Source organism: Octopus bimaculoides, chromosome 8 (genome assembly GCF_046866305.1).
Source record: "Octopus bimaculoides isolate indiv1 chromosome 8, ASM4686630v1, whole genome shotgun sequence".
Lineage (NCBI taxonomy): Eukaryota > Metazoa > Mollusca > Cephalopoda > Octopoda > Octopodidae > Octopus > Octopus bimaculoides.
In genome coordinates, this window is record NC_142935.1 from 84,229,599 (window position 1) to 84,301,687 (window position 72,089).

The 72,089-nt window shown below is 34.5% G+C and overlaps 1 protein-coding gene across 2 annotated transcripts; it reads left to right on the top strand.

Annotated features, from left to right (window-relative positions):
* The first annotated feature begins 20,829 nt into the window (after window positions 1-20,829).
* Window positions 20,830-52,014, top strand: LOC106872430 (uncharacterized). 2 transcript variants are annotated; one of them, XM_014919429.3, is made up of 3 exons: window positions 20,830-21,192; window positions 39,621-39,889; window positions 48,969-52,014. In XM_014919429.3, exons 2-3 carry the CDS (start codon window positions 39,715-39,717, stop codon window positions 49,529-49,531), a joined length of 738 nt encoding a protein of 245 aa, XP_014774915.1. In that variant the 5' UTR covers window positions 20,830-21,192; window positions 39,621-39,714; the 3' UTR covers window positions 49,532-52,014. The 2 variants fall into 2 exon arrangements, with proteins under 2 accessions (XP_014774915.1, XP_014774916.1); XM_014919430.3 differs by lacking the exon at window positions 20,830-21,192 and adding an exon at window positions 36,440-36,620.
* The last annotated feature ends 20,075 nt before the right edge of the window (window positions 52,015-72,089 follow it).

Sequence of the window (72,089 nt, forward strand, 5' to 3'; positions counted from 1 at the left end):
GGGTAGCCAAAGGTAATGTGGGTAATTAGTTCTTCCTCATCTTCACATCTTCTGCAGTTGCTTAGTGTATTCAATTTTTGGTGGGTTTTTTTCTTTCTAAGGCTATATTGTAATTTTTCCTTATTTACTTCCACTCAATTCACTAAAACCATTTTGAGATATTTCTTGCCATAAATTCAACATGACATTCTGCTGCACAATTTTTGCATTTTCACAATTTCTGTTGTTATTCCTCTTTTTTCATCATAACTCTCTGCTATTACAGTCTCTTTCTGATATTTTGGTGGCTTCTTTGAACAGAGAAAACAGTTGTTTTGTTCATGTTTGGTAGCTATTTGTATAAATTTTCCATGATTCTTTACTACATATCTTTATACACCAATGTTATTTTATAACACTTTTCCACTTATAAAAGGCCTCTAGCCCCCTGTATTCATGGTAAATATAATTTTTCTGCATAAGATTTTGGCTGGCATATTCTAAATGCAATCAATGTTTTTCTTGTTTCTTTTAGCTAGTTTGTTTATTAAAACCGTAACTTCTTACTAGGACTATTATAATATTGATATCTATTACCTGTTTTTTGCATTTAACTCTATTTGAAGTGTTAGTCTGTTATGTCTGTAATATTCCTTCCTAATCAGTTTTTTTCATTTGCATATTACCCAGTTCATTGATACCTAAGGAATTATATGTCTATGTCTGGTCTAATTCTCATATTTGTGTGTCATTCACTAGTATTCTATTAGCATTCTTAATTAATTTCTATCTCTTCAAGGCTGCCTTGGCACATTTTTCTAATCTAAATCTCAGTCTCTTTACTGATAATTTATGAGAAGTCCTCTATTATGTTTCACTTGCACTTTGTAAAGGATTAATAGTTATAGGAGGCTCAAGTATTTTGTGGGCCCAAAGAGGAAGGCTAGATTTTATGAGACAATCTTTGAAAAATCCTGCATGCTGGTGAAGTCTAGCATTTGTAGAAAGATTGCTGCAGTATAAGCATTGTATGCCTTGTACAGAAAGTCTATTGTGTGAGTAGACTGTCTGTTGAATTCAAAGTGTTTCACATAAGAAATGAGTTTTACATGGCAAGGATGTGCAAGTAGATTCATGAGTCCTGATATTGTTTTTTTATGTCCTTGTATATGTCCTCCTTTATCAAACCCAGTGCTATAATTGTTATTGGCACTGCTTCTATTTTTCATACCCCACATCCTGCTTATCTCTGTTTTAAGGTCATTGAACTTTAATAATTTCTTACTCTCTTTCTAGTTTTATTTTGGTTTGGATGCAGTGATGTTCATTCCCATCTCCACCACCACCAGGTAAATTCAAGCTGCTCAGCCCCTGTTGTTGATTTTAGGAACGGGTTCAGATCTTACCATCAGGGTGTGAGTAACTGTGAAGAAGCCTACAAACATGGACTGAAAGGAATCCATCCCTGAAAGGCTGGATGAAGGTGCAGATTATGTACATCACTTTGCTGGTGTGTGATCACCAAAGTGTTGAACCATTCCCTAGAGAATACCTAACCAGATTGGAATATCTGCCCTTTTGCTACTTGTGGAAAGAACCTATGTTAGAAGTTCTATCTGCTAATGACATCTGTTTCTGTAGATTTGCAGGGTACTCAGGTTATTGATACACTAAGATGGTAACATTTACAAAGATTATAATGCTTATATGTATTGTCATCAGCGTTTTATTGTATCTGATAATTTATTTGGCTTCTTCCCCTCTATCCATGTTTATGCCTCTGATGACTAATGAGGCTGCTTCTCACATGGAAGCATCTATGACCAAGTTCACAAGGGATCCGTGGTGGAGGTTTTGGCTGTTGCAGCCTCTACTTTCTTTCTTGTCATTTCTCTTCTTTCCTCTCATTCAGCTTCAAAATAATCTTTCACAGTGGAGATAGAATGATGAGAGGAGTGGGAGTACATGGTTACCCATTCTCTCCAAGAAGAGACCTCGGCACCAAAGAGACCTCAGCTATATATATATATATATATATATATATATATATATATATATATATATATATATATATATATATATATACATATATATATATACATATATATATATATATATATATATGTAAGGACGACCGTGCGAACTCAAAAAGGAGATATGGTGACGAATGGAAAAACAGAGGACTCCTTTTATTTAAACGGGTCACACGCTCGAACACAAAATAATATATCAAAAGATGATATACAAATAATATGTTATGCTACGATAACATAGATGACCAATAATGAAAGACCACAACCGTATAAGATGAATAACAGAGATGTTTATTATGGCGTTAAAGATGTATGTCTGTGTGTGAGTGTGAATGCGACATATAATAACATAATCAAAGACAGGCCGTCGTACAAAGAAAAGTATGTATGTGAGTGATACATGTATGTGTATGTGAGTTATTACAGCAGATAGAAAGAGTCAATAACACGTGAGCAATTATACCAGTTCTTACACAATAGTATGAGTCTGTATGTGAAAGAAGTGAGTTGAGGCTGTGTGTGGCAGAGCTGATCACTAGTTGTGATGTTGTGGGATCGATGCTGGGCCGTGATTCTTGTTATACAAATGTTCATCGTTCGTCGCTGGCTGAGATCTCTTGTCTGTTTATTTATCGTGGTGAAGCTGAGTCACCTAACAGAATCGAAGAGAGAGATGTGCCGTGGTGGTTTGGATTGGTGTACATAGAAAGTCGTGTTGACGCTGGTGGAGATTGATGCTGGTTAGTAGTAATCGTAGAATCGTGTTGGTCATGACGATGATGCTGGTTAGTAGTCGTAGACTCGTGTTGCTGATGTGGCGACGGCGGTGGTCATCGTTGGCTGGACGAAGCTGTTGAAGTGGTCGCTGGCTGATTGTTGCTGCTGCTGTCGTGTGGTACACGGAACAGTCTCTAAGAGAAACTGAACCGAGACGAATTTGGCCGCCGAGTTAAAGTTATTTATAACAAACTATTGGCTCCTGATTACACATGCTTTCAAGAGACATTGGGGGTGGTGATAACAGGTGAGGAGGTACAGAGGTTAATGGGTGAATGGACAGGATTGAGGTGGCTAGCAGATAATGGAGAGAAATATAGGAGAGGCTGAAGGGTAGCAGTTGCAGTAGATATGTGAGGCCATTGAGAGTGATAGCAGATAAGTAAGGTGTAAGTGATAGAGAAAAGCACAAGTGGGATAATGTACAAAAAGGAAGTGACTAATAGAGACATGAGGTGGGGCAGGGATGATGAGGGTGGGGCTCTTCATGGACAAACATTATTAGGATGGTTTCAGGATATCAATTTTGCTGTAGTGGGTTGGTCTTCTTTAATACAGCAAGGTACCAGATATCTCGGCCTTTTGTTATCTCCTTTGTAAGTCTCTGTGTCTTCAGATTGGCCTTCAATACTTCATTCCATAAGTTCCATCTACTTCAAGTGACTGCCACTTCTTTAACTGTCCTCATCCATATACATCACATGCTCAAACTAGTGCAGTCTTCTCTCTTGCACACTGCATCTAATTGCTCTTATGCCTAACTTTTCTCTCAATACGCTAAGTAAACACAGTGATGTTTCTTGGTACACTGCTTCATGAAGGTCTCTGCTAACTCTCATTGTGTACACAACTGTGAACTGCCATCTGTTGGCAAACTATAGAACTAGTCCAGGAACATTTTGATATCACCTCATATGATTAAGGATATTTTAGAAGTGACCATCCCATATTTTTTTATATCCAATTCTATGCTGGGGCACTGCCTTGAAGAGTTTTTAATCAAACAAACTGACCTAAGAGCTTATTTTTTTTTACCAAAGCCTAGTACTTATTCTATCAGTCTCTTTTGCCAAACCACTAAGTTATGGGACATAAACACGTTAACACTGATTGTCAAGCAGTGATGGGGGACAAAGACACACACACAAAGATATATATACATTTGTTTATATATATATGACCAGTTTCTTTCATTTTCTGTCTACCAAATCCACTCACAAAGCTTTGGTTGGCCAAGGCTATAGTAGAAGTCACTTGCCCAAAGTGCCATGCAGTGGACTGAACTTGGAACCATATGGTTGGGAAGCGTGCTTCTTACCACACAGCCACACCTGCATGTACACTTTTATTTGGTTTTAAGTTGCTAAAGGGGATTTCAGGGAGAAATGGCTGTTATTTCTCGCAGGTCATATGATTACATCAAAATTCCTTTATTGTCTCATATTATTTTACTTATTAACAGTTGTGGAAGGGATAGTGGAGTCATTTGAAAAAGAAGAGGCAAATGATTTTCTTATTCAACTAAGTAACCCTCTAATGTGTACCACTTGAAGGACTTGAGGATTGAGAGACAAGTCAAGTCTTTCAGGACATTTTCCTGAAGAAATGTGGATGAGCATGGTGATTTTGGGATGGCTGAATGGATTTACCCTCAATTTTCAATGGCAGACTCATAATAGACAGAAAGGATTTGACTTGGATTTGAAAGGCAATCAAAAATGTCAGATGTCTTTACTTATCTTTTGGGATGCAGGTATGTGTAATATAAGTATATATATCTTTTACCTTTTATCTTTTTCTTGTTTCAGTTATTTGACTACTACCTTGAAGGGTTTTTAGTCAAACAAAGTGATCCCAAGACTTATCCCTTTAAAGCCTAGTATTTATTCTATTGGTCTCTTTTGCCAAACTGCAAAGTTACAGGCACACTGGTTGTCAAATGGTGATGGAAGGACAAACACAAAGACACACACATTAATATATATACATACATATATATGCATATATGTTTATATATACATATATACATATATATACATACATACATATATATATATATATATATATATATATATATATATATATATATATATATATATATATAAATATATCAGTTAGAAAATGGAGGATAATATGCTGAACCCAACTACTTGCAGACAGTGTATCCCGTTGAATTCATTGATTTAATTCATAGCTAAAGTGACAAAAAAAGAAAAAACCCAAAGTACAGGTGTTTATGACAAACCATGTTATTTTGCCAACCGGGTTTACATATAGAAGTACAAAGTACATAAGAAATTAGAGAATGAACAGAAGTTTAATCTTACAGCTGTTTCGGCCTAGCTTTAGCATACCCCATTCTATCCGAATATTTCTTGCTGGAGTGATTATCAGATGACATGTTGAAATGGGGTTACATACCCGAACTGCTAGGCCTCTTCAGAGATTCACAAAGGGTTTCATACAAATATAGAGCAAGAGGTAAAAACAGAGGTGTAGGAGAGACAAGAACAAAAACAATGGCAAAAATAAGATAGAAATAAAAATAAAAAATAAAATAAAAATAAAAATAAGGGTACAGCAGGAAAAAAATAATAATAATAAAAAATACATAAATGAAAAATGAAAGTATAGCATATGGGAAATGTAAAAATATGTAAAAAAAAACTTAAAAATACAAGGCACACAAAGAGCCTACAAACATTATAAATAGCTATAGACACTCCAATGCATATATATATATGTGTGGGTTCATGTGCATATGCTATACTTTCATTTTGAAAGGATAGCATATCTGAAAGTATGTCTTGAATTCCAGAGGAATTCAAAACAGGATGCCACTGGGAGCTCCTCTATGCTGATGACCTTGCTCTAATTGCTGAGTCACTATCAGACCTAGACGAAAAGTTTCAGGTGTTGAAGCAAGGATTAGAATTGAAGGGCCTTAGAGTCAACCTAGCTAAAAGTAAAGTCTTAATAAGTAGGAAGGCAGACAAACTACAAATCGCTTCAGGTAGATGGCCTTGCTCAATCTGTAGAAAAGGTGTAGGTAGAAACTCCATAAGATGTACCCAGTGTAAGCTATGGACACACAATGCTCAGGTGCTATAAACACTGAAAATGTGCAGAGAACAGCTTCTGTCACATTCTAGGGAGAAAAACTACAAGTAGTTGATAGCTTCTGTAACCTAGGGGACCGAGTCAGTAGTGAGGGTGGATGCTCTGAAAGTGTAGCTGCTAGAACAAGAATAACCTGGGCAAAGTTCAGGGAGCTCCTACATCTGCTGGTGACAAAGGGCCTCTCACTCAGAGTAAAAAGTAGACTATATGATGCATGTGTATGAACAGCCATACTACATGGCAGTGAAACATGGGCCATGACTGCTGAGGATATGCGTAAGCTTGCAAGGAATGAAGCCAGTATGCTCCACTGGATGTGTAATGTCAGTGTGCATACATGACAGAGTGTAAATATCTTGAGAGAAAAGTTGAGCCTAAGAAGCATCAGTTGTGGTGTGCAAGAGAGATGATTGCGCTGATATGGGTATGTATTGTGAATGAATGAGGACAGCTGTGTGAAAAAGTGTTACACCCTAGCAGCTGAGGGTACCTGTGGAAGAGGTAGACCCAGGAAGATCTGGGATGAGGTGGTAAAGCACGACTTTTGAACATTGGGCCTTACTGAGGCAATGGCTGGTGACAGAGACCTTTGGAGATATGCTGTGCTTGAAAAGACCCGGCAAGCCAAGTGAGACCATTACCTGTGGCCTATGCCAGTAGGTGTAACCAGCCCACTTATGAGTACCTCTCATTCATTGGACAATAAACTTTGCTTGTGAAGACCTGTTGAGGCAAGTCAAATCAAAATCAAAATCACTGACGTGGCTGATGACATACTGCATGATTGGTACTCATGCCAGTGGAACATCAAAAGCACCATCCGAGCGTGATCATTGCCAGGGCCGCTGATTGGCTCCCATGCTGGTGGCATGTAAAATGCACCATTCAAATGTGATTTTGCCAGTGTCGTCTAACTGGCACATGTGCCATTGGCATGTAAAGAAACAGCATTCATGCATGTTCGTTGCCAGTGCCGCTGGACTGGTTCCTGTGCAGGTGGCACGTAAAAAACACCTTTTGAGCGTAGTCGTTGCTGGAACCGCCTGACTGGCCCTCATTGCCTGTGGCACAACTACCAATAGTCACAGCAGTAGGGATTCTACTAACTTAAGCTCACACCATACTACTCCCTACAACCCTAACACTCTCCACTAGCCGTGATGACAGCCCACCTACTCCCATTCATGTTGTCAATATGCTAAATGCACAGAACACTAACACTTGTGCTGGAAATCTTTCTGTTATACCACCCACCCTTGTGTCTTTATCTAGAAGCCAAATCTCTTATGACAATACCCAGTACCAACGGCCTCTGAACCCAGATTCAGCAACTAATTATAATCATAATAGTATTGATCATAATAATATAAACCCCAGCAACTATCATACAAACACCAGTAGCTCTCACGAGCTTGAACTAATGCGGTATAATAATGTTGGATTGCATACCCATAATAATAAATTTCAAGTATTAGAAAATATTGGGTGCAATTGTTTAGACAAAATATCTTGTCCGCTTTATGGTTAATGTCTAGCCGTAAATGTGGTTTACAAATGTGATGTTGTAAGGTGACTAATACTTATATCAGCTGCTCTGTAAATCTCAAGGGGCATTTACATAACCACTATTTTTCTTTCTTTGATATCCGATTTGCTATTTTCTCTAACTCTGTACACGGTGTAGTTTATTATATAACCCCATCCTTCTTTAGACACCTTATTGATAAGTAGTACTCTACTTTTACTAAAACTTCAATTCCATAAAAGTTAGATCTTATTATTTGATTGCCTTCAAACTCTCTCCCAACTTTCAACCAATATCCACAGAATACCCCTAAATTCTGTGTATCTCTGTCCACTCTCTTTGTCATTTAGCATCAGCTAATGATTCCTATATCCTGACCCTATGCCTAATTGGCTTGTCTGCTTTTATGTTTTCTTTGCCCTCACTTTGGTTTTATTTATTATTTCTTTCTTTATTCTTAATTTATATTAAGACCTCTCCTTACTTCCCACTGCTCTAAGCCTACTATAATAAAATATCACCTACACCCCACTCCAGTCTACCTATGACTAGTCTAGCAGACTCCTTTCTCACCCAGGTCACTGATCTTTGATATAGTTACACACTTTCAAGAACTATATTCTTAACCTTAACAGCCAACTTAGTTGGTCATTCTCTCATTTCATAGTTGACCTTGACAGACTTCAGCCACACCCCTGCTATATTTTTGTGATATTCTTTTGTTTGTAAAATTACCACTCATCTGTTGATTACGGTCTTTTGTAATGGAGTAATGTTCTCATTCTTCTATTGAAAAGTTACGTATGAAACAGCTGTAATGAGCTGACAATTACCCATTATATGTTATTATTCATATATACACACATATATACAGATATATACAAATATGCTTGCACGCATACACACACATATACTATATATTAGGTCGTCAAGTATGAAATTTGTAGAAAAAAAAAAGTTTGCAAATGTTTAATAAATACAAGGAATAGTTTTAGTCATCAAAGTATGCACCCATATTGTCAATACACTTTTACCATTTCAGCAGTAGCTTGTCCAGCCTGGAACTGCAAAAGCAATCTAAAGTCAATAAGATCTTAGAAGGCCTGTTTTACAGCATCGTCAGAATTAAATTTTTTTCCTATCAAAAAGTTATCCAAATTCTGGAAGAAGTGGTAGTCAGTGGGGGCAAGATCATGTGAGTATGGTGGATGATGGAGAACTTCCAACTCCAACTCCTGTAGTTTCGCCAATGTCATTATTGTGATGTGTGGTCTGGTGCTGTTTTGCAATAAAATAGGAGTGGATCTGTTTGACTAATCTAGGCTGTTTTTTTTTTGTAAGTTTCTGCATCATTTGGTCCAGCTGGCTGCAGTATACTTTGGCCATGATTGATGAGCCAGGTTTAATGAAATCATAATGGATCTCACCTGCACCAGACCACCAAACACCAACCATCAACTTCTTTTGATGAATTTTGCTTTTTAGACTTTGTTTTAGTGGCTCATCTTTGTCCAACTATTGTGCTGAATGTTTATGGTTGTTGTATTGGATCCATTTCTCATCACATGTTACAATTCAATTCAAAAATGATTCATTTTTGTGGCACGAAAGTAGCATAATGCAGGCTTCCAAACGTTGCTGTTTCTGATTTTTATTGAGTTCATGTGGAACCCACTTATCCAACTTTTTCACTTTACCGATTTGAACTAGGTGAGTCAATATTGTTTGCTTGCTAATACCAAACAACAACAATAATTCACGGGCACTGGATCTGATTCGATGGTGGCTTTCAGTCTGTCATTATTCACCTTTGTTTCTCGTTGATACTGTCTGCTGTGTAATAACATTAGAATGAAATACTCCATTAGTATTCCAAGCTGTCTGTAATGCTGTATTTCCAAGAAAGAACTCATATTTCAAAACTGTATGAATTTCTGACTTATCCCTCTCTAAACAAAAATAGTAAAAAACGATTTATAAATACTTTGTAAAGTGCAAAATGAGTTAGAATAAAGAAATAGATGTGTCAGCTTTTATAACAAAAAATAAAGATTTTCAAAATATAATAATGGCGCAAAATGTGCAGCTGTCAAAGTTTACCATATACCTTACTACAAATTTCATACTTGACAACCTATCGAAACGTCTAGTTAGAATAGAGACAGCTGATGAATGGATATTCCAAGTGGCTTTCCGTTTTCCTATGTGTTCGTTCCGTTGTCTGTAGTTCATTGTTCTAACGTCCTGTACCCTGATATGCACATATATACACATGTAGATGTAAGTATGTACATATATGTGTGTATACATGTATATATATTCTTTGTATTATATATATATATATATATATATATGTTAAGTATCTATTCTTTTGTCTGATTCGATATTAATCCCCACCCTCACATACACACACTGTCTTTTATGTATGTAATTAGTACCCAGTATCCAGTCCTCTTGTAGCAATTTTTAAAAAAAGTAATTTATTTTCATTATTCTTTCAGCAGCCATAACTCTGGAGGCAAATAAAACAACCACATTTATTGTTTCAACAGATGCCATTCTGCAGAATTCTGTTGGTTTAAATTTGTGTGAGTGAACAACAAATAAATGCTTCACTCCTACTTCACAGTTGAATAGAAAGTGGTACAGAAAGACAAGCAGCTGTGGAAACAATTACTTGCAACAGGTAAACCATCCCACCTCCCATATCAGTGTGTATTGGTGTGTGTAAATGTGTGTACGTGTGGGGGGATTCTAGATGTAAAGTATAGGAAACAAAAATAGCAAGTTCTTGGAATTGGTAAAGACAGTAGGGGATTGGACAAAATGTGGAATGGCATTTCAATTCCTCATGTTCTAAGTGCAAATGCTGCTAGGGTAGAGTATATGAGGGAAAGTGGTGGAAACAGGATATAAACTGCTAAATCTTCAGCTGGCATTTCAGTGCACTTGTTTGATGCAATCACCTTGCTTTTCACATATGATAAAAGGTTTGTGGGGAGTGGGGAGAAAGCGGAAGTGAGATTGTTGACATTCATTGGCCTAATTGAAGGGCATTTGTGACATTAAGGATGAGAAATGGCTTCAGGTGGGAATGGAAACTAGCTTGCTGCTTGCTATGTCATCACTCCAAACACCACAACCATCCCTACATTGCCATCATTCCAACTCCCCTCACCCCATCATCATCTTAGCCTTATCACCATAATAAACTCACCACTATCATCATATTTATCTCAACTGTATCTCCCCCTCCACTACTACTACTACTACCACCACCACCACCACCACCCACCCACCCACCCACCCAGACCCACCGCCACCACTAGTAGTAGTAGTAGTAGTTCTTAGTTCCAAACTGGTTTCCCAGTTATCATAGGTTGGATAGTTTTACAGTATTTTCTCTTTCCACCTCATGTTTACTCCATCTCTCTCTCCCTCTCTTATGCAATTTCTTCTGCATGATATAATGTTCTGAACTTTTACAAGTTCAGATGTTGCTCTCTTACTTTTTCCAAGTCTTCTTTTTCTATTTTCTGCCCTTGACTGACTACTTTTCCCATCAGTTCCGTTCGTTCTCACGACATGCTTTCTGCATGCAATGCTTAATGATTCTAACACATGGCAACTCTCAAATTACATTTCGTTTTTTTCCTTCTTTTTTTTTTTCTTTTGATTTCCTTCTTTCAAGTTCATTTAGCTCATTCAGTGAATCAGATATATAGCTTTCCTGCTAACTCATACTGTTTAGTTTGAAGATTCAAGCAAGAAAATTATTTCCAATTCTCTCTGTAACTTTCTTAACATTATCATCATCTCGATCATTGTCCTTCTCCCCATCATGTTTTTTTTTTTTTATTATTATGCTTTTCTGGAACAAACAAGATGTATCTTTAGAGTAACACTTTTACTTTAGCTACTGTGTTTGAACCTATGACCATTGGGTTTGTTTTTACATCTGCTTTTTCATGATGAAAAGTTCTGCATCCTGACAGGTTCTTTTCAAGGTGGTATTTCATATTCTCCATTATGAATGCAATGGAAATAACTAGAACTGTACAGTTTTACTATTCAGATCTGACTTCAAATTCTGCTTAGAACAATACATAAGTTTATTTTCCTCTTGTATAAAGTCAGCATCGTGGAAGCGCAATGGCCCAGTGGTTAAGGCAGCGGACTCGCGGTCATAGGATTGCGGTTTCGATTCCCAGTCCGGGCGTTATGAGTGTTTATTGAGCAAAAACACCTAAAACTCCACAAGGCTCCGGCAGGGGATGGTGGCGAACTCTACTGTACTCTTTCACCACAACTTTCTCTCACTCTTTCTTCCTGTTTCTGTTGTGCCTGTAATTCAAAGGGTTAGCCTTGTCACACTGTGTCACGCTGAATATCCCTGAGAACTACGTTAAAGGTACACGTGTCTGTGGAGTGCTCAGCCACTTGCACATTAATTTCACGAGCAGGCTGTTCTGTTGATCGGATCAACTGGAACCCTCGACATCGTAAGCGACGGAGTGCCAACAACAAAGTCAGCATCAGTAATTTTATTCCCAGAACCAAAATTAGTTTTGTGTCAAGCCAGATCTTATCAGTCAAATTTATAATTTAATCCTAACAAATATTTATCTGAAAATGTGTTTAAAATAGAATAGGAATTTACTTCTAAAAAAAAAAATGAAAGAAATCCTAACCTTGCCCTTGAAACACCCAGCATCTGCTCCATAAATCCCTTCTGATATCTGTGAGCCTTATAAGCTCACAACATTCCCAAGTAGACACAATCACCGAGGTTAACGACCTCTGCTTTTTAGTTCTTAAAAAAAGAAACACTAATAATGTAGTACTGGATACACTGGCCTTATATAAAAATTAGTTGATCAAGGCATGAATGAATGCCTTCTAATCATAAATTTGTTAAATGGAGACTGATTTGAGGTTAAGCAATAACAACAGGGATTTTCTTAATTTAGAGGGGTGTTGTGACTGTTAAACACATCAAACTATCTCACCTACTTTCTCTCTGTGTATGCACATTATCATAGGAAGTTGTATGCTAGCAGTGGCAATAGTCTTTTCTTTCTTCTAGGTTATGATAACATTTAGAATATAACCACACTGTTCTCTGTGTTAAAGCAGAGTTGTTGGCAAATACAAAGGACTGTGAAACCTCATGTTATGCTAGTCTTTTCATGTCAGTTAAATAGTTTCAAAACAGTATCAATTTGGCTAATTACTGAAGATAATAGGATTATTTAGAGCAATTATAGCTAGATCCACAATTTATTGAGTTGGCAGTTGTAAAATAACATAACAGTTATTGGCAATTAAATAAAATATTGATTTAGATGATACCGGGGACTATGAAAGAATGAACTGCAAACAATTTTAACAATTTGTTATTGTTTAGCTCCAGGTCATCCTGATTAATTAGACTTTGATCAAAAGTATTCCAGCCATGACTATTACATCTTTTTGTTAAGTACACACAACCCACAATGGCATTATCTCATCTGTCTTTTTGTAAAATAGCGAAAGATGATGGGAAGGAGATTTGAGGCTATTTTTTTGCAGGTTGTGTGGTCATGTAAAGGCTCTCTCTTTGGCTCATTAACAAGTTGTTAGAAATGGTAATGGCTGACATTTACTTTGTTCTATCCATTATATTTTTTAGGTTAAGATAATTAATTTTTAAACATTTTTATTTATTATTTCATCATAGGAGGAAGAGCAACAACCATTATTCACTTCTGGGTTTCTGAGACTGATGAGAGGATGTTATCACCAGATCAGAGACTGCTCAGAACGAACTTTACTGAAGGCATCCCAGGGCTGGGTGATGGTGTAAACCAGGCATTGGATTAAGCCTATCTCTCAATCAGCCAGATGCATAACAATTATCTTAATTTTTAGGTTATAATGAGTTAGATTAAAAGAAATATCAATAGGTTGGGGGAAAAAATTACATGAGCTGATGAAACAAGACTTCAGAGAAGATAGAAGTTAGTTACCTCCTTCTACTATACTCATTCTCTCCTTCTCCACAACCACTAGCACTATCGCTGATACCACTATCACCATCATTAGCCTTTGAGCCTAATGTAGGCACAAGGTTAGCAATTTTGAGGAGTGAAGGGTCAATTGATCCCATTTACCTCACTATTTTACTGGTACTTTCTTTTATCGATCCCTGTGAGATAAAAGGTAAAGTTGACTTCAGCAAGGGTTGAACTCAGAAAATAAAGAGCCAAAGCAAGTATTGCAATCTATTATACTCAACATTCAAACAATTCTGCCAATCCATCTACCTTTGATCATGTTTAAATATTACAAATGACTCTCGTGCAAATATATACGAGATGCATTCCAGACGTTTTCAGAAGAAGCATTTATTAATTTCAAAGAAGTACAAAATTCAATCTCCTTCAAAGTAAGATTCTCTGACTCAATGCACTTGTAGCACGCAAGCCACTTCATGAAGGCTGCATGGAATCCTCCAAAGTGAAGATGTTTAGGAACCTTGTTACAGCCTCCATCTTCTCAATGTCTTTTGTTGCCCATCCTTGCCAAGTAGTTGGTTACCACTGGATAGAATTGAGATAAGCAATATTTAGTAGGGTGTGTTCAAAGTGCTGTTACAACCATCTCTTTCAATCAGGAATAACAAAAGTGGCAGGTCAGCTTATTAGATGTATAGTAATAATATAGTAAAATTACAATAATCAAAGTCAGTTGTAACTGCTTCTCCTAAAAAAAGTTTAAAAACTGCTGGAATGCTCCTTGTATGTGGTTAAAAACAATGCTTAGGTGAACCTCTATTTCCACCCCGGGTAACAGGGTGGGTGGTTAAATATTCATAAGTTTTTGTAATAATAAATGTCCAGGTTCAGCTCTACAGCATGAGTCTTCATATAAACCTATACCTTGTGAATGAAACTAGATAGGTTGGTGGAAACTATACAGGGAAGCCCATCAGATGCATTGTATCTGTAATTCAAAGGGGACCAACCGGATCACACAGTATTACACTGATTCTGCTTGAGAATCCTGTTAATAGTACACATGTCTGTGAAATACTCAGCCACTTACACACGGATTCAGGAGCAAGTAAATCAGTTGTTCAAATGACATGGATTGAAATGTAGATGGATCTCCGTTGGTTTTGATGATGAACCATTTACATTTCAAACCATGCTATTGGTTTATTTTGGTTATTTCCCTTTTTTTCCATACTTTGTTTATTTCACACTTACATTGACATGCTTCCAGTTGATCCGATCGACGGAATAGCATGCTCACAAAATTAACGTGCAAGTAGCTGAGCACTCTACAGACATGCATACCCTTCATGTAGTTCCCAGGGAGAATTAGAGTGACACAGAATGTGATAAGGCTGGCCCTTTGAATTACAGGTACTACTCATTTTTACCAGCTGAGTGGACTGGAGCAACATGAAATAAAGTGTCTTGTGTATGGACACAACGTGCCACTGGTTTTTGAACTCACGATTGTGAGCCAAATCTCCCAACCACAAAGCCACAGCTTTCGCAAAGAGAAGAAAAAAAAAAACAATGGATAATATAGTCTTACAAAAAAATGTGGTAAATTTTGGGAAGTGCACCTGCATGTATTTCAAAAAGGTAATGAAAACCTCAGACATTTTATGTGGCATCAAGTACCCTGACCTCCAAATGTGCCACAAACCTCTTATTTTTGTTCAGAAAAATGTGGTGGAGAAACTAACCCCCACCCCTACCCCAGAACTATTGGAAATTTTTTTTTCATTGAATGGATTACGGTGACCTCTTAATGTGCCACAAAATACCCTTTTTTGTTTGGAAACTGAGGGGTAGGGGGTGGAACATTTGGAAATTTCACCCCACCATTTTCAAATTTGTTTTGCTGTTTCTTTCTTTACACATATTTTTAGATAACATTTTCAAAAATACGTTTTCAACTGGAGTCGTTCTTCATTTCTTATAACATTTAGTCGGCCCAGAGCAAACTCCACATCGTTCTTACTGGCATTCCTTCTCAGCTCGCACTTTCAGTGCAAGATATGATTACAGGAACCCCACCGGATATGGTTTACAAAACCTTCAAAGCCGAGGTTTTATGGTGTAGCTCTCTCTTGGCTGAGATTAAATTTCGCACACTCTTGCAGGATGACCGTCTTGGGGACCAAACCCCCAATCAGTTTTTACGATGAATCCGAGAGTTGTCTGATAGCTCATGAGGGACAGGCATTTGTCAAACAACTATTTTTCTTGCAGAGATTTTACTGTAATCTTTATTTTATTTTTATTTTGTTCTATTTGGGATATCATGTTTGTGTGGTACTTGTATATTATTCTAGCTATAAGCAAAATATTTTCAGGATTTTATGATTAGAATATTATTTTGTGTGTAGATTTTACTGTAATCTTTATTTTATTTTTATTTTGTTCTATTTGGGATGTCATGTTCATGTATTTTTACAAAGTGTAACTGTGCAATAAAATGTTATTGGCCAAGAACCTTCTTGACGAAACACATGAAGATAAAAATCACTGCTGAGCTGAACTGGAGTATTGTAGTACAGAAGTGATTCCGGAAATTTCTGGTGGGAGTGGGTGGGTCTGAGGTCTGCTTCATTGCAATTGATCAATGAAATGACAGTGTAGTTTGTTCAGAGATACTGAAAAAATTAATTTTTATACTGAACCATTCAAGGGTTGTTTGTTACTGGTACAAAAATATGTTTTCCACATTTAAACAAAACAGTCAAATTTGAAAAGTTTTTTAGTGGGTTGGGGTGTATCTCCATATCCCCCCTCCCACTCTGAATCCATCCTTGTTGTAGTGTAGTTTCAGCATTACAGTGGCTGCATGACAGTGGGCGTAAATTTACCATACCATGTACTGACGGTCCCACAAAACATTGGTAAGGTAGGTGAGTGCGATGGAGGTAAAGAATACGCACACTACCCGTTTTCGGCGTAACCGTAACCCTAAACACCGGGTGTGCGTATTCTTTACCTTCGCCGGTGAGTGCTGCCTTCTGTTAATTTTACAGAGGCGAATGGGGTGGGGGGTCACAACTGGAGACAGTCACGGTTAGCCAACGCAAGGGATAGCGCAAATAAGTGTTAGACAAACAACCAAAGTAAATGCTAGCAACATTTTAAGTGGCGTGCTGGAGGTTACATCGATGTTTTTGTTTTTTTCCATTGCAAGGACAAATTTTTGTATATTCGGAATCTACATAATAAATGATATATGCATAGAAAATTTCATTAAAAAATATTCATTTTTCTGAAAGTTATGACCTTCCAAAGTCTGGGGGGGGGGGGGGGGGGGGGGTAGAACTCTGTAGTTATGCCGTGTCGGGACCTTATTTTATGGTTATTTTTTTTCCCCAAAAAATTAAGGTGCGTCCTCGAGGACGAAGTGTTTTCGACGCCGGGAAATACGGTAATTCAAAATCGGCTTTCATGCATCTGCGAGTAATGATCGATTATTATTATTATTGCATCGATCTTTTATGTCTGCAACATAAACAAGAGGAAAAAAAAATTCAGCCATTTCGTATTTCATTACAATAATAAGAGCTTTCTAAATAATAATGGAGCTTCTACATGGTCATTCGAGCTGTTGAAAATAACTACACCCTACCGTCTTAAAAAAGAAAGTGCACTTTGATTAATGTAGTCCGTGAGAAGGATTGATGGTCATGGCTAGCATACCTTTACTCATCAATCTGATCAGTCAATGCCGACCTATGACTAAACAACTTTCTATATAATTTATGTTTTCTTTACCATTTTTTACTGATTACCTTTTGTTGTGCTCTTTTTCGACAAATTCAATTATTACGTTTCTGCGGTATCTTATTATTGTAGAAGAAAAGCAAACGGTTTTTCATTTACAATTAAATTAAAGGTTTGAACAAGAATCAACTAAATGTTATTCATAATTATTAGTAATAAATTAAATGAAAAGATGGTGCTATATGATGCGACAGTTGCGAAGTTGATGTCTAACTCAGTAGACCTGTGATTAAAAATGTTCCAGGTGTGACTAACCCGTGCCTTTCTCAAGCAAAATATACAAAGCATCCAGAATACCATAATCTACTGTGTCCTTTTAAAATCATAGGATGTGGTATGAGAGAGATTTGGCTCTCTAAAAAAAACAAAAAAAAAAGCCCGAACGATCGCGTCACTCCCTTCAATTCATCGTTTTTGTCCCAATCTGTACACATATTTCTTTTCGTGTCAGTTTTACAAAAATATTTTAATACAAGCTTTAATATTTAGAAAATATATAAGCAAACTTTTGATTTTTGTATAAAAGGAAATACATGCAAACTTCTAACGAGCCTGAATAACTGAAAAATGTTTCTCTAAACTAAATTAGTGCAGGATAATTCTTAATTGTGAAAGTAGGCGGTGTTTAATGCATGATTTTTTTTTGTTTTTGTTTACAGAAATAAATTATTGAAACCTTTTTTCGTTGGCAATTAATATATTCTAATCGTGGAAAGACTTCCTTTTGTACCCTCACCCACCCCTTTATTTTTATTTTATTTTATTTTTACAGAAACCCCCGTTTTCGGGTACGGAAAAAGAAGTCTTTTTCTAATCGTTAAGCTGCAAACCGTCACGCATAGTTCAAATCCCACCGTAGTTAATTGTTGCTTTCATTGTTGCAGAGGCCTATAAAATAAAGTATGTCAGGAACTGGCCCGGAGCCTGTTAATCGGTTAAAGCGGTCCCCAAATTGTGACAGTTAGTGCCTATACACATGACCTCCAGTCGAAAAGCTATAACTCTATTAGAAACAGAATTTTTGTTTAACCAAAAGAATTAAAAAAGGAAAAAAGTAATGACGATAAGGTTTTATAAAATATAATCATTGTGATGGATGATAAGAAACGACGAATTGCCCGACATGTATAAAAGTTAAGAAATCATTAATGCACGAAGCTAGTAATCAGAGATTACCTATTCAGTCCTTTGGTTAAGAAAATTAAGGTTTCTATATTCAGACAGGAATAAAAAAAATGCTAATTTCAGCCAGTGAAGTCAAATAACTGAAGTTCAAGGAAGTATTGAGTGCTTTATTAGAAGTAATGTAGCACAAGAGAATCCACGACCTAGTCTTCGGCAACGCGATAGAGCTAATATTTTATTTAGTCTAAACACGGTTTATTCTGAGCTTTATAATCGACCTTAGTATGCTGCTCATACAGAAATAACAGCCGAATACTCCTCACGTCAAAAGTAGAGCATCTTAGATCATATGGCTACCTGATCATTGACGACCTGGAACTAAATAAAGAGGGGGGCTCTGTTGTCAGTTGACATGTTAGAAATAGCAGCCAAATCTCCCTCAAATCGTCACGTTAGTCTTAATACACTACATTAGTTAATGTGGCCGTCTTGCATATCCCTTAAAAGACAGAAAGGTCTCAGTCGGATTACTTTCGATTACAGGTCTGCTGAAGCAGAGCTGATCTCGAGCTAAACAACACGTATGGTAAGATTTGAACTCAAAATGTAAACACGTCTCTTTACTTTAAGGTCGACGCTCGACCGTATAAATAAACAGCGAGTTCTAAATATTAAGAGAGAAATATAAATAGAAAATTTCAAGCTGTAGTTGTTTTTAGTTACTTATTAGAATTGTAAATTGGAAGAAACACATTAATCAGTTTTCTTTATAAAGATAATTGAATTCCTAAATATTAGTGAGATTCATTTGAACGGAAATTTAATAGCAAAGATTAATAAATATTTCCCTTTCACCTGATAATTATTATAGTGCGAATTTCTACATATGGGAATATCCAGCTTTCAGGACTTGAAAATTTAAGTTATGGTTAATTTGCGCGCACGCACGCACACACACATACACACACAGAGTTTCATTCCTATATACGGTTGTAGTATGGAGCTGGCAAAAATGCTTAGAGTGAATGACCGTACTCAAAGTATACGCCTGTCGATCAGAGAGCAGGAGAGAGAGGGTTCATATTCTAGGTGGTCAGGGTAATCCTGGATTTGTGGGGTTCCTTCATTCGCCCTAGTTGGAGTTTCTCCTGTATCAGGGGGACTACATCATTCATGACATTACATACTTTGTATGTTATGTTTACTGTTATCGCATTTCACTGTCTTTTACATTTCTTTCTTTCTATCCTTTATGTAAACACCCGCACAAATTGTCTTTGTGATGTCACCGTCATCTATGCCTCTGTGACTAATAAAAGAAATTGTTATCATTATTTAATTACTATTATTATATGACTTAATTAGAGTATCGGTAGTGATCATGAGCTTTATTTGAGACTGATATCCTCAAACGAGAGAGAAAACTAGGGAGAAAGATATCCTCAAACTAGAGAGGGATATGACTAAATGCATGTAACGATATGATCCCACTTTCCACAAGGCGACATACTAAGATTCAAAACGTTCTGTGGCCAGGCCATGCAACCCACACTGTATGACTATCAATTTAACATTATATAATATCTATCCCACTATCTATGTATAATGGTGGGAGAATAGAAATAGCAGGAATAAGGTTTTTAAAAATTGTGTTAGATACACTGATTGCAGATGAAAGCTGCAACGTCGTAGATCACAGATCTGCTGAATTATTGCCAAGATGCCGGGTGGGGTTGAATAAAAATACGGAATATAAGAAGAAAAAGAACTGTTCAATATATAGTCGGAAAGATTAGTCCGTACATTTTAGACCATTTCAGCAAAAGGGAAAAAATGAAAAAAGAAAAGGTTTTAATATAAATGTGTGTGTGCAGAAATGGCAGGCAAATAATGGTATACCAATTTGTCAGTATTATTTTAATGAATCTATTTTAATTCTATTTGATTATGATATAGAAATAATCCTAATTCTTATTCTTTTATATGTTTCAGCCCTAATGCTGTGGCCATGCTGGAGCACACAGTTTTTTTACATTTAAACGAGTAAAATAAATAAAGAGTAAATGTATACGAATGAAGAGAAATAAGCCATTGTTGATATTTTAATGTAGCTTCTTGTCAGCTCTGAATGAACAAAGCATGATCAAAGGCATATTCCAGCCACCCTACCCTTTCCTCAAAGACTGTATATTGAGGATGACGTTGTTTTTTTTTTTTTTTCTTCAAGACGGTCGTGGGGGGAAAATAATTTGTTGAATGCAAAATGTACAGTTTCTGATTCGTCATTGCACTCAAACACACAGTAAATAATTATATGTAAAAGATGGGGTATGTTTCGATGGTAACGTTTGTCAACAACATCATCACCTGATCTCTATATAATAAACACAAACCCCTCCCTCTGACATCCATCTGACAATAACAGTCTCTCATTTTCCTGCTTACCGCCTCCACCTCCACGTTTACTCAATTATAGAAGACCATTTATGATTGGTTTCTTATTAGACTGGTCTATTTAGGTCAACTTCTTATCAAACTTTCACTCTCTACTTACTCTGTTTCTTTCAAAACAATAATTACTTTCACCATTGATTTATGACTGTGTTGCAGTCAAGCAGAAATATTTTCTCGCAACCATAACAAATGTTGGCTATATTTCTTAAGAGATGTGTAATTATAAAAGTTTCTCAGTTGCTGCCAGCAAGCCATAGTTGAAGGCTGATGATTGGTTCATAAAGCGAGCACCTGCCCCCGCCGCCATCGTTACCGACACCGACTTCCTTCAATTAAGACTTGCTGCTGCTGTCCGTCACACAACAACTTTCAGGTTTGTAGAGTGGCTTTATTTATTTTTTAATTTTTTTATTTATTCAATTTCAACCGAAAACTTTTTATTTTACCATCCTGACCAGTACCTCTTTATACATATGCAAACACACACAAATATATAATGTTATATATAACAGAAAGTTATATATATGCATACATAATCATCTCCATCATCGTTACTGTGTGACTGAGTTTAAAGTTTGTTTACTAATTTCCAGAAAAAAAAATATAGTAAACCATCTATTTTAAATTAGCTGCTGTATTCATTAGGTATATGAAATACATCAAAATTCCAATTTTTATGCAATCAACCCATTTTTCTAAACCAGCAAGTTTAAATATTCCTTCCCAGGCATTTTTTTCTTTTTACTTTCTATTTGTGAGAGAACGTCGTCATAAATGTCAGCTGTATAGTTTGCTCGGGGAGGTGTTTTCCTTATTCCTCCTCCTTTCTCTTGATGTGTATTTATCTGCCAGTTGCATCAATCAATTACACAGGGTTCAAAAAGGGTGCAAATATAAATAGATCACACCACCTTTTCCTCCCGTTGTTGCTAAAATTTGTATCTCCATCCTTGGAAATTCGGTTTGTAATTCATTTTAATGTAAATTTATAGTATTACATTTTGAACGAATTGGGGATAATCGAAATGATTTTTGTTATTGTCATATAAATAAAGTGCGGAATTTCTTTCGGTTGATAAAAGAAGTTTTGAAAAAAGGAATCCCCTTGTTTGAGCCACTCATTATCGCAGGTTTAATTACCTTCTAATCTAATCATCAACGTGGAATGTAAAACTTTACTGATAAATTAAATAGGCAAAAATTATTGGTGTTTATTCCGACTAAAAAAAAAAATTACTGGGGAGATAGCCAGACACAAAAATCTGCCCACAGTTGTAATTGAGTTTATTATAACCACCAACAACTACTACATTCAAAACATTTCTGCCAGTTAGCAAACACCGTTACCCTCTTTCCAACTTGCTCCGGTTCCCCCGTTTATTTTCATCATTGACATAAAATCTATTTATTGATGATTTAAATATCGTTGATAGGATTTTAATAACATGCCAGGGAAATTTATTTTAAATGGCATTACTGCAAAAAACAAACAAAAAAAAAAGGAAAGTCAATCATGATATGCATATGTGTGTGTATGTATATATATATATATATATATATGTATATATATATATATATATATATATATATGTATATATATATGTATGTATGCATATATATATATATATATATATATATATATATATATATATATATATATATATATATAGTTTAACTGCCACAAATGCGTCACACTCTAAAATTGCGGTACCTTGCTTTCTAAATAAGTGGTACCGCATGGTTTTATAACGACATTCAACTGTTGCATCACAGCTATTATATAAATTTGGAATTTGAAGGTTACGTTTGAAATATTTAAATGGTGAATTTATGTATTCAGGATTTTCCAAAATATCTTTCTGTAGTTTTTAAAAAAAAATTTTATGATCTAGACGAAAGATCCTTTGGCTCACATTAGGCCCCCATCTTTGATTTTTAAGAAGTGATGGTAGGAAAAATCATTATAAGCAATGCTTATTTTCTACAGTATGAATTTGTCTTCTTACGTTCCATTTCACTTCATACTGGTCATTATAGCGTGAAGCTATCATAGATCTAGACTTATCTTCAAAACCATGGATTTCTAAAGATAAGAGAATAAATGGTTATTAGGTCAACTTCAGGTAAAGGTCCCTAACTAAGTTTGGTATTCACACTTCATTGTTAAACTCCCTTTCCCAGCAACTTAGGTGACCCTCAAAAATTTCATTCCATCATCTCTGTCTTCTCTTAGTGAATAACTTGTCAAGACCTACTACGTATACTTGAAATAGCAATCAAATCTTCTTCTAACCTGTCTGCTATAAGGAAAGGATGCATCAGATAATATAGCCTTGTATACTCCTATATAAGGTTGGAATACTTTTGAATATAGATTGGCTTGGTCAGGACTGACTAAATAACAGCTCAGTGAAATACATAGCATCTATGTGATTGTTTGGCTCGCTAGAAATAACCACTAGTTCTCATTTTAATTAAATCCTACCACCTTGAAAAAAGTGGGGGCCATTAGATAACATAGAGAAGTACAGGAAGGCCATGGCTATCCTTGATCATAGGTCTTTTCAGTCGGGGTCAACACATGATATGGCCTTCCATTTCCTTCATATATTTTAGAATTCTCTGTTATATATATGCTGATTCAGTATTCCACTGTATAATCCCAATGGTAATGTGGAGGTCATTCCCCTCCTATTTTTATTGAAGCAACTGTAAAGGGTTGCTATTTAAAAATATAACTGAGGGCATAAAAATAGTTTCTTTAGCCATTATCATTTCTAGTCACAGAAAAGTCTTTGATTTATTGTTGCATAGATCTTGTGGAACTTTAGCATGGTAATACATGCTACACATGGAACTGAACTGAAGGCATTAAAAGAAGCTGAAAAGGAGTTTTGTGTTAATCAGTCAGGGAAGGACAGGATAAATTAGCATTTATGTAAAACTATGTTTCTCCTAATTAAATTCCAAAATAGAAATATATTTTTCAAAGGTAACTCACACCTCATCCCTTATTTTTGATGAACAACTTTCAACTTAAAGAACCTTCCTTACTGAATATATTAGGATTCACTATCCATTTCTTTAAAAGGTATATCACACCTCATTCCCTAACTATGAACAGTTTTTCAGTCCTTATTATCAAATATACTAGGGTTCACTTTCTCCAGATATCTCTCTTGGAAGAATTATATATATATATGATGTTTGCTATTTGGCAAAGTGACACCCATACATAATTTCAGTTACTTCATCTCATCAGTAAAATGGATCATCTCAGTTCTGCTTTGATTAGTAGACTGGGGTACTATCCATGTGTTAGAAAAGATATAGCTGACAACATTGAAATGGAGAAATCGTTGTTTTTTTTGCAAAATAATCAGTAATAGAAAATTTGTTAGGGCTATCATTCATTCATGTAGTGTTTAAAAAGCATTTAATTGATATTATTTATCAAAACTCTTTAGACATTTCCCAATCAACAGGGTATTAATTTATATAGTTGATTTTTTTTCTTTTCTTTTTGTGAGAGTGAGGACCAGCAAGAACAGCATGTATGTTCATAATTTTGCCACTTAACCACATCTATCATTTGAAATATGTTTTATAATTAATTTGACTAGAAGTTAACATGTAAAAGAATAATTAAATTCTCATCTGACCTTCAATGCCATCTGAAAATACAAATCTGATTTTTTTTTTTTCTTTTAGAAGCTTTCATTAAATTATTTTATAGTGTTCTGATAATTAAAAGAGAGATAGAAATTCTAGGAAGTATTTCTGCATTAAAAGTGCAAAATACTGAGTTGGTAGCTGCACCAGTTTTATTCTTGTCAGTACAGAAAAACAAAATTAGAAGTGTATTTAAAGAATTCTTATGAATACCACCTGTGCAAGTAGTTGAAAAACAAATGGCAGAGAAAGCACTGTAGTGTATGCGAGAGAGATTGTTGTTAGGTTCAATTTGAAGCTACTTTTAGACATTGTTTTTCATTTATAATTGTAAATTGTCCAAACAATTTATTAGTCTAGTGAGTTTGTAATTTTTAAGCTGTGCTTAGTCAGAAAGAAACTATTATTGCCTCATGCTTAAATTATACCATTTCTTTTTTCCAAGAGAAAGAGCAGTTTTAATGTCTTGTATAGTGGGATTTTAAAAAAATGTATCTCCTTCTTTTTAGAAGGTGCTGTGGTTTGGTGAAGTTTATCCTACTTTATTGTCAAGTGGTTTATAATACTTATCAATTTTGCAATGCCTCTCTTATAGAATGAAATGTATACATCACTCTTAATATATTTACTATGTGACCATGTAGACTGCACTATTTGTCTTTTGAAGGTATATAAGGAGGCGGACATTTAGCTTTCTAGATATCTTTTGAAATTTTATTTTCCAACTCTAGCAAGATTTGAATAGCAGACCAGGACTATATCTTCCTCAGTGAATTTTGTCTGACCCAGACAGGTATGGAAAAATGGATGTTCAATGATGATGATGATATGGGATTATGATACAAGACTGTTGATATTCAGTATATAGAGAAATACAGTCTTTTGAACAATTGTAGCCTATTAATAACTTGGTTATTAAATGTTATTGAAAAAAGGCTAGTGCAAATAAGAAATAAATCTACCCAGTGTAAGCTATGGACACATAAGAGGTGCAGCAATATCAAAGGAGGGCTAACTAGCAAGATAGTTTTTGTATGTGGCAGATGCTCAGGAGCAATAAACACTGAGAATGTGCAGAAAACAACCTTTACCACACTCCAGGGAGAAAAACTACAAGTAGTCGATAGCTTCCGCTACATAGGTGACCAAGTTTGTAGCTGCTAGAATAAGAATAGCCTGGACAAAGTTTAAAGAGCTCTTACCTCTTTTGGTGACAAAGGGCCTCTCACTCAGAGTAAAAGGCAGACTGTATGATGCATGTGTACGAACAGCCATGCTACATGGCAGTGAAACATGGGCCATGACTGCTGAGGACATGCGTAAGCTTGCAAGAAAAGAAGCCAGTATGCTCTGATGGATGTGTAATAAGTGTGCATACTCGAAAAAGTGTAAGTACCTTGAGAGAAAAGTTAGACCTAAGAAGCATCAGTTGTAGTGTGCAAGAGAGACGATTGCGTTGGTATGGTCACATGGCGAGAATGGATGAAGATAGCTGTGTGAAAAAGTGCCACACCCTAGCAGTTGAGGGAACCTGTGGAAGAGGTAGACCCAGGAAGACCTGAGATGAGGTGGTGAAGCACGACCAGTGACAGGGACCTTTGGAAATATGCTGTATGTGAGAAGACCCGGCAAGGCAGGTGAGAGCATAATCTGTGATCTCTGCCAGAAGTGTAGCCAGCTCACTAATCCGTATCTTTACTTTATTGGACACTAAAAACCCTGCTTGCGAAGACCTGCTGAGGCAAGTGAATTGGAATTTGAAATTTGAAATCTGAAATCGAAATTGAACCGAATCCGACAACTGGCACTCATGCCAACCTCTCCTTCATTGGACATTAAACTCTGCTTGCGAAGACCTGTTGGGGCAAGTGAAATCGTAATTGAACCATACTCGATGACTGGCACCGTGCCAGTGGAGCACTAACAGCACTGTTGAGTGTGTTCATTGCCAGAGCAGCTGTCTGGCTTCCGTGCTATTGGCTCGTAAATAGCACCATTTGAGCGTAATTGTTACCAGCGTTGCTTTCTAGCACTTGTATTGGTGGCATGTAAAATCATTTGAGCGAGGTCGTTGCCAGTGCCGCTGGACTGGCTCCCGTGCAGGTGGCACATAAAAAACACCTTTTTGAGCGTGGTCATTGCCAGTACCGTGTGACTGGCCCTCGTGCCGGTGGCACGTAAAAGCACCCACTACACTCTTGGAGTGGTTGGCGTTAGGAAGGGCATCCAGCTGTAGAAACTCTGCCAGATCAGATTGGAGCCTGGTGCAGCCTTCTGGCTTGTCAGTCCTCAGTCAAATCGTCCAGCCCATGCTAGCATGGAAAGCAGATGTTAAACGATGATGATGATGATTAGGAAAATATAAAGTTATTAGTGTCAGCAGAAATTTTTTAGAACTGATAAAATTGATAGTTTTATTTAAGCAGTTTATTACATACATATACAGACATATAATATAGAGAACAACTGGAAATTCCTATGAAACATGTTGAGAATCACTGAACAAATTTCTGGCTGGTGCCAAGCCCCAACCAGACATTGGGTGACATGGTGGTGGAATAGTGTAGTAGACCAGGCCATTAAAGTAAAGAAACAAGCCTGGAAGGGTGGCATTTGCAAAGGACTATATTAGGTAGCTAGAAGGAAAGTTAGGAGGTAGGTATACTTAGCCAGAGAAGAAGCAGAAAGGAAGAAATTTGTCAGTGTTCTGTGGCATGAGGATTAGCGGCTTGAGGTGTTTTGGTTTGCAAGACAGTATGTCAGGGAAAATTCTGATGTTGTAGTTTGCATGGATGATGGTTCACTTGCCATTAGTGACTCTGCAAAGAAAGAGGCTTGGAAGTGTGTGCTACTATGAAAGGCTGTTTAATGTTGAGAACACACGAGAGAAGGAAAGTCTGCCTATTGTGGATCCAACAGGTGGACCTGCTATCTGAATAGACAGTAGCTTGGTAGATAAAGCAATTAAGGATATGAAGACAGGGAAAGCCCCTGGTCCATCAGAAATTACTGCTGAGATGCTTAAAATACCTGGTGGGGTGGATATGGTCTAGTCACCTGTATACTTAATCAGGTCGTTCACTAGGTAGTCATAACAATGGCTGGTATAGCAGCATTATAGCCAACTACCTGGGGTGATGCTTAGAAGTAGTAGATAGCTTCTGTTACCTTCCGTCAGCAGTGGAGGAGGATGCTCAGAGAGCATAGCTGCTTGAATAAGAATGGGCTGGGAAAAGTTCAGAGAGTTTCTACCTTTGTTGGTAACAAAGGGCCTCTCTCTTAGAGTGAAAGGCAGATTGTATGATGCCTGTGTGCAAACAGCAGTGCTACATGGCAGTGAAACATGGGTTGTGACTGCAGAGGACATGTGAAGGCTTGAAAGAAATGAAGCTAGTATACTCTGCTGGATGTGCAATGTCAGTGTGCATGTGTGACGGTGTAGGTATCTTAAGAGAGAAAAACTGGGTATAAGAGGCATCAGATATGGTGTGCAAGAGAGAAGACTATGCTGGTATGACCTTGTGATGTGTATGGACGAAGACTGCTGTATAAAGGAGTGCTGACTTCTAAGTGTGGAGGGAACATGTGGAAGAAGTAGACCCATGAAGATGTGGGATGAGGTGGTGAAATATCATCTTTGGATGCTGAGACTTGGTGATTTGCTGTGCTTGAGAAGACCTGTCAAGTGAAGTGAAATTGTAGTCTTGGCCAGTGCTGGTGACATGTGCAAGGCACCCAGTACACTTTATGGATTGGTTGGTATTAGAAAGGGTATCCACCAATTAAAAACAAAGCCAAACCAGACTAGTGCCTGGTTCAGCTCTTTGGTTTACCAATTCCAGGCAAACTGTCAAACCTATGTCAGTATGCAAAAAAGACACTAAATGAAGATGAGTTTACTGTTCCATTAAGGTAAGATCAACAAAAAATGTGGTTATGCAGGTTTTGTAATGTGCCATGGGTCTCCAAGCAATCTTCAGCCTCTGTGCAAATGGCTTGTTCTATTTGAAAATCAGGACACGGGGGCATGAGAAACCATGAGAAAAAAAAAATGAGAAGGCTGATACAAAAAGTTGAATGGGAAGACAAAAGGGTAATAAAAGCAGAAAAAGGAAGGAAAGAAATGAAATTGGATACATTCCTTTTGACTGTAGGAGTTATAAATTAGACTAATTGTTGTTGAATAATTCAGCAGAAAGGGATCCAAGTGAGTCAGTTGCTCAATCTGGAGTGGATGGTACCCTTCAGTTTGTGAAAATAGATTTGTCCATATGCTTGCATTTGCTGAAAATTTCAGATCTGGAATTTAGTGCAGCAGAATTCTTGGATCTAAAAAGAATATGTGATCTTTCAGTTATGCATAAGCTGCATTTCTTAGATTCATTTATATATGGCATGGATTTCTCTATGATTCTCCTTGATTGTATGTAGTGTGAACCAGGAGTGTGAGATAAACTCTGTTTTCTATGAAGCTGAAGTCACAACGATACTTCAAGATAACATAACTGAAAAGAAAAATGAAATGATATATTTTCCCAGGGCATATATGCTTATGTTAAACGATGACAATCATATCTAGTCTGTACAATATGCTTAAGTGGTTTCTTGCTGCCTTCTCTATAAGAAATTACTTGTAACCCTTTTGTTACCAACTTGCCTAAGACTGCTCTTGGTTCTCTGACAACTGCTTTGATTTTAAATTATCAAGTTTCATAAAAATTTCAAGCTAATTTATATTCCAAATACCAATTTAGAAATGGCTGTTATTTCATGGAATTCTTTATTTTCAGAATTAATTGAAGCTAAGGCTGTGTATTTCATCAGAAATGTGGTAACAGAAGGGTTAATGTGTTTAGAGAAATAGCAGTTGTAATGTTTTTACTTTTCCCACAGGTATTAGTAATAGTTGGGTTATGGGACTGCTGATGACATTTAAATGTATGAGATAGTTATAACACAAATATGTCAATGTAAATGTTATTCATAAGGGTAAAAGAATTTCTAATATTTTGCTTTGTTGAAAATTAGAGCAAGATTTAGAAATATATTTTTTATAGAATTCTAGTTTGTTAGGTTTTGTACTTTAAAATTATTTGCTAAATACTAACATTTTATTTTTCTCTATTGTATTTTCTTACTTACCAGTTTTAACGTTTAGAAATATGGCATCATCACCTAAGATTAGGTTTTGGGATTCATTTGTGCCACATTTCCTGCTAATAACATCTGTGGAAGATGTGGAACATCTTATAATAATTCTGCTTCTCGTTGTAATACTTAGTCCGTCAGTAATGCTTTCATGTGGTTAGAGAAAAAGAGGGAGATAGAAGCAGCCATGATGTGAGGTAGAGCGAATGTAATTGTAACACTTTCATGTGATTAGTTGAAGGGAAAGAGAAGAGAAAAAAAGGAAAGAGAAAAAGAGGATCAGGCAAAGAGTGAGACAGAAAGTGAAAGAGAGAAGTGTCCATAATATGAGGTAGGGGGAACGTAATATTTATTACGTGTTTAACAAAAGTTAGTTGAAGGTAGAGGAGTAAAGTTAGAAATATAATTTTAGCAGAGGGGTGATGTTCTGATGGTGAGGTTAAAGAAAGGCAGAGAGAACGGGGGTAGAGAGAGAGAGATTGGACAGTGAAAAGTGTATTTTTTTAATTGAATTAAGTTTTTTATATCACCTATCACTTAACACATGTGTATGAGTGCACTTCCGCTTATTTATATGGAAAACTAAAGGTTGTGTCACATATACAGGATATATTTATTTTGTTTATGGGAAAAATAAGAGTAAATATTTATTTTATGAGTGCTCTCTATTAAGTTTATAAAATTGTGTATAAAGTATATAAAGTGCACTCAGTTCACTCTGTCAGTGGTTGGTGCTAGGAAGGGCATCCAACCAAAAAAATCATGCCAAAACAGCCACTGAAGCCTGGTGCAGTTTTCCGCCTACCTAGCTTCTGTCAAATTCAACCCATGCCAGCATGGAGAGCAGACATTAAATGATGATGATCTGCATCACTATAATTAAAGGCCAATTTCCATACTATTGTGTTAAAAGGGTCAGCTGATTAATCTCTCTCTCTCTCATGCCCTCATTTTTGCTCTCTCCACTCCCATAGGTCACCAGTCTTTTTGTGTCTTATTTGCAATGTCACTTATCAGTTACTCACTGGCAACATTCTTCACTTTCCCCATCCACTTTGTCATGCATTTTCATAACATATTCTTTATGGAAAAACAAAAACAAAATATTTACACAGTCAGCATTTAAATTAGTCATTAGTATTATCATAACTTCCATTCTGATGAGCATAGCTTCATGTAATTATAATGTAGTTAATTCAAAACAAAACATTTACTTCATTTTTTATCCACTTCTGTGAGGCTTTCATTATTCATTTTCCCACAATGTATTTTCATCCAAACAACAGGGCTATTGGGTCGTTTGTCCACAAAGCACCCTCAGTTTTTAGTATTGATGTATATGTAATTATCAGTTTATTAATTATTTGGAGGTTCAGTTTCTTTCTAATGACATCAACTTAGAATTTTTCTCCAATAAGGAGCTAAAGGCAGCTACAGTCCTTTCAAGTAAGTGCAAACTGGGTGAAGTTACACAAATCATTGAGGTTAGTTAATGACTCAGCTATGTTTAATACTCTGCGTTAAACATCATTTCTTTTTAACTGGGTTAAACTTTATCCTTTTCTGTCCATCAAATTTTTCCAGTGGTTCTCAACTTCCCCAAACAATAAAACATTCAGAAATCTGGGTTTGTTGTTTGACACTTGAAAAAAAAATTACAATATTTAAGTGTTAAGCACAATTTGTAGAGAGTTTGTGGGGGAAATGGTTGGTATAAGTATCTAATAGGGGTCTGCAAGTTGTGTGAAAACATAACTGTTCTCTCTTTAGCTCAGTTGTGGATTTCTTTTCTTGAGAGATGTACAGTTTTATTGTAGTGAAAACAACTGGGTTATCTTTGTTCCTGTTTATATAGATTCTCTGTAGCAAGTATTGAGGTTGTGTGTAAATGAGGCAGATCTGTGGAATGCAACAAGGAATGAGGATTGTGTCATTTACATGGGAGAGAGAATGTATCAACACATACACTGTTCATAGAAGCTTGTTTTAGAGCAGTGAGATGCTGAAAGTAGAAGTAGGCCTACAGCTAATAGGGTTGAAAAGGTTGCCTTCTTTCATAGAGAGCTAAGGATGATGTAACACTGGCATTACAATATTTGAAAGAAACAGCAGGTACACTATTTGGTTTAGTTTTAGTACTGAAGTTACATTTGACAGCTGCATACATGTATGAGTTAGAGCCCTGGAGAAGTTTGTGTATTCAAATGCAAGGTGTCATTGGAAGGAAAACAGACATATGACAGTGAATACTTGTGTTGCTTGTCCATGGATGATTTCCTGCAAATGTTTTATGTTATTATTTCATGGTGTTTGTGCAGCTGCAACATAGATTACTGTACAATAATAATTACGTAGTACTAAATTACGGGATTGAGGCATACAGAACCTAATAGCTGTCTGTAGATGTATCCGGTTTAAAGAAGACCAGCTGAGAGGACTTAGTAAGGTTAAGCTAAAATCCTTTTGGCAACAGATCAGACATTGTGACTGCAGTTAGTGAGGACTGAGAGTTTCCTGGAGGCCATATGTTACATGAAAGTATCTTTTGATCTTTTGCAATTATCTTGAGTTTTATTTGCAAGTGAATACTTCTGTGTTGCTTGTCCATGGATGATTTCCTGCAAATGTTTTATGTTATTATTTCATGGTGTTTGTGCAGCTGCAACATAGATTACTGTACAATAATAATTACGTAGTACTAAATTACGGGATTGAGGCATACAGAACCTAATAGCCTCTCTTCTTTGTTACCCATTTAGCTGCCTCAGATTATGTCTAAAAGATATTACTGTCATAGAAATTTAGCTTAAAATTAGTGGAAACCTAATTAATTAGCTAATTGGTGGTGTGGAACTAGGATCATTGTAATATACTATTTTGAATGTGATGCAAATAATGAAGCAATTAGGATATAGGTGAAAAAGATATTGAGATTAGAAGTTGGTTTTTGTAATGAGGAAAAGATTTACTGTTGTTACTAAAACATATTTACAACAGAATAAGAGATTACAAACATATAAAAGCAAATTGTAGTTAAAAAATTTTGTATCATTCACACACACACACACACACTTCTCATCTCCATCATTTATTGTCTGTTTTCCATGTTGGCATGGGTTAAATGGTTTGACTGGAGTTGGTAAACCAGGGGCCACACCAGGCTCTATTGTCTGTTTTGGCATGGTTTCTGCAGTTGGATGCCCTTCCTAAGGCCAACCACTCTACAGTGTACTAGGTGTTTTTAATGATACCAACACCAGTGCTTCTAATGTGAAACCAGCATGAGTGCTTTTTATGTAGCACCAGCACATATATATATATAATAACCAGCTGTGGACATGACATTTTGTGGGTAGAATTGGTAGACTGATACTGCCTAGAAACCTGTCCTGTGAGTGTTTGTGCTTGCATTGTTTGTCTTTGCATGACAGTTTGAGCAAAAATTGGTGGTCATGTTTATGACTCTTGTAAACAATACATACTGTGACTCTGCTTCATGTGAAGGCAAGTGAAATATAAATGAAGAGCATCTGGTTATAAAACAATGCCCCAAATAAGTGTTTGTTCAAGCCCTGCTTGAGTTGAGAAGTTGGCATACAAATAAATGAGTATGTATAATAATTTCACTTAAATTCCATCATTCTGTCTCTGTCTCTCTCTCATATATCATGTATCATATACTTGTCACCACTCTGTTCCTGTAATCAACCTCCTTACCAATAAGCAACATGTGGTTGCCTATCACAGATTGTCTTCCATTACTACCTCCTCTATCACCCTGTTTTCTCTCTTTTACCTTTCTCTTATCTATTAACCCTCTCAATTATGTTACTTTGAATGGACAGAAAAAGTTTGGGAGATCTCTATAGTCTTGTAGGTAATATGGCAACCTCTCTGATTAGTAAACAAAGACATTTTCAGATAAAAGGACCTTTGATCATTGTAAGGACAAAACAGGCTCTATAAAGCTTCTGTTCTGATGATAAGCATGCAGTATTCTCTGTAAAATCATTGGATTTGGGAATTGTATCTAGCTATAGAAATTCAGTCAAGAATGGATCCTTCAAGTGAGTTGTAATCGCTAACACGTGTAACATGTCACTCCAAATAAGATTGACTTGTATAGGGAACCCATCCAGCATGGGAATAGGCATAAAATAATATAGTATCTATAATAATGATAATACTGTTATTATTATATATACACAGACATGCAAGAAGTAAATAGACACCTTTTGTTTTCAAGAGACAATCACAAAGCTTATCACTTTAATGCCAAAAAGAGTTTCTGAATTAAAAACTGCAAAAAGAATGTCAACTAAATTCTTAAGTATGTAATCCTACCTAACAATTACATTTCAATTATTTGCTTTGCGTATGAAATAAGATTTTGAAAATTAAAGGTGTCTATTTACTTCCTGCATGTCTGTGTATTTATGTGTGTGTGTGTGTGTGTGAGTTATTTGGTGACCCTGCTGGTGCCATGTAAAAAACACCCAGTCCATTCTAAGGTGGTTGGCATCCAGTTATAAAACCCATGCCAAAACAGACAGTCCTTTGGCTTGCCAGCTCCTGTCAGACTGTTCAACCCATGCTAACATATCAAATAGATGTTAAGTGATGATGATATATAGTAATCCCTCGCCATATGGTGTCTTGCATTTACAATAAAATAAATATATACAAATTATAAAATTAATTTTTGAAAATATACAGTACTGTTTCTACTTCATGAATTTTCACCTATTGTGGAGGGTTTTGGAACATAACACACATGATATTCTTTTAATGCCTGTAGTCAGCTTTTGTTGTACAGTAAGAAAGTTTTCTTTTTATTCCACTTGTCATCACAAGTTGAAAGTTCTTGAGCTACAAGATGTACTGTCCACTGTGGGTGTGTGAGTGCAATCACCACTTTTGCTTGTCACACAATGTAAACATTCATATGCACACTCACATTTACGTGTGTGTGTGTGTGCACTCGTTTACAAAGACAACAGGTTTTGTTTTCCACTTTCTGTTTACAAATTTTACTCAGTTATGGTTAGCCTGAAGTTGTTGTGAAAGATACTTACCCAACGTAAGGTACCATGAAAAAAAAATGCACCCAGTACACTCTGTAAACTGGTTGGCTCTACGAGCAGCATCAGCCTACAATCAAGATTTGAATACTGAATTCAAATCCTGTCAAGGACAACTTTGCTTTTCATTTATTCGGGGTTGAGAGAATAAAGTATCAGTGAAGTACTGAGTTTAATGTAATTGATGAACTCACTGTCCCTAATATTGCCGGCCTTGTGCTCAAGTTTAAGCTATTATTAAGGCAATGAGCTGGCAGACTCATTAGCTTATTGAACAGAATTCATAGTGGCGTTTCTTCCAGCTCTTTATGTTTCAAGTTCATGTACCACTGAAGTTAGCTTTACCTTTTATCCTTTCAGGGTTGATAAAATAACCCCCAGTTGAGCACTGGGGGTTAGTGTGACTGAATGATCCCTTTCCCCTAAAATTGAACCCATTATTGTATTTTCTATCGTGCAAGTTCAGTGCTGGTTACGAATAAATACACAATGTCTTATGCAGTAAACATACAGATGAATATGATGCTGATTGAGCAGAGTTATGATCAAATCATTCTGGCTATGACCATCTCATCTTCTTTTAAGATGTGTTATATTCCAGACTATGTAATTAATTCTGTCTTGTTTGAACTCTACTAATTTGCTGTTTTTTTTAGCAGTTTTGAGTGATCATGTCAATGTTCTTTCTTTGACTCATGTTGTTTATTTTTGTCCTTGTTTCTATTTCAAACTACTGAATTGGAATGCTAACCAATCCTACCTTGTTTATTTCGTATTCTTTTCTCTCTTTTTATTTAATTATTTATTTTTTCTGCTTAAAAAACAGAAATTAACCTCCTCCCTTCATCTGCACCAAATGCCCAAACTCTCCTGTTTATGTATTCATAGCATTTTTCCTTTTTTATAATTATTTATCAGTTTTTTTTTTATTTATATGTAAATTTATACTGAAGTATAAATTTATGCTTAAGTAATTTGCTTTCACTTTCAACTTCTGAAAATATATCATTTTCTTTAGACAAAGGATATATAACATAGTAAATGCTACTGTACTGTTGATAGGCTATAATAACATAGTTGATACCACTGTACTATTGTGAGGATACATTATTATATCATCAATGAACAAAGATGACTGTGGTGAGAGTTGAATTCAGAATATAGTTGGCTGAAACTAAAAATACTGTAGAACATTTTATCCTGCTACTCTGACATATCTCCCTGCTTATTACCCTATACAATTGTAAATCATTATCCAAAAATTAGTTTGGGTATTTATGTCTGTGTACTCCAGAGCCATGCATATTCTGCATTCCATTCCTACACTTTTTTTAATAGTAATTCTACCAAAAGAATATCACTATCCACGTGTCATCAGTTTGTTTCTGTAAAAATACTGATTTTATGGTTTTCAACAACAAAGATAAATTGGATTTTTAAAAATGCAATTTAAGAATTTTTTTCTTTTATCTACTATTTTTCCCTTTTAATTGTATTTCCCAGAATAGTTAAAATGCATAATTAAGAAATAAGGCTGTTTCTTTTGGCTGACAGTTCATATACACACATGCATGCACACACACACACACACACACACACAGCTTGGAACTGGTTTGAACTACTTTCTGCCAACTCTGATTGGTAGCTGTAATTATAAGTACATCATATGTTAGTTAATAGCCAATAGAAAGCTTACCACCTGGATTCCACCACTGAAGCAGATAAGTAGATGCATAGACTACAGCAGATAGTATTTCCTTGATTCTGAAGATTGGTCATAGGTTTCCTAGCGTTGTTATTCTTTTCAGCAGCTGTAAAAAGGTACTTTAGTTTTAGTGTCATCATCATAGCAATATGACTGGTTTTATAACTTACAATGGCTATATTTTAAATCACAAAGGTAAGTGGTTATTTTAAACATATTTTATTGGAGTTTTAAAAAATTAATTTTGTGCCCCTTCCCCATTCTTGGGGTTTCCAGTCTTGTGAGCTGCATGATGAGGATTTATTGCTTTAATTTGGATGTTAAACAAAGAACTCATGATTATATTTTATTGAATTTCTCAAATTTCTATCATGAATCTCTGTTTTACATTAGTAACTAAATATGTTACATACTCTCTCTTTTACTCTTTTACTTGTTTCAGTCATTTGACTGTAGCCATGCTGGAGCACCGCCTTTAGTCGAGCAAATCGACCTCAGGACTGATTCTTTGGAAGCATAGTATTTATTCTATCGGTCTCTTTTGCCGAACTGCTAAGTTACGGGGACGTAAACACACCAGTATCGGTTGTCAAGCGATGCTGGGGGGATAAACACAGACACACAAACATATACACATACATACATACATACATATATAGACATATATACGACGGGCTTCTTTCAGTTTCCGTCTACCAAATCCGCTCACAAGGCTTTGGTCGGCCTGAGGCTATAGTAGAAGACACTTGCCCAAGGTGCCACGCAGTGGGACTGAACCCGAAACCATGTGGTTGGTAAGCAAGCTACTTACCACACAGCCACTCCTGCGCCTATGTATTTAATTTTCTTTTGTATTTAACTTTTATAGAGAAATACTTGATTGAAAATTTCCTTCCTCATCTTTGTTTTTACCTTTTCTTTTTCCTTGCTTTTGCATTGGTCAGATGAGTCCTTCCCAACACAGCATCCCATCACTTGTTGCATTCCTTGGTCATCTTTTTCAGTTTCCTGAGATCATCCCTCATCACTTCTACCCATATCTGCTTTGATCTCCCTCTTCCACTGGATCCTTCTCCATGAATCTCTAGGCACTTATTCATCCACCTATCATTATCCACATGTATTATATGCCCATACCAGCATACCCGTTGCCCTTACTATCATTGATTACTTTTATCACTAGTTTTTCTCTGTTCCATCATTCATGGACATTTACATTACACATCCAGCATATCACACTTATTTTTTCTTTCCAACCTTTGCACCTCCTTTGCATTCAGTGTCTTATGTTTCACTGCCATGCAGCTCTACCATTCATTTGGTTATCATACATTTTATCCTTCATTCAGAGAGAATCCCATTCTTGTTAGCTGAAGAAATAGAGCTCTGATAGAAAATTTACTTTATCAAAAAACTTAAATAATTCTATAATACCTGTAAGAAATGTGTAGTGTAAAATGACTTCATTCTAACATATATATGATGCTAGGCCATCACTGAGGATCTTCCCTGGCAAGTACACATCAATGACATACTAAAACTGTATCTCAGTGAGGGATCTTTCCTTCAAAGCTGCAAAACACTTAAGTCCCCAACAACTGGTAACCCACCAAAAAAGCGCAAGTGAGCTTTTTGATGGATTACCAGTTGGAAGAGTATTTCTGCTGCTGCACACTCACACATGCATCTTAGATCATGTCCAGAGAAATCACTCACACACTCCAATCTATAATCCACAAGTGTGTTGCTTCCTCTTTGTCTTTTCTGTTGCTACTACAGTGGCCTTTACTCTTTTGTCACCTTCTCTCATCATGTGGTTAGTGTTGGTGCTGGTGGTAGGGATCTTCTTAGGACCTCCATCATACTAATCACAACACCCAGTCTTTTCTTCGTATAACATTGGCCCTTTGGATTGATATGAATTTGGAATTTTCAATATTAACATCAAAAGTTTTTCTTAGTTTAGCCAGAGGAGGAAGGGCAGTGCCTAAGACTGTTTTCTGGCTTCAGAGACTAGTAGGAGGAAATTATCTTTAGACCAGAGCACGGGATCTGAATTCTTGCAACAGAACAGATTTAATTAAAAACACCCAAAGAGAAGGAAAAAATGTTACACATCTCAAAACAACCCTTTAGCATTTAAACCAACCATATCAAGCCCAAATATTCCACTTGTTTTATGTTCAAACTAGCCAGATCTGGCCTCTCACAACTACCTTACAATGTTATTCTAAAAATAAGCAATCACATTGTCGAAATCTCAAAGCTATGAGGATATTGCTGGGTTAACTGAAGACAATGTAAATAAATAAACATTACTTTCGACAGGATAATCTGAAAGCTAAAGGGTTAAAATAGTTTTTGTGTGTTAGTATATTTGTGATGTGATTGAAGGACTTCTATTATAATGCTATTTTTAAATTAATCATGAAGTTTTATATTATTACATGAAGATAAATGAAAAGTTGTAACATTTGTGCCTTAAGGATTTTAATGTTCATAAAATGTATTGGTTGAAACATGAATCAAAATTGGTTTCCGCTTCTCTCTACTAGAGTTTAATTCCTGTTCTATAGAACTGTAACAGAGCTGTACAATTTTGATTTCTTACATAAGCACAAAGTCACAAGTTTGTTGGTAAGGAATGTAGTTAAATAAATTGACCATTAGTACCTGACACTGATCACCAAGGGAAGAATGCTAAAGTTGACATTGGTATGGTTTTAATTTAAAATTCAGCAGGATGAGCATTTAATCCAGCACATGTTGTTTCTCTTCCACTACTACCATTAGGCCTGTATAAAATAGCAGAAAGGTTTTTGTGTGTATTCAACTGTCTCATGTTGTATCTAAATTTATATTCAAGTTAATTTTGTTGTTCATTGCCGCATAAGATTTTATGATCATTAGCCCTTTTGATACCAATCTGCTTGTAAATGCTCCTGATTCTACGATAGAAACTTTCTGTTTAAAGTGATGTAAATTAATATTTTCCACCAAAATTTCATGTAATGTCCCAAACACAACCTTAATAAGAAAAAAAGTTACTTTACTAAATTCATTATTATCAAAATAAATTGTAACAAAGGTTGTGTAATTTCAACAGAAATATAGCAACAAAAGGGTTAAAATATATAATTCTTAAGATACTTTGGTGCATGTTTATTAAATTTTATTTTTGGTTTTATTTTTCAGATTTGTCAAGCTGAATGTTGGGCTTGTTTCTCTTCATTAGCAATTTGGTTAATCTCTCAAGTGTTGCCATTAGTTGAAACATTGCCAATTAAAAATGTACAGCGAAATTCGTATCTGGGATAAAGTTGGTTGGAGAATGAAGGCATTTGTTGTGCTTGCTTTTCTTGTCTATGTTTGCACTCCAGTATCTTCTATGACACTACATGATACAACTGCCATTCCATCTGATGAATTCATTACTGAAAAACCTATGACAAAACGTACTAAAAGTAAGTATATATTTTAATATTCCTATTGAAATATCAGTATCACTAACTTGTAATATGTTAAAACTATCGAGAAAAGCTGTGTCAGTGTTAAACTATTTTTGAAGACTTATGTATTGAATTTGGTCAGTCATTAGTTTTGAGATGTGACTGTAGTTATGTGTGTAGGTATTTGTTCATGGAATAACTAGAATAGTGAGAGTAGGTACTTGTTGCAGCAACTAACTGGTTTTAAAACAGTATGGGATGTGATTTGAGGACAACGTCATTGCTGTTTCTTGTCAACTTCCAAGCAAATAATGTTTGCACCTTTCGTAGGTGGTCAATTTAATTGGCAGTAAGTAGAGTATTGGGTAGAATGCTTTCCTGTTTTTATTCTAAATCTCAGTGCTCTGAGTTTAGATTTCACTGAGGTCAGCTTTGCTTTCATCATTTTGGAATTGATAAGAAAAAAAAAAGGACCAACCCAGGGTAGAGGATTGGTGGAACTAGAATGTTGGACTATTGTTTCAGCTCTTTTGTTCTGAGTTCAAATCTTCCCATGGGTGGTAGACATAATCCATTGCCTGATTTTACACCCACTTTTGGTACTTTGGATTCATTTAGTGGAGTCCACTTTGTTGCAAGATTTTGGGTTAAATCTTCAGTTTACCTTGAGTAAAAGAAAAAAATACAGAAAAACTAATCACTCAAAACAAACACACATGCCGAGAGAATAAAATACTTGGAATTACTCAAAGCACCATGCCATTATTTACAGGTTGTTGTTGTTGAGTGACAAATACAGTGAGGGAGAGGATACGTGTGTGTGAAAGATATAAACAGGTAGTGTTGTCACCATAGAGACCAATAAGACTTTCACTGTATAACCGTCTACTATTAACTGGCCGTACCATACAAGGTACATTGTATATAATTTCAGTAATAATGGCTGAATTATTGTTACACATGGCTAGCCAGAGTATGTAATGTGAGATATTGTTCAATTGATATGCTTATTGTGTAGAATATGAAAAAAAGTATGTTAAATAAATGTTATTGTTCTTCAGTGTTCAAACTGTTATTAGTCTTCACTGAGAAAGTCAATCTAAACATTATTTGAATAATTTGTGAAGGTGTGTGCATGATTAACAAATATTTTTTCTGGCAGCATAATGACGGGTAACAACCCAGTTTTTATTAAACAAAATGTACCAACTGAAGATAGTACTAGCTATTATGATTAAGGTATGGCATCCTGCTCTTTACATTCTGAGTTCAAATCCCACTGAAGTTAATGAAGTATGAGTTACATACTGGAGGTTGATATCATCTGTTCCTCTAATCTTAAATTTCTGGCCTTGTACTTAATTTTAAAATTATTATCACAGCTGTAAGATTTTTAGAACGACCAACAAAGCTCATGATAAATTTTCATTTGGAATGATGTTAGAGAAAACACTAAATGCAATAACTTGGCTTATCCTTTAAGATTCACTGTTTGCAAATGGATCCTCTGCTGGTTTCACTAATGCAGTTGTTTGATCAACTGAATTACCTTCTAATTTATGTAGCAGAGTGGCTGAATATTTCACAGGCAGGTATGCTCTTAATTCTTAGGTTGAATCAATGTGATGCGATATGTGAGGTCGAACCTTTGGATTACTGGTACACTCTCTAATGGGTTCCACACAGCTTTCCTGCAAGCAGGCAGTTATAGTGATTATTTATGATGGTGACAATAAATAATTCTTAATTGTTCAAAATTTGGATGTGAGTTAAAGGAACTGATGTCTCTAAATTCTCAAACCCATTTTCATTACATTACTTTTGCTCTTGAAGTGAAATTCATCAGTCTTTGTATGACAAAGAAAAATTGTCTGTGTGAATTCCCAGTGATGTACATCACTGAATCTCCATACCTTTACCTACTTCCATATGCATGTTTGGGGGTCTTTTCTGTTGCAGTCACAGTTTTTGAAATTTTAAAATTAAGTCAAAATTTTCAAATTTGGTATATTGATGTAATTTTTCATGCCGCATCTGATTTCATTTTCACACTGAATCTGATATGTATGATATATATAAACATCTATAGTGACCCCTGGTGGTCAAGCAGGAAAGCAAAACGAAAAAGGGATCTAACAAGAGTAATCTCCCTCGACCTTGAAAATTCTCGGCTATTTTAGAAGTTTTCAGTTAACTTCTGGATGACGTGGAAGTCAGGGACTTCTGGTTCTTCCCTTATATAAAGTGAATGCAATTCTAATTTTGCACCTTTTTGCCTGTCGGTTCCTAGGCATACGCATTGAGCCACGCCACTCGCACACACAATCGCACGCGTGCGTATTCGCCTCATTTGCTTTGAGACGTGGTTGCAAAGTATGTTCGTGTAATATGTTACAACCCTTTTCTTTCAGACCATTCTTATATGTTAACGCATTACATCCAGTAATAAATATGTTATGACTTATGAAAGTCTCACAAGTTCATATTTTTCTTGTCGTTTTACGTACAAGATGGGGACCCCTCTTTCTCGCATGCAATTTTAAAAGTGTAGGTTGTCACATACTGACATCACTACACATCCTTACTTAGCTGCATTCATTCATTTGTACATACATAATTAGTTACATATATACATGGCGATTTGCATGCACACATACAAAGCTATATACACAACTATATTCTTATGTGAATACACACATATATTTACATACATGTAGACCTACACATACAAGAATGTGTCAAACCAATGAAGGAACTTCTATATAGATGTTTGGACCAGCTAGAAATAGCAATCAAAGTCAATCAACATTCCCTACTGTCTTAATTAAATATAAGGCCCCTTTTAACTAAAGAAAAGACAAGTTGTACAGTATAAACCTACATTCTTTTAAAAAGACAGGATGGTCTCGTTTGGAAAGCCTTTAAATAATGATAGGTTTGTTTAATCAAGGCCTAGAAATGCCACCCACTGTGTTGTTGCTTGATGTACTTAGGATAGCAGCCATATCTCTCTCAAATCACAAACCATCATCATAAAATAGGAAGGTGACATTAGATAGTAAAAGAAAAGGATGATTGTGGCTGGAACATCTTTCAACATAAATATGTTGAATCAGTGCTGACATGGGGCTAAATAGGTTGGTATGGTTTAGAAACATTTTGTAATGGTTTCAGATTCCATCCCACAGCACAGCCTCTTGGAGACAGCTTGTGTTATAGACATTGCTGTCAGAATATAAAAAAAAGCTAGAACAGTCATTGCAGGACATCTGTTCTGACTCTGAAAATGGGCAAAAGCATCAGAGCATTGAAGGAACTATTTCAATTGTGCACTCTGAGTACTATTGCTACTGATATCAACTTTGTTTTACCTTTCTGGATTCAGTAAGTAAAGTACCATTCTAGGAAAGTTGACTGGCAAGATTGTGAGAACATTGGATGGGATGATGCTTTGCTTCGAGTTCAAATCCCACTGTGTCTACTTAGGTGGTAGATTTAATCTGTCACCCGGTTAAAAACCACCCTGAGGACCTTTTGTAGTCTTTCAGCTTCTCTCTTTGCTATGTATATCTGTTCTGCCTTTTAGCAATTTGATATTGCACTTTGGTGAAGAATATACCATCCAACCTAGGCTAGTGATCAGGGACTTTAGAACAAAAGCTTGAGAGACTGTTTAGCTGGGGTTTTATATCAGCCACAAATCTGATGCATCATTCTAGATATATTGTCTCACAGGAACTCTCAGTTCCCTTCCATAAGTTATAATTTATCTTCTCCTTTTTGTCATTTATGTCAATTATAAGTCCACCTCTGAATACAGGGTTAGTTGGTAACTCTTAACTTTCATATTCTCCTTCTGTCTTTTGTGTCTGTCTAGCTTTTGTTCTAAAGTCTCTCATCACTAGTCTAGGTTGAATGGTATATTCTTCACCAAAGACTTAACATTCACAATCATCTGCCTATTCTTTTTCTGATAAGTATGAAGATTATCTTGTGTCCATTTGATTGCTTGGTTAGGTCATTTGTGTCATAGAACTCCAGGTGCCTTGATCCCTTATACCATAACCATATCCTTCATGTTGACCAGAGAAGTCCTTGTGTTGTCTAACATGTCCTTTATAACCATCAGCTGTGATAATGAAGTCATTGTTATTCATTGTGAAAGGAGTCTCATTGAAGTTGTTTTATTTATCTGTCAGCCTTGGCTATACTGCATATGTGGAGATGATTTGTCATTTGTTTTGTTGATTACTAGCCTAAGCTTAATTATTTTATCATGTACTCTGATTACCTTAATTATTTTATCTAGCCATTTCTAGCCTAGTCCACCACTGTTACCACTTGGATAAATTCATGCCTTTGTTCCATGCTAAGTGTCTTCCTTCTTAAATATGATATACACCCACTTATCTATACTCCTGAATTTGTACAATATTTCCTGAACCTACTTTTCATTGCCAACATTAATGGGAACAGCTGTTAAGTTTGGAACATAAGGGTTTCACTGTTAATCAGGTTGATTTGTGTATATGTGAATGTTATGGGGGGGGGCATGATTTCACCGTGTGAGCTACAAGACAACCCCACCAGTGCTGATGCCACAAAAAAAAAAAAAAAACAAGCACTCTGTGCACTCTTTAGGTGTTTGATAAAATGAATCAAGCAGCAATGGTACAAGGGTTTGACAGGGTTCTTTACTCTTGCCAATAGCATGACACTCTATACAAATGGTACCATGAAAAATTCACTCAGTACACTTTGGTTGAGGTTAGGATTGACATCCAGCTATAGAAATCCTGTAAAATCTGAAATATGGAGCAAAATATGGTAGTTCTTTTATCATTTGGATCCTGTTGAACTCTCCAACCCTTGCCAGCATGGAAAACATGTAAAATGATGATGTTATATATATTGTATTAACTCATCTCTAATACTTCAGTCACTTTGACCATGCTTAGGGCAGCTGTTAATTCAAATGATTTTGACTACATTTAGTCCCCTTCGCATATTTATCAAACTGTCATAGATAGTAATCTAACATAGATAGTAATCTACACACATAAATAAAAATTTCTTGTTCTCTACTGACTCTGTTACACATTGGTTGAATTACTACACCATAGGACATCTCTCAGTCTCAACAGAGAGGGAGACTCAGAAAGACATGGGGCGAAGTACCTCAGGATGACTTCAGGATGCTGAACCTTTCAGGTGAAATGACAAAAGACTGAGATACATGGCGTCTTGCTGTTCTCCAGACCTGTCCTCCACAGCAGAAGTGTTAAGATCACCCCGCCCTCACCAATGAAGAGGATTGGCCTGCAAAAGTTGTGGTAGTGCCACATAAAAAGCACTTGTGCTGGTGCCACTTAAAGCGCTTGTGCAGTGTCATGTTAAAAGCACCCAGCACATACTGTAAAGTGGTTGGCATTAGGAAGGGCATTCAGCCATAGAAACCAGTCCAAATTAGACTAGAGTTTGGTGCAGCTCTCCAGATTGCCAGCTTTGGTCGAACCATCCAACCCATGCCAGCATAGAAAATGGACATTAAAAGATGATGGTGAGGACATCGTGTCTGACTTCACTCTCTTTTCATATCAATAGTCCAAGGCTAGTCCTGATTGAACAAACTTATGATCAAAGACATTCTGGCCAATCTGGGACTATTTTGCCTGTTTCATATATGCAGGGAACCCATGAACCTATTATCCAATGTATCTTGTGATGCAGGTGGATGTGATTTGAGGAAGATTTGGTTGCTATTATTAGTAGACTGAGTAACCATATAGCTTGGTGAATAGGTGATTATCATATATTTGTTACTAATATATATATATATATGTGTGTGTGTGTGTGTGTGTGTGTGTGTGTGTGCATCATGATTGTATATCTATTTATGAGATGAGAATTCATTTTCCAAATGATTTTATACCCTATTAATTTTTGTGAAAATGTTATGTATATAACTGTTAGTATGAGTGAACTCTTGTAATGTGTGTCTGGTTAGACTATTTGGGTAGGTAACTGGGAAGTGAGGAAAGCCAACAATTCAACATGAACATCAAAATGAAAATCAAATGGAAATTGTAGTTGTGATACCCTTGCCAGCTGCATGTGAAAAGCACCAACCAATCATGGCCATTGCCAGCCTCCTCTGGCCCCTGTGCTGGTGGCACATAAAAAGCACACACTACACTCACGGAGTGGTTGGCATTAGGAAGGGCATCCAGCTGTAGAAACACTGCCAGATCAGACTGGAGCCTGGTGCAGCCTCCTGGCTTCCCAGGTCCCAGTCGAACCGTCCAACCCATGCTAGCATGGAAAATGGACGTTAAATGATGATGATGATATGAATAGATGTGTGTATTTTTCCCTTGTTTAATCATCATTTTCAACAATTTTTTTGATATTTACTTTTCCAATCCTTGCATGGGTGAGATGGAATTCTTTGATGCAGACTTTTTATGGCTAGACACCCTTCCTGATGCTAGCATGGAAATATTTTCCTAATGCCAGACATGTTTTCCATGAAAAACTAGAAATGTACAATACTGCTTCTGTAGTGGTGATGCTTGTCTACAATCCTCACTTGATGTCATGACAAGGACACACGCACACACACACACACACACACACGTGTGTGTGTGTGTGTCTATATATATATATATATGACAAGCTTGGTTGACTCAAGGTACCACATAATGGTAGAGAACCTGAAACTATGTAGTTAGGAAGCGAACTTCTTGATTATACAATATATGGAGGCGATGACGAGCAATAGAATGCCATGGCATGTAAAATGGAAATTGTATAAAATGGAAATAGAATGCCGTGGCATGTAAAAAAACCTTTGGAGATATACTGTGCTTGAGAAGACCCGACTAGCCAAGTGAGACCATAACCGTGGCCTACGCATAACTGGCCCATTTAAGAGTACTCTTCAACCATTGGGCAATAGATTGTGCTTGAGTAGACCTGTTGAGTCAAGTGAAACCATTGTTGTGCCTGATGCCAGTACTGCCTGACTGGCTTCTGTGCTGGTGGCACGTAAATAGCACCATTCAAGTGTGGTTGTTGCCACTGCTGCCTGACTGGCTCCCATGCCGTGGCATGTAAAAAGCACTATTCGAGTGTGGTCGTTGCCGGTGCCACCTGTCTGGTTCCTGTGCTAGTGGCATGTAAGAAGCACCATTCAAGTGTGGTCGATGCCAGTACCACTTGACTGGCCCTCGTGCCGGTGGCATATAAAAAGCATCCACTACACGCTCAGAGTAGGTGGCGTTAGGAAGGGCATCCAGCTGTAAAAACCTTGCCAGATCAGATTGGAGCCTGGGCTTGTCAGTCCTCAGTCAAACTGTTCAGCCCATGCCAGCATGGAAAGTGGACATTAAATCATGATGATGATGATATATATATGAGGCAAGGTATGAATAATGGCCATTACATATTCCTTTATTGTAGTAAATTTGACTTACAGCTGTTTCCACTAGTCATAGGTTTGTTATTGATTGATTTACTCATTCAGTCCATTGATCAATTGAAAAAAATTGAATGACCTAGAGAATATCTCTCTCTCTCTCTTTTTCTCTCTCTCTCTCTCTCTCTCTCTCTCTCTCTCTCTCTCTCTCTCTCTCTCTCTCTCTCTCTCCTCTCTCTCTCTCTCTCTCTCTCTCTCTCTCTCTCTCTCTCACACACACACACAGAATGTGCTAGTGTTTATATGTACCAGTAATATGTTAGTAATGCATACACTTGTAATATGCTAATGTTTATATGAGAGGTTAGAGTATGATAGGATAGAAGTATATATCTTACAGTCAGTAATATCGTCACTGTTTTAACATTCACTTTTCTATGCTTACATTGGTTGGACAAAATTTAATGAGGCAGATTTTCTTTGGTTGGATGCCCATCCTTTCACCTTAACTTAACAGCTACATCTAAATGTTTATCTAAACTTTGTGATTTCTAGTTTGTATTGAAACTATTTTTTTTTTAGTCAGGAGAGAAGCTAGTATCCATGACCTTTTTTACAACAGAGCTTCTCAACATGGGTGGTACTTCCCCCAAGGAGTGCTGGACTATGTTGAAGGAGGCATTAAGTTTCATGGGCTGGTGAGGGTGTCAATGAGGTAACCTAATTAACATACTAAATTTTACCTATAGCACTAGTTATACATGGTAAAACTAGTAATGGTAATTAAAATAAAGAGATTAGTAGTGTGCTGCTATTTCTGGCAAATCAAGCTACTGTGTAGAATTTACACAGTGCAGGGAAGTCATTAACTTGCAATGTATAAATTTACAACTTGTGTCTTTTATCATTTCATTGTTAAAAGCTTTTACTTTCCCCCCTGCTCTTACTTTTTTTTAGTTAAATTTATAAATTACCTTCCATGTGAAGTCACTTGAGTCATGATATCTCACTTGCCACTCTGGAGCATGCTAGGCATAACAGCTACTTAAAAGGGGGCATTACAAATTTCTTTTTTTAAATGTTAAGAACCACTGTTTTACAGGTCTCAGAAGCTGATGGGAAGGTGGGAGGGAGAGCTGTGTTCTCAAACTGGAAGCCTGGTCTGAAATGCAACAGAGTAGACTCATGTAAAAGACACTCAAGGGGCTAGGTGGATGGTGATGTAAAAATGTATAGTAGGTTAAGTCTACCACTCATATGCACCAAGGCAGGATTTCAACTTGGTACACAAAAAATCAGAACAAATATTGTAAGGCATCTGGTCTAATGTTCTTCCATTTCTATACACTGTCTTGGATTTATAATTTTCTTTTAATTGACTCTGAAAGGATGAATGACAAAGTTAACCTCAGTGGTATTTGAACTCCGAGCACAGAGTGCCAGAACAGACATTGTGAAATATTCTGGCAATTGCTCCAACAACTCTGCCAATCTGCTATTTGCCAATTCAGTATTGTTCCTTGATAAATAAAAATTCTAAGATTTTACTGACAGTTTGTCATTGAAAACTGCTGGGTTTCATATTTTATCAGAGACTTCTCAATAATAAATAATTTTTTTGTCTTTCAGTAAACATTTTCTATGATTTCTAATGTTTCTTTTTATTTTCATTTCCAGGTTATACAGACAATGTTGGTACAGGTCATAGTAATGATGTCAATGACATTTTTAAATGGATCATTGTTATATTCTCCGTTGTCCTCATACTACTTACAATTTCATGTGCTCTGTTCCGATGGCTATCTAATCAAGAGACACTATTCCGTTCATGTGGCTCAGAATACACATTCTTTCCTCCTCAGCGGTGGAAAACAATGACACCACCACCTTCTTATAGTGAGTTGTTTCCTGTACAGTTTACACATCCAGACGCTAATAATGGCACTGCTTTAGGGCGACTTTCCATTCAACCTGCACCCCAGTTGCCTATTTCTTCTACAGTTCTGGTGTGCAATTCAGATGAGTCCAGTTCGTCATCTGCTCCAGTGACAACAACTACATCTACATCAACGCCTGTGATTACAAACCCCAGTTTGACAACATGGGACCAGAAAACAGAGAAATGTAGCACAACTATTTTTCCGGCAATGAAGAAAGATGCCCTTTCTCTTTCAGTTGAGAACAATGCCCTTCCGTCCTATGAAGAAGCTCTAAGAATGCTAAGTTGCGAGTCAGTTTGAGAGAAATTTGGTTTGAATTGGTAAAAAAGAAAATTTTTTTCAGAAGAAAATGCATTTTGTATGCTACTTATCTTCATATTGCTTTTTTTTTTTTTTACAATTTATCTTTAAATCTTTCTCTTATTTCAAGTTTTTTTTTTTAGTTGAAAGTAATTTTTCTTCTGTTTTATTTATTTTCCAAAATTATTTAGTCTTTATTTGAAGATGTATTTTTCTAGGGCTTGCTTTTTTTGCTATTTTCCCCTTTTCTATCTCTGTTTATGTTATAATTTTAAAAGTTAAGACAGAATACTATAAATGGGAAAATTTTTATCATTCCATTGACTTGGAAATTTTTTTTCTTGAATGATTCTGAAAGTCAAAAACTGACCAGATTTATTCTTCTAATACTGAATGCCAAATACCATTTTACCATGTGCACTTTAACTTTGCTTTTTTGTTATTTTGTGTGTCTACTTGATATTTATTTAAATTTCAACTAGTCATCATCAGCATGGTTTGCTCTTATGAAGTAAAAATTAATTTAAGTTTATTACTTACAGGAATCTTATTTGGAATAATAATTAGTGGTACTTTGAATAGTAAGAAGGAATATATATGTATAATGAATACGAGCAAAAGGGTTAAAAAAAATTCCTGACATGCATAATTCTTAAGTGATAGCTTTCTAATTGAGAAAGAATTATGTCTTGTCAAATGCAAACATCATTTTATTTGCAACCCTTTTTTACTAAAATTTTGTACCCCCCCTCCCTCAGTCTAAAATACAGTTTTGCTTCTAAGACTAATCAGCATGATCATTCCCCACTTTTTTTTTTAATGATGCAAATCCTTGTTGTGCATGTTATAACGACTTTTAATCAAATGGATAATAGGAGACTCTTGTATCAAGGGTCCATATTATGTCTTAGTTGTGTTTCAGGAATAAAAGACTGGAAATGACATAAGTGTATATAGCATGATGATAAATTCTCTGAATTGTGGAATAATTTTTTGTTGCTATTTCAGTCACTGTTACCTACAGCAGTCACATCCTTGAGAAATACATCAATTCCACATCACCCCATTTCTTGGCCTGATAACTCTGGAGGTTCTTGGGATCTTGTAATCCATTTCAGGGAGCTATGGAAGCTAATATCTGTTTTGATAATCTACAATAACTATAAAAGATGCATATTAAAAATCTAATTTTGTGGAACATTGCTCCCAAATATATTATTTAGAAGAAATTATTATATCATGGCCACACTGCTGTTTTTTATATTTGCTCTTTTTTTGAGAAAATTGCTAAAAATTAAAAATTTATTTAATATACCCATTCCCTTCAACTGGAATGATAATATAGTTTTATTTGCTATGGTGGAAATTTCCATTCATACATCCATCTTTACAGCTTGCCATTCCTGTGAGTGTCATGGAGACGAAATCTTTGGACATGATCTCTAGTAAGGCCTATCAAAAGCAGCTTTCTGCAAATATTTTGGCTGGACCCCTAAGGGAGAAATCAAAGCTATGGATATTATCCAACTGCCTTGTGGTTTACACTTTGGTCTCCTGTTAGTTGGCCTTGCCTTTAAAATCTTGTACTGGAGATGCAACATCTCAGTGTGGAGAAAGTGACTCAGTTGGAGCAGCTCACTGATCTCTGAGTTATGTAACCTATTGATTCTTTGGAGGAACCCTATTGTGGTTGTTTGTATTTGTGATTAAACTTTTTTGGTCATAACTATAGGTAAGATTAGGCCCCTAAATTGAAGTGAAAATAATAGTGAGGTTGGTAGATCAGTATGATTATATAATTATTGTAATTGTTGTCAGTTCTAAGAAGGAAGAAAAACATTTTATCACTGCCAGTTGATTTCATTTTGTTATGATCTATCAGATCTCTAACAAGTTGACACTATTTAATTGATAGAACTTTCTATGATAGTTCATAATATTATTTCTATTGTTTTAATGCTAAAGACAGGATATCAATTTAGGCAGAAATTCTTTGTTTTGAGCTGAAAATCATCAACCAAGTCTATACTTCTTTTTTACCTTTCCTAGATTGGGAGTCAATTATATTCTGCTGAGGTACTGTTCAGTATCCAAAACACATAACATTTGGTGGTCCGGGCCACCTAACTGAATAGGTGTCTTGCAAATACATGCAGCTTATAGCAGTAAGTAGCTGAAGTACTGTATACTTAACAAGGAACCTCATGAGGTAGAGTGATTGATGCGGTAGCCATCACTGACTGTTCTTAGTGGCAACTTTTTTTTTTAACCTTTGCATGAAGTCTGGGTGATTCAAATGTAGCATTTGTTTGTTTTTTTCAGTCTATTATATGTATATAGCAGTTAAACCAAATATTGTTAGATTGAAAATTTGTGAGATAAAACTCCCAAGTAAGTGTGCATAAATTTAAAAAAAAAAAACTATAATTAAAAGAAAAAACAAAATGGGAAGAGAACAAATCAAAGGGAATTTATAAGAAAAAGAGGAAGAAAAACTTGCAGTACTTTCAGGTTCTCTTCTGGGCTTCAAGAAGGTAACAGAAATCCACTCCCAACATATTTTACAATATCCCCTCTAAGTCCTCTCCAACTTGATATTTATTTCTTCTATTATCATTAATTTCTTACACTATGTTGACTCCTCTAAATTCTCTCTCTCTCTCAATAGGTTACTTTTTGATATTTTTTTTCATATTGAGTGTTCCCAGATTTTTCTAAGATTACTTCTTGATAAAACTCATCACGTTTTCTTTTAATTTCAAATTATATTTTTATCATCAAGCATATTTATTCTAGTGAGGTGGGTGTACTAGATGAAAGTAAAAGCTGTTTTACTGTTAAAAAGTTTACCACTGCCATAATCATATAACTATCGTTTACTATTGTTTGTAATAACTTTTTTTTTGTTAAGTTTTTCAATTTCAATAACTTCTTTCACTGTTTTCTGTTCCTCATTGATAATATAGTTTGATATTTTTTTGAACACATTAATTTCAACCATAAATAATGCATGCCTAGTGTGTGAGATATATATATATATATATATATATATATATATATATATATCATGTTTTTTTTCTTCATTGTTTTAATGTCACTTTTCCATGCTTGCATGAGGCAGATCTACAGCCAGATACTTTTCCTGTTATCAACCCTTTCCTACTCCCTGCAAAGTGTTTCTCCCATGGTCAGACATATTTTCACAGATAGCATTCATTTACAACAATCACGTGATGCCAAGGAGACACGCACATGATAAGCTTCTTTCAGTTTCCATATCAGGACTGAACCTGAAACCATATGCTTGGGAAGCAAACTTCTCAACATCACACACTTGTGTCTATATGTCTGTGTGTACATGTGTTTTAAATTACTAATGTTTCTATTTAGTGCTCTGCTAGACATATTTGCAAGAATTAGTTTTACTAGTCTTTGTTCATGTGACAATTTCGTAGGTCACCAGGCATGTTATCACGGATATATATATATATATATATATATATATATATATATATGTACACACACACACACATATATATCATTTCTTGCATCTCTGAGTTAGTTTGAAGTGATTGTGATTACTTTCTTGTTCTTGTTCTGAAAGTGTTACCTCATTTGATTTAAATGAGATATTAATTTAAATATGTTTTACTTGAGAGAGAGAGAGAGAGAGAGAGAGAGATCATATGTGATAAAGTGCATTGAATTATTTGATCAATACAAATTATGTTTGGATGTCAAGTATATAATAGACGTTTCTTTTTAATTTTTCATATAAGAATGTCCAGTATTTTCCCTTTTATTTTGATATGCATAAATATGTATACTATTAACAGTGGTTAATACATCCTGTTTATCTTTCTCACAAAGAAAAAAAATTGCATGCATATATATATATATATATATATATATAAAGAATTTCTTCTAATCTTGGTATTTGGAATTAGACACCACATTTATGTCAAAGAACAAAATATTTTCCCATTATCTGTCTCAGTTTTGTTTTAATTCTTGTAATTTCCTTTTTTCAAAAAAAAAAAAAAAAAAAAAAAAAAAAAGTAAACTTAACCAAATGAACCAAATATTTTAAGTTCTTCATCTTTAGATTGTAAAATTAATCAATTTTTCATCTACAGATTTTAAGTTGCTTAATCCTAACTGTTTCACTCCTTTGTTTGGTATCTGTGTAAAATTTCTATTGAGGTATGTATTCCTGGGTTAGTTGATATCAACGACAAGCTCAAAACCACATATCAGTTGAGATCCTATACCCTCTATACACAGTTCTCCATCAGTGTTGTTTATTTCCTCTTATTTATGTTGGGAAGTAATTGAAATGAATCTCTGGATTTCAATGTTGAAATTCTTTTGAAATGTCCTTTATGTCTAAGAAGTTAATTTCATTTTTAAAACTTTGATGAAGGATTTTAGAAATATACATAGTGTAGTCATTTTCTTTGATTACCTGTGTTGTCAGATATTCAATACATAAATACATACATATATAGATAACATATATATGTGTGTGTGTGTGTATATATATATATATATATCATCATCATCATCATCATCGTTTAACGTCCACTTTCCATGCTAGCATGGGTTGGACGATTTGACTGAGGACTGGTGAAACCGGATGGCAACACCAGGCTCCAATCTAATTTGGCAGAGTTTCTACAGCTGGATGCCCTTCCTAACGCCAACTACTCAGAGAGTGTATATATATATATACTATCAGAAATACCCGGCTTTGCCCGGGTTAAAGAGAATAATGAAATCTAAAAACGCCGTCTAGACTACGCAACCCTCAACTGTTAGTAGCTATGATACAATATTTCTACATTAATAACTCTCCAATCCATGCCAGCATGGAACATAGACATTAAGTGGAATGCCAGTCTCTCATCTAGGAGGGCCTTGAAATCAATGTTACCAACTGGGGACTGTGTGTGTCGCAGTGATAATAAAAAGACCCAAAGGAGGTCTGCAACGAAATAATTTTACTCAACACTTTGCAAGTGAATCAGTGGAGGCAAAGATGCGTCTCATTTACTTGACAATTTATGCACCACATTGCAGAAATCACAATGTAAGTATATCTGAAAGGGTAGTCTTACACTGTTGTACCGTTGAATTACAAATAATGCTCATCTGTTATGTTCGGGTTAAAATTTCATCAACATCAAAAATATATGAATTTTCATGGGAGTTATGGCCGTTATACATAGAATATAATTTCCAAATTTCATAAAGATCCGTTCAGTACTTTTGACGTAGTTTTGGATAAGAAAACAAATGACTAATGTGTGTGTTTGTGTGTGATGGGTGTATATATGTATAGATATCTGTATACATGTATATATATGTATATATGTGTACATAATACATGTACATCTATATATATATACATCTAGACATATGTATACATATACATGTATGCATATAGATCTATATCTATATATATCTATGCATATACGTGTACATATACATGTATATGTATACATATACATCTCTTTCTCTCTCTTTCTCTCTCTCTGAAAGTATCGAAATGTGATTGTTTCAGTTAGTGGAATAACGTGTACATATACATCTATATGTATACATATACATCTCTCTCTCTCTTTCTCTCTCTCTTTCTCTCTTTCTCTCTCTCTCTCTCTCTGAAAGTATCTGTCATTACAGTATCGAAATGTGATTGTTTCAGTTAGTAGAATAGTTTCATTTTTAAAGTGAAAGTATTTGACATGAGTGTTTTTGTTTCACTTTTGACACGTAATACTTAAATAGTGGAGGAGATATTATGTTGCCGTGGGCTCGAACTCTGCAAGAAGTTAAAATTTTTTTTGATTAAAACACAACTGGAACCCTAAGTAAGGCACCTGTAAAATTTGAATGAAATTGGTTGCGTAGTTCTCGAGTTTTAGGGATTCACACAGACAGACAGACAGACAGACACACATTCTCATTTTTATAAATATAGATATATACACATACATACACACATATTCATTCTTTTGAAATAAGATAAAGCTAAAGAGTCTTTGAATCTGACTCTTCATAAGATTTGTTCATTTTTACTAGTTCTGATCACATGCAATTTTATACCTATCATACATACTAATAACATTGTTACATTTAGTTGAGAAAAAGCCAAAAATCTGTGCTCCCTGTTAGTATTTATGCTGTATTTTAAAATTTGTTTTATTTCTCTAAATACTAATTTTTTTTTCTTGGCTATGTCTTAAATGTTACTAGCTGATAATGTATTACATGAAGTATTTCTTCAGTTACTTTGTTTGAATGTATACTTTTCCAGTGATATTTCCATGAAACATGGAAAGAGATACAAAATTTATTTGCAGTTTATTTAGCCTCTTTTGTTACTGAACCAGATGAAGTATTAAAAATTGGTTCAGTTTTTAAAAGTCATTCTAGAAGGTTTTTTTTTTTTTGTAATAATTTCAAAATCAGTAGTTGGAATGGCTGGCTTCCTTTCAGTTATTTTTAGAATTAATGAATGCAATTGGGCAGAATAAATATGTTGTGGTTTATTTGAGCAAATTTAATGTTCTTCTTTATAATTCCTGTCAATCATTATGGCACAACTATTTTGAATCTGTTTCCTCATACTTCTCTGATTGTATATATAATTGTATGTGTGATATATATATATATATATATATATATATATATATATATATAAATGCCTGCAATCTTATAATCAGTATGAGAAAAAAATTTACATGCAATCATTTTAAAAAGATTTTTTCCTTCCTGTATTTATCTTCACTAAAATTGTTTGTTTTATCATTAATCATCTCTTCTATATTTCAGTTGTTTCTTCATACTTGTTTCCTATTTTAATCATGTCAATATTTCTCTGAAATGTCTCTGATGTTTAGATTATAACCACTCTCTGGTTGCTACATTTGAAATAAGTAATTTTAACTTTATGAATTTTATAGAAATTTCACTTTCTTTTAGTAACAACAAAAAAAAAGTAATTAATAGATTTTAATTTAGTGTTAAAATTAATTCTGCATGTTTATAAGGGTATTGATTAAAAATAGTGATTTATTATTCCATAAGTAAATCATGTGACAAAATAATTTAATGAAAATTCTAAATTCTAAAATTATGCTGAAATACCTACCTAAAAATTACCATACCTTCACAATGTCCTCCATTTGACTGTAAGATTAAACACCCTGAACAATACCAGCATGTTTGTATCTGTTCATCTATAGAAGGAAAAGAGGAAGATACCATTGTACATATTTCTTTCAATATTTCACAACCAAATGCATATAATATAAATTTTTTTTCTGATTGTTTTGAGATGGAAGGATTTACAATATTTTTTTTTTTTTATAAATTTTGATTTTTGTCTTCCACTTTTTAAATTTTTTTCTTTTTCCTTCATCAATTTAAAATTGTCAAGTTTTCTTGGCTATATCAAGAAAGTTGTCAAATGAAACAGTTGATCTTTTTGAGAAAATATATTTTTAAATAATTTAAAGGAAATAAAACCATTTCATGATCATTCCATAATGTAAATCCTTCCATATCACTACATGATCAGTTTGCACAAGTTATAGGCCTGACGTGGAAATGGGGGTTGGCATGAGGCATTGTGTTGATATCACTCAGAACATTTCTCATAAGTCTTTCAACATTTTAGTGCATGTTATTTTCATTACCAAATTATTTTTCAAAAACTACAAAAAGAAAAGTTTATTTTTATATATATTTTTGTTTTTTGGAAAATGAAATTCAGCATAATTTTGATAATTAATCAAACCTATAAATGTTGTACAATGAGCAATTTCTTGTAAAGCATCTGTGGTATATTTTGACATACATTTTTAAGTGTTTCTGTGCTGAAGTATAACAAAACCAATCTGAAAGTGACCAAGAACAGAGAGGCTTGAGTTGAACTTTATATATCTGCACAGAAATTCTTGGTTTAAATTATAAATATTAACATCTAGTCTGGTTATACAACTTTCTGAAATGCAAATAAACTTGAGTTGTGAATGCTAAATTGTAATAAAGCTAGATTTGAGTTTTTTTCAAAATGTCCCGAATCTGAACAAATTAGTTGCAGGTTATTATGGAATAATAAAGAAATGATTTCATACAGTTCTGTGATGCTGACTATCAGAACAAAACAAAGAAATACACTTGTATATATGAATAGATAGGGTTCAAAGCAATTTCTAGACTTAATTTGTAGATGTATATAATGGCTTTAATTTGAGATGGGGATAGGTTGAAATGATATTTGTTTGAGAGAGGTTTTATAGAATGGCAACAGCACAGCGGGCATTTGAAAAAAATGGAAACACATATTTTCCATTTGATACAGGTTTACTCTTTGCTAAAAGATGAATAAAATAAAAAAATGTATAGTATCTTTTTATTTAAATTTTGTTCTACTGATAACCTGAAATATTCTTTATTAAGAATTACATTAATATCATGCAATATATCACAATATTCTGCCTTAATGTTAAATGTTGATTTTTATTTCATAAATTTTTTTTTTTTTTTTTACTTTTTTTGTTCTACATTTTGTGCTCAAATGTATTGACTGGAATATTATACAAAGAAAAACGTTTCTGCTCATTTCTGTTGGTTCACTGCAATGTCTATGTTTTTGTAGCAATGTATAACTGGTTCAATGTCTGTGTACCAATTGGAGTTTGTTAATGCATCTTTTGTTGCAGCACATTAGTCATATAGAATACAATAGTATGCAGTTGTATGTGTGTGTATATGTATGTGTATGTGAGTGTATAGTATGCATATATTATGCAGGTATTTGTTTTGGTGGCTGTATCTTTATGCATATAACATTTGTATTTCTTGCGAGATTTTTCTTTATTTTTCATACAGTGTTCTGAATATTATATTTCAATGCTTCCTTTTATTTTATTTTTTTAATTAGCCTTTTTTTTTATTTAACATAAAATTTTGTAAAAATGATTATGAATATCAAATGAATTTCAAACAAAAATTACTACAAAAACTGCCATTTTGTAAATAACATTCTTTACACACACACACACACACACACACACACACACACACACACACACACACACACACACACACACACACACACACATCATAAGAAAAATTTAAATTATATGAATAGTTTGTTTTTCAAACCATTTAGAAGACAGATATTTAGGAAGACAAATATTTTGATAAATTTTTTTTCCTGTTTAAATACTCCTCTGCGCTTTTAATTTTCTTTCCTTAACAAAGTATTTTAAACTGCAGTTTCATGCAGTTGATATATATATGCCACACACATCACAGTCACTCTACATATTTCTCATTGTAAATAATTACTGCTATTGTTATTGGTTCCTGTGGAACAAAACTGAAAAATTGTGCTTGTTTGAGTTACACCTTTTTTTCCTTTCCATTAAATGTTTCATTCAGAAAGTTGTATTTGGCCTATACTGATTAAAATATCAGTTCATTTTATAGTCTGTTTCTCTTTCCCTCAAATTTTATATTTTTATGTGTTTTTTATATAAATATAAAATTGTACATTGTTATTGGATTCATATTTCAAAGAATATTAACAAAGTTCTTGCATTGACTTATATGTTTTTCTTTCACACCAACTTTCTGCTTCATTCTGTTATCATACATAACATTATATCTCTTTAATCTACATTTGTTGCAATAGAGATTTAAATCTGTTACTATTAACTTGTTAAAGATGATTTAGATGATATGATGCCAAGTACATGTAAATAAAATATGTTAAAAAGGAAATGTCTGTAGTCATTTTCAGTATGTAATAGAAATATATCTGATGATATATACTCTCTTCCCATATAGAAATGGAACTAGAATTTAGCTATTGACAGAGTAATGCTATTTATATATTGTTTTATAATCTGAACTGTATTTTAATGTTAATTGTTATAATAACATTCATAATTTGATAGCATATTAAGACAATGCCAATGTCTGTGACACTCCTGATGAAATCCTACTGTTTGGTGAGGGGGAGTGATTATTTTAAAAGTGTGCTGATGGCAGTCTTGCATACTACTCCCATCATTACAGTATGTTACTAATAAGCATTCTTGAGGGTTGCTTCCCAGTGAAGTATTTGTAACAGGAACTATACAATAACAAAGGTTGTGAACAATACCTTGCTGTTGTACATATTTAGATTTGTGTTCATTCATTATAACTTTATATCTTCACTGGAGTCAATGAAATTGCAAGCAGCAATCATCCAGTTACTGAGAGAAACCGCTAAAAAGTTGTTTGATATACTAGAAATAACAGTGAAGTTACCTTCAAATTACATTCTTTTTTAATAAAAAAGGAGAATACATTGCACAACGTAGTCCATGATAGTGATTGCTGCAGCGTCTTTTGATTATAGGCTAAGCAACTATTTCTCTTCAACAATCTATTCTAATATTATTTTTACCAATTACTATTTTACTTTTGTCATATCCACATAATTGACAATGTTTCCATGGTTTCTGCAACCATTTACAAGTTTACAGTTACAATCTCAACAGTGCTTCACTTCCAAAGTCCCTGTTTCCATGGTACAAATATATTGAGATGATGGGGAGGCCAATCTGATTGCAGACTGCCATCTATTGCAGTCCACCTTGTCAACTTCCAGTACATAAGGCAGTGATGGTATGGCCATCAAGTGGAATTTAAACTCAGAACTATTTAAAGAGCCAGAACAAATATTGCAACACATTGTCCAGTCGTCTAACAATCCTGCCAATCCATTGTTGTGGACATGTACTTTATTAACTTTAAAAAGTTACAAAAGACAACATTGAACTCAGAGTTTGGGTAGATATTTCAAGTGATCCTACTTAATGTTCTAATGACTCAGCTATTCCACTGCCATGAAATCAACTTGGCTTTATTTGATATTATTTATATTCATATATTTGTATTGCTTTTGATATAATCTCTTATGTTAACAATTATATTTCCAAAGGGTTTAGTTAGTTTCATTTAGCCAGCATAATTGCAAGTTGCACAGATCTGCTTTAGACAGATAAAACTCTCAGCAGTCCCATTTGTATTTTGATAGGAGCAAATATAGCTCAGAAAATAATGGGCTTTGTGTAGAATTTGTAATGAAAATATATTATAGATTATTGCATTCTTAGTTATTGTTGATATTAAGTAATAACTCTTGTATTAATGTTATTAATTTAAAGAAATATTAAGTTTCCTGTGATTTTCAATTTAAAATAATCTGTTGTTGAATAACTACATAAGTGAAAACATGTTTTGACAGTTTCATTGCTACAGGTGTGTGTGTGTGTGAAAATAAGTAGAAATAATGAAACAGAGTTACCATATTTTACATTTACTGCTGTCAAGATGGTTAATGTCAGTCAACTCCCTATATATATTGTATATTTGAAGATGGTACCCTAATATGGCTGCAGTTCAATGGCTGAAACTAATAAAAGAATAAGAGAATATCCACAGTAGCTGAGACAGTAAGAATGAGAAACTACTGGAATGCCGGAGACTCTGAACTAAAGAAGACTGGTTCATTGCTATATTTTAGTGTCAGCTTCCCAAAGATTACACGTGTACCTTTTAATGAATTCATGGCTAAAGAAATGGAAAAAGAAGAAAAAATCTTGAGAAATTTTCCAACTGGTGGCAGTAATGATGCTGAAATCAGGTTCATTTTATAATATAAATATTCTTAGTTAAATAAACATTGTTTCAGTCTTAGAGTGATATATGAACTGGAAGGTACTTTGGTAAGTATTTGTTAAACTATGTTTGAAAGCCCCTGGAGGAAACTGAAGCTGAAGGAAGAAAAACTCAAGGAAATAACAAAGTTTAAAAAAAAAATACTTTGGTATAAAGTATTTGTTTTTAACATTTCTTTTTAATAGTATTATTGTATTTCGGATGTTTTATTAATTGTGCTTTTTAAATGTTATCATTATGTTGCATCATCAAAGTATGGTTGTTTGGGTTTGCTTGTGTTAGTTTCTTGAAGAGACCATCTTAATTCTCTTAAAACTACCTTTTTACTGTATTTATGAACTTATGCACATCATGTAATGTTTTTTTTTCTTGAGTACCTCTAATTCTTAAAATCACTGTATTTCATGTTATTTAAAAAACTTTCTTGTTTGGTATCTGCAGTTAATATTTATAAAGTATTGTTTTCTGTCAAAGGCATTGTGAATGGAGGGTAGGGGTCTTATTAACTGATGAAATTTTCTTGTACTAGTCAATGAAATATGTACTCATTAACCTTCAAAATTGCAAGAACGTTAATAAAGAGTCAGATTTTTTTTACAGCAAATAGGTCCAAACTGCCATATTAGAAAAACTGAATTTAATTGGTTATGGAAAGGTCAGTGGAATGGTAGGAGTAGTAGATCATTTAGTTATATCTATGTTCTGAAATCATATCTTGCTAGAGTTGATTTAGCTGTTTGTCCTTGCAGAATTGATGAAACCAGTACATGCAGTATACATGGACTTAATTCATTTGATTGTATTTCTTCCTTACAGTTTTGTAGGTGTGAGAAAATCAGAAACCCTTATTAGCTATTAACAAAACCTTTTGTCCATAGAATTCTATAATTGTATCTATACATGTTTATCTCAGATGTCTCTAATAATAATCCACATTAAATATTTATTAATATACACGCCATATCTTTTGTCCTGCATCTATTAAAACCACTTAGCTATTGTTTTTCTTCATTTTCAAACCCTGTTTCAGATACAGCAAGCTCTGAAAGCAACGGACAATACCTTGTTTCATCAAGGTCAAATGTTCACAGCAGTTCTTTGTTACTGGTTTCAAGTTAAATTTTATAACTTATCACCAGAGAAGTGACTGTTGAATTTACTGTTTTGATGTTTTACATTTTTATTTACTGCTGAAATTTCTTCCTTCTGTTAACTTCAGCCACAAACTATTTTCTTATCCAGACCTACTAAAGTAGGTAGCATTAAGTGTTTCACTCAGGTGACACATAGCCGTGGTAGTTAGATTCATATCTATCACTTGAACATCATTACAATTATTTGTATTCAAAAATTTGTTTCACTATATATGTTGTCTTAATAATATATTCGTTGAGAAATATATTCATTTATCATAATTTACAGCAAATTAATTTATGTGAAATTTGTAACCCATTTAGTAAATTTTTCATTTTACTTCAAAATTTTAAACTTAACTGCTGAAGATTTTAATACGAATGTTTGTGTGGGAAAAGTGGTGCTTTACATATGTAGCATGGAGTACTATATATGTTTTTATTTGTTGTACTCTGTACTACATATGTTAGTGTGTAGTTTAGAATATACCATAGTATGTGGTACTAATTGCACTCTGTATTTCAGTAAGTAATAATTAAATTGAAAGTGTGAAAAATGAGAGAGAAAGAAAATTATTCAAATTAAGTTAAATCTAAAGATTGTGCTTCTGATTTATACTGTTTTGTACATAAATTGATACGTGTTAATTAATGATGAACAGTCAAAAGCACAAATATGGAAATTAGGCCAACCACCACACTGCTAGCTCAATTCACGACTGCTTTAGCAACTAATCTATGCTATTTATTGGAAAGGAAGCCAAGTATGTTTTCTTTGTGGAGTGGTCAACAAGCTGTGATATGGTCTCTCAAGAGAGTTCATGCCTCTTCTTCTACACATCAGTAATAAAGAAAGAATGTGTTTACATTCTTATTTAACCCACAGTGAGGCTTTATAATATTCAAATTTAATTTTTAGTTCTTTATAAAATCATGACCTTACATGTGCCTTACAGGTTTCCCATTCTCTACATCTTGCTCAGAAATTATCTTTGCTGTATATTTTACACAGCATGGACTTCATATACACAGTTCTTTTATTGATTAGTACATTGAAGAAGAATATTATATAACTTTTTATCTGTCTTATATATAGTGAATATATATATATAAATATAAATATATATGTGTGTGTGTGCGTGTGCGCTCCTCTCCCTCTACTATAGTTTCTTTCTCCGGTCTATACTTCATTCAGTTGAGGGGTCTTGTAGGTGCTAAGCAACCTCACCAGCGTTGGTGCCACATAAAGAACACCTAGTATATTCAGTTAAGTGGTTGGCATTAGGAAGGGCATCCAGCTATAGAAACCATGCCAAAGCAGACATAGAACCTGGCTTGTCTGTTTTTGTCTAACCATTCAACTCATGCCAGCATAGAAAATAGGATGTTAAATGATGATTTTTTTTTATATATGGAAATACCTTAACTATTAAATCTAAAATATAGAATCTGGATATCAAACAGTAAATCACTTTTAATTAAGGTTGCTTATTATTCTAACTGATACTACTACCATAAATTTCACTAGGGATTCCTTTTGGTCAGAGACCGGGATAATTTTTGCTATATTATTTTATCTCTTTATAGCTATAATAAAAGGAGTCAATTCCAGAACAGAGAGATACAAAGTGACTTACATAGACCACCCAGCCTTGTATGCTAACACCTAAGTCATATTAATTAACCTTCGTTTGCCAAAATATGCAAATTAGTTCCTTAAAAAAAAGATTGTAAACATTTTATCTAATGTTTAATGTTGTTTAGTAGTTTTAAATCATTGTTTTGAATAGGTAGAATAATTCAAACTGTCGCTATAGTCATTACTAATTACTATCCCTAGAAGTATCTATTATGTACTTCTTGTTAGTGCTTCTTGATTTATCAGGAAATGTTTAAAATTACTATCTCTACTAACACTAAAATAAACCTGGAATGTTAGAGTTAAGTTAGTATTGATGTATTTAATGAAAGAAACATCACAAAAGAATTTATTCTCTGAATATTTCTGAAATACAATTTGAAAATACTTTTATATACAAGATTTTCTAGATTTTTTCAGATATTTTTTTCAGATATAAGGAAAATTCTGTAGAACATTCTGCTCAGTGGCAACATTGTTTTGATGTTGAGTAGCTTCACAAGTTGTTTCAAGTTATGAGAGAAAGTTGCTAAATATATTGGCGAAATTGATGTACAAATGGGGATATATAATTATCAGAATTTTATAAGCTTTCAAGAGAACATGAAATAATTCATTTTTGGAATAATTTCATCCATAGTATAGTATTTTTATGGGCTATGTGTTTGTGTGTGTGTGTAAAAAGTTTTTGGCTTTAAGGGTATTGCGAAAGGCCTGGTTGGCGGCTCAGCCTTCCAAGTTCATTTACAGGGCTTAGGAAAACTGGAGGACAGCCGCAATAAGTGAGTGAATCTGAGACGGGAATGTGTTGAAAAAAAAATCATAATTAACTGATCTTGTATTTTCTTTTACCCAAAGCTAGGAACTTTTCAGCACCCTCTTGTGTATATGGTCATTTCATCATGTTGAACCTTTAATCCCTACACATTTTTTTCTCTTTCTGTTTTTATTTATTTTTTTTGCCCTCCATTTTTTTCCTCTCAGCCCTTTCTGTTGAATAATGTAGGCTCGAAACATCAAAGACTTTTCCATTCTTCCTGAACATCAAACTAATACACCTACTTGTTTGTTCCCTCACTTGTCTTTGTTTTGTTTTCTGTAATTTTGAACTATATATATATATATATACAGATACACACACAACCTCTCTAAAATGTACTATACTCGATAGGAAACGAGTTGCGTGATGACGGTAGCCTAAGTATTTGCTAGGTAATATCCAGTTGTTTTTGGTAATTCTGTTAAAATTGTAGTGGGGAATCCTCACCAATGGGCAAAAGTTTCAACATCGCCATCACCTACTATTCCTATGTTTATATTTTTAACCACCAGCTGAGAGTTTCTAAAAGCCTATGTGAATAAAAACAATTTAAGTCTTCACACCAAACTAGTTTTACAGTATTAACAAATTTTTCTCAATATTGATGTGACCCCCACAGTTTTTTGTTTGCATTTGAATTTGTTTCTGTGAAATCACATTTTAGGGATGATATAACAGAATCATATAAGTTAATGGGGTTTACTTTTTGGAGAGAAATAGTATGTGTGTGTGTGTATACATCTGAATAAATGATAGGATGTGTGTGTCTTATGCTGGTAGAAATATAGGATGTTACAGATAGATATTGTGATGGTAGTGTCACTCCACTTGTCATCATAGCCTCTCATTTGAGCAGGGATCTTGAGGCTTGCTGTATCACACTGGCCTATTGCATATGTTAGCACAGATCAGCAAACAATTTAATCAGCTTCAGTACTCCACCGGTACTTTATTTTATCTGAAGGATGAAAGGTAAACTTGAATTTGGTGGGATTAAAACTCAGAACATAAAGTGCTGGAACAAATACCAAAGGACATTTATTCCGCTCCTACAATTCTGCCAATTGACTGTTTTGTTTTCAAAATCTATATTTCTTGTGGATAAGAACTTTCCAAACTATTTACTCTGAAGTATAAATGTATCAATAACATTTTTGTATAATTTCTAAATTTATGTAAGAAATGCACATCATATTCCCATTCTCTTACATATACTAGTGATGTTGAAACTTCAGTATTTAGGCTCAGACTTTGTGAATTCTTTTCCCCACTCTTTTTGTATTTTCATTTCAGATGAACATGAGGTTAATGTTTAATTTCAATATAACAACAAAACAATGTATTTAATTAACCATTATAAATGTTTTGTGTTACTTGGATTGAATTGTTTTAAATACTGAGTATGGCTGTCTATATTTATTGCTTTTGATGTTTGACAGGGTGGATTGTTTGTATTTCTGTTTCTCTTTGTGTTTAACAAGTTGGCTGGAGTAGATTGCACATGTTTCTTTTTTCTCTTTATGTTTAACAGGGTGGCTGGGATGGATTGTTTTTATTGCTATTTTTTTTCATGTTTGACAGGTTGGCTGGGGTAGATTGCACATGTTTCTTTTATGTTTAACAGGGTGACTGGGGTGGATTGTCAACATTGCTATTTCTTTTCATGTTTAACAGGTTCACTGAGGTAGATTGCATGTTTCTTGTTACCATTCATGTTTAAGAAGGTTACTGGGATGACTTATACAGGCTTCTGTTTCTCTGTTTAGCAGGGTAGTTGGGTAGATTGTCTATTTCTTTTTATTTCAATTATTCACTTCATATTGTTTCACCTAATGTTCCAAACTTGCCTTTTTGTATATTCTAAATTACTCTTCATATTCTTCTTTCTCTTCCCTTTTTTGTCTGTTTTGAAGTTTTATTATCTTTGGGATATTTGTCATCTAATTGTAGTTTCTATGCTATTATGTTCTGTATTTTTGCATTTTAAACTTTTTTATATTCTATATTCTTCTATCAAGTTGCATGCAAAAATATAAACGAAATGGACATATAATTATTAAATGTCTATCATTAGTCTTTCATTCAATTATTGAGGTAACTTTACCACTCTGTTGCTATTATTCTATCTTTATACAAACTGTATACGTAATGCAACATTTATGCAACTGATTCTTGATAGTACATTACATGTTCTCATTGTATATCACAGGAACTATCGAAATTTATCATCACAATTTCTATTATTGTAGTCACTTTTCAGGATTTCAGATTTTCTATGAAGAAAATTGAATTCTATCTATAAAAAAGAATTCAATATTTTGAAATTTATGTTTGAACTGTATATATAAGATATTTGTTTCACAACTACTTCATTTGATTTTGGGCTTGGTCCCACTACATGGCATCTTGTCCAAGTGTCTTCTATAACATTGGGCCAGCTACAATCTTAGTTAAATTTGGTAGACTGAAACTTTTCAAGCCATTTGATATGTATATATGTGTATGTATTTGTGTGTTTACATTTTGTGCTGTGTGTAGACATTCACTGGACTGTGGATGATATTCTCTTTTTTCATTTCCCTATCAGCAAATTATCTGAGAGCTCTGCACTTTCTAAGATGAATGGAATGAAACCTCCTTTACTTGAAAAACAAGTAAAGGTTAGTGACAGTGAGAACAAGCAGCTGTACAGTAATTGCTCAGCAATATGCATACATCTAACTCATGCTAGCATGGAAAAATGAACATAAGACAAATGAACAATATATAATATAGTTTTCCTGTGAAATGAATCTTTTAGGCACACTACAAGCTATAGCCTCTGAAAAACTTGACAATGGTTAACAAAGCCAAAATCACCATGGAAGCTATATTGTTCCATAACCATTTTCACTAGAACTTTCACTAAATTCCTATTGATAACCAGACTATATATTTCAAACCTAAACTACATTATACTGAATTTTATTTTTTTCCATGTTTTTGAATTCTCTGTGGTTATTTTTCTCTTGCAGACAGTAATTTTTCATACCTAATACAAAACCAATTATTTCTTCTAAATTTTGGATTGTAGATTACTCCTTTAATTAATTAATTAACTTGGGTTATTTCTGAAACCAAGAATATTTATTATTAGTTTCAGCCAACTTAAAAGTTTTTGTTTTTAAAAATAGAAAACAATAATTTGCAGCATTTGATTCTTTGAAATAATTTTCTTTTCATTTATGTATTGATAGATGTTTATTTTTCAACACATGAAAATAGCTGGGTGTCGTTTCCCACCCCACTAGTTTCAATGCTCAGTGCATACTGAAATTGGGATTGGCATTAGGAAGGGCATTCAGCTGTAGAGACTATACCAAAGCAGAATGAGAGCCTGTTGGGTCCCGTCAAAACTATTCAGGTTCCATGTGCCAGCATGGAACCTGGTCTAATGAGGATTACTTCATGAAATGGAGATGCTTCTATAGTAGTTCATAAAAAAAAAGTTGTTATATTTTTGTCAATATTTTGATTGTGACACTCCTGATGAAATCCCACTGTTGGGTGGAGGGGTTGATTATTGTAGAAGTGTGCTGATGGCAATCGTAAATGATGCTCTTATCATTGCAGTAAGTTACTAATAAGCATTCTTGAGATCTGCTTCCCAATTAAGAATTTGTCGCAGGAACTATACAGTAAAGAAAAGTTATGAACAGTACCTCCCTATTATATGTATTTAGATTTGTGTTTGCTTATATCTTTATATCTTCACTAGAGACAATGAAATTGCAAGCAACAATCATTCAGCTACTTGATTGGCTATTGAGAGAAACTGCTAAATGGTTGTTTGATATGCTTGAAAATAGCTGAATGTTAGAAATATATCCATACTAGGAATATCATTGTGGTAGCATATCCAAAACGAGATAATTCAGGAATGGAGCAAAATGAAGAGATTTCAGAATAGGGAAAGCACAAGTTCCACCAGGCTACACATGTTAGAAGGCTCACAGGAGCAGTTGAGTGGTATCCAAGAGATCTGGAGAAAGCATATGGAAAATTTTCATAATACTGGAAAGATGCCACAGTCCAGCAATTTAGACCTAAATGGAAGAGACAGGCACACTCAAGTGAAGAATGGGAGTGCTTTGTAATTTACAATGTATGAGAAAACCCAATAGTCTGGCTGATAAAAAGGGAAGAAAAAAAGAATATCTTAAATGCATTTGGTGAACATCATATGATTTTATTTCCATTCCCTTATAATTATTAGACATTGTACATGAGAGCAGTTTATCTGTTGCAAGACATTGTACATAGGAACAGTATATCCACTGCATTCATAGTCAGAAACTGTAATTAGTTTTACATTAAGTAAACTTGAATATAATTTATTCTAATTTGAATTAGATCCTAAATAGTTGCCTTGAATTCTACTACTTCACTGTGATACAATAAAGGGTGAAAACTAACAATGAACATTATCCTTAATGTTAGATTAGTACAAGATCTAAAAGAATGGAAGACAACACTACAGCCAACATAGGTTTTAGACTAATGTTATATCTGCCAAATTGATAGGTGCAGATAGCAATTGCTCATTTGTTATCTCTTCACTGTCCCCCCATTATCTAAGTATATATATATATATATTTTGCATGTTGGTGCAGTTTTTCTTTCTGGTTAAATGTCTTCTAAACTAACATGTTTGTATACCAGGCAGATTGAAGTAGCTATGGTGAGGACCTGTCACAATTGTTGAAACTAACATTTCTACACAAATCGGTGGTAAAACACCTTATAAAATCTATTGACAATGTGTGTGTATCTGCTTCTGTATGAGTACATATATGGAACTAAAAATATCCTTTAATCTCTCATGGAATAGAGTTGACCAGCTTGACAGCATTAAAATGGCTGCAGTTTTCCAAGCACTATTTGCAACATTCATTGTTTTCCTCCATCTAAATCGTCATCATCACCTGACAGCTGATCCATACTAAGATTAACTGTCAGTGTCCCTACATAACTATGGTCGAGACTCTGATAGAGATCAATGATGATGGAGCAGGGTTTGTGGTGCATCCATGTGGAAGTTGTAGTTGGTTGATCATCATGGTTAATGGGTTACAATTGGAGTCTGTGGATGTAGTGCGTCAGGGCAAGTCAGTGAGATAGTCCTTCTCCAAGTTTATGTCTAGCTGGGAATCTTTGGTAGGTGGAGTCAATGAAGAATATGATTATAGTGATGTTACATGTACAAAACCACATTTCACCCGTATAAATATATGCACTGTATAAATGTACAAACACCATATTTACATAACTAACACAAATGTAGACACACATTATACCTTTATTTGTATTTTGAATCATTAGGAATAGTTTTAGCTGTTGAGAGAAATACTCTGTCCAATTTTTTAAAGATAATTGACCATTGTTCTAATTTGTTTTTGGAAAATATATTATGATTAATGTATGTAGTTGTAGCTCCAGTATTAGAATACTTGTGTTATTCACACTCACTTCTACTCACCTTGTGCTTTTAGGTAGCATCCTTGCATCTCATCATCACTATTTTTCTCTGTTCTGCTCTACCTTGGTAATTCACAGTTTCTTTTCTATAATTGGAGTAGCCATGTAGCTCCTTGACTGCAAGTGACCCATTCTGTTCTGGTACTTTCTCTTGTACTTTAATCCCTTCATCTCCTACCTTGCTCTCCATTGTAGTCCAGCTTATCTGAAAAGAATCTGTCTTACTGGCTGAATGGTGATCTCACTAGCGCTTGTGCTATGAAAAAGTACCCAGTACATACTCTATAATGTTTAGTGTTCAGAAGGGCATCTAGTTGTAGAAATTATGTCAAAGCTGCCACTGAAGCATGATGCAGTCCTCAAACTTGTTGGATCCCATGCAAGCATGAAACATGATCTATAAATGATGATGAATAGGATTAACTGTATTGAGCCATATTAATCTTGCTGATAATTTGATTAGCTTTAAAGAAACTATGATTCATTATCTCTGAAATTGATACAAATATAAATAATTATATAAGAAACTACTGTTTTATTGTTGATCTTCATAAATACTGCTTTCATTTTGATAAAGTACAAAAACTTTTTTTTGTATTTAACTTTTTTGTTTCAATTTTGTAAAATTACTGTCATTATCAAGATGGTGTTTTGAATGTAAATCAACATGAAATTTTAATGAAAGTTTTTAATTTAGATCACATTAAACAAGAATCTTGTATCATAGAGCTAGAGATGGTCTTGGGTAGGTTAATATCAAAAGGATTAACCCAATGGTATTTCTGACACATCTGAAGTAAACTTCAAAAGAAATATTTCTCTAAACCTAAGAAAATTAAATCAAATTTATATTTTACAATATTTTTAAAATACTGTAATCATTAGCAATTTCTTTATGTTATTTTAGTGTTTTTTTTAAAATTCTATTTTAATGTAATTTCATCTTTTCCCTCACTTCCTGGATTGTTGGTACTACAGCATACTCTAGCATTTTAAGTACCTTGGTCTTTTGAATGTTGAGGCTTTTTTTTTTTAAAACTTGGTTTTCTTCAAATTTGATTTTCTTACTCAGTTGGTTTGAATAATTTAATATTTTGTCCTGAAAGTCTTTCTTCCATATTTGGTTAGCTTTCTATGAAGATTGAATGGACGCCATCCAATATTCTTTAAAAAAGATAAAAAGGGTGGGATCCAGTGTTTGAAAGTTGTAGCCAGTCCCTGAAACAAGATATGAAAGAATTAACATGTGATGTGCATTGTTGCTTTTTAGGAAAATACTATTATATATTTTTTATATATAATCATATTCCAATTACAAATATTTTGATGAATGTCTGTAGTTATAAATAAGAGTAAATGAGATATTTATATAGGTTAATGATAATACAAAGCTTTAAGCTGGAAGAATCATTAGCATGCTAAGCAACATTTCATCTGTCTTTACATTTTGATTTTAAATTCTGCCAAGATCAGCTTTTCCTTTCATTCTTTCGGGGTAGATAAAATAAGTACCAGTTGGGAACTGGGGCTGATGTAATTGACTTACGCCCACTTCTGAAACTGCTGGCCTTGTGCCAAAATTTGAAACTGTTATTACAATATATGCTATTGATATCAGAGATGCATATTTATCATTGTTTTTCAGTCAAAGTAATCCTTATTAGCAAAACATAATCATTCAATTTCACTCATGTGTTTTGGGGA

Bases quoted from the DNA above. Each gene is read 5' to 3' on its own strand.
- LOC106872430 (XM_014919429.3), top strand. From the start codon at position 39,715: ATGTACAGCGAAATTCGTATCTGGGATAAAGTTGGTTGGAGAATGAAG. The intron at 39,890-48,968 runs GTAAGTATATAT...TTTCATTTCCAG, and splicing joins TATGACAAAACGTACTAAAA to GTTATACAGACAATGTTGGT.